Source organism: Manis pentadactyla, chromosome 2 (assembly GCF_030020395.1).
Source record: "Manis pentadactyla isolate mManPen7 chromosome 2, mManPen7.hap1, whole genome shotgun sequence".
Lineage (NCBI taxonomy): Eukaryota > Metazoa > Chordata > Mammalia > Pholidota > Manidae > Manis > Manis pentadactyla.
The window spans coordinates 224,297,444-224,369,532 of NC_080020.1; the positions used below are offsets into that span (position 1 = coordinate 224,297,444).

General features: G+C 44.3%; 1 protein-coding gene across 2 annotated transcripts; it reads right to left on the reverse strand.

Annotated features, from left to right (window-relative positions):
* Positions 1–32,815: 32,815 nt before the first annotated feature.
* On the reverse strand, positions 32,816–38,208 carry MYCN (MYCN proto-oncogene, bHLH transcription factor). Of its 2 annotated transcripts, XM_036881832.2 has the most exons (3): positions 37,781–37,921; positions 35,682–36,576; positions 32,816–33,472 (listed from the first exon to the last, which is right to left on the reverse strand). In XM_036881832.2, the coding sequence occupies exons 2-3, from the start codon at positions 36,457–36,459 to the stop codon at positions 32,871–32,873; spliced, it is 1,380 nt and encodes a 459-aa protein (XP_036737727.2). In that variant the 5' UTR covers positions 36,460–36,576; positions 37,781–37,921; the 3' UTR covers positions 32,816–32,870. The 2 variants fall into 2 exon arrangements, with proteins under 2 accessions (XP_036737727.2, XP_036737728.2); XM_036881833.2 differs by lacking the exon at positions 35,682–36,576 and having other exon boundaries at positions 37,781–38,208.
* Between the last annotated feature and the right edge of the window lie 33,881 nt (positions 38,209–72,089).

Here is a 72,089-nt window from a genome sequence, read left to right on the forward strand (position 1 = left end):
GATTAAAACGTGAGTGGGCATTGTTCTGGCTTTTTCATGACCCAGTCATTTAATCCCAACACCGCTGTGTGAAATGTATTCCTGTTTGCATGGGGGAGGCCCATAGGTTTTTAATTCTTCTGTGGAAAACAAAGGCCCTCATTCACTAAACAGTAACTCAAGAGGGTCGTTTCTGCTCTTACCAGTCAAAAAATGTTGTCTGGCCACGAGATCTCATCATCTAACTCAAGAGGCAAAAGAAAGCCCTTTTTACACTGGGTCCCTTTCATACATGGTGAAGCCCCGTGTTTGCATTTTCCTCTTTATGAATAAGGTCTCAGGTTTATTTTATGGAGAAATACATCAAGCCAGGGGCTTTTAATGACAAGATAATGAGCAGAGGAGGACTCTATTTGTTGCAAAAGGATTTGTGTCACAAAAAACAAAGCGACTTTGCCATTTGTTTTTGGAAGAAAGACTTAGCAGCTCCCTTCAGTAGCTAGCTGAGAAGTGGCTTCACACATCCATAGGACAAATTCCCATCTAATTTACGAAAGTTCCCAGAGGACGCTCCCTTCATTCCCAGAGGAGCACACAGCTGACATCCAATTTATGGCCCCCAAGTTAGGATACAAATTTATTCATAGAAGACAAATACGTCATCTTCAAATGGCTCCTGAAATATATGATGGAATTACATTCCCAGCAAGGACCACAACATAAAAGGGTTGAGGTCCAGCCGTTTGTCATCCATTCATTCAAAGACACCTATTTGGTTAGGGCTGATTAGTTTGCAAAGCACTGTGGGAATTCTATGGAGGGTGGGGCAGGACCCACATACCCAGATAATGAAACTTTACCCAAAGCTTTGACCCTGCCCTCCACCAGCTTGCAATTTTGTCAGGAAATCAGCTGACTACACTTTTGCCTGAAATACAAAGAAGAATTGGATAAAACCTTGAAAGAGGTCAAAACAAATACTTACAAAAACTCCAAGGCAGAAACAGTTGAATGCTTCAAAAAATAAGAGGGCCTAGAAGGATCTGGAGTAGCCATACAACTTTCCACAATGATGAACAAAGTTCTCTGAACAATACAGCAACCCCTAGCGACGTGCGGCTACTGAACTTTTGAAGTCTGGCTAGTATGACTGAGGAGGCACTTTCTCTTTAATTTAATTTTCAAAATATTTCTTAATATATTTTTCATTTTCATTGTGGTAAAATACATATAAATAACATTTAGCACTTGATGCTTTTTCCAGTCTACAATTCAGTGGCATTAAGTACACTCGCCACATTGTGCAATTGTCACCACTATTGATTTCCAGACATTTTTCATCATCAAAAACTGAAACTCCATACTCATTAACCAACAACTTCCATGCCTCCCAGCCTCCCCTCCTAAACCTCTACTCTGCTTCTGTCTCTATGTGAATTGCCTATTCTAGGCTCCACATAAATGCAGTCGTATGATATTGGTCTTTTTGTACCTGGCTTACTTTACTTAGCATAATGTTTTCAAGGTTTCATCCGTGCCATAGCATGTCAGAATTTCCTTCCTTTTTAATGTTAAATAATATTCTATCAATGTATGCACCCCATTGTGTTTATCCATTCATCTGGGGTATTTTATTTAATTTTCACTACTATTTTAAATGTAAATAGCCACCCGTGGTTGGTGGCTGCTATCGCGGACACTGCAGATTTGTGGGATTTGGTTGCATGGGTCCATGTACTGGAGTGTATGTGAGTGAGGTGTGCATATGTGAGTGAGTGTGCACATAAGCTTAAACTCCAGGCTAGAGAGATGGTAGTGGAATGAAGAGAATTCAAAAGAAAGGAATCCTGGTGAGCACAGGCTCTGAGATAAGGCCTTTGGGAAAAAGGAAGGTGCTGGAGGCTGAAGCATAAGGTATGTTTAAGAGAGACAGAAAATAAGGCTTTCTAGAAAGAGAGGTTAGGCCAGACCATAAATAGTTTTGAATATCAGACAAAAAATCTGGAGTTATTTCAAAATGAGCTTTTTTAATTTGTACAATTGCAATATTATGTGCATCTTCAAATCCTTTAAAATATCATTCCTTCTATTATTTATAAAGAATGAGGATCAAATGCTTGACAAATACCTGTAGGACTCCATTTGGGATAGAATAACATATAAATGCTCCAGTCTGAAAAGCAGATAAATTAGACAGATGGAGACTTCCTTTATATGCTATGTTTCTTTATGGCACTAAATATAGAATTTGGTTTATTAAAAAATGTATTTATAACTTTTCCAGGCACCCATTGACAGCAGCAAGCAAGGCACCATTATGGAACTATTGCTCCTTGCAGAGCCTAAAATACAACAGGATGGTCATTTTTTTTCCCCAGATTGGTTGAAATAGGAGTAGGAGAAAGAATTCAGGCTTTTGAGTCAAGATCTCTTTTTCAAGAAGTGATTGAAGTTCCTCATCTGTCAAAGAGAGAAATTCATAGCAATCTTGCAGATGTTCATGTAAAGTGCCTGCCCCAATATCCAGAGGGCTATAGGGAAGCCCAAAAGCGGGGGATAGGCAAAGATGGGAGTCTTTGAAATTATACCATTTAGGAAACAACCTTAAACTGACCAAAATGGGCAAAATGTTGCCAGGATTCAGGACGTCTTATGTGGCATGACTTAACGGTGGAAAGACACTTGACCTCAGTTTTACTGCCTAACTGAATTTCCAAAGGGGTGGCTGTCAAGTCTCTGTTCCAAGTCCCCATACGTAGCTTCAAATCCATGAGCTGCCTCCTTCTTTTAACTTGATTCCCAAATAGATGTGCAAGGGTGAGGAGCTGCCAGGCCAAGCAAAGCAGGAAGAATACAAACCCAGAGGCACCTACTGGACCGGACAGGGTGGCAAGCAGATTTCAGGTGCAGATCAAGATAGAAGTTTTATATTCTCACTGTTCCACTTGATAAATGTGGAAACTGAGATTTTTGTTTCCCCTAAGATGATATTGAGGCAATTAATTAGTGGTTTGACCAGCCACCAGGACTCAAACAAAGCTAGAAATTGAGAAGAAATGTGTGTCCCACTCTGCCATGCTCAGCTTAATTCTGCCACCACAGGTGATGGTGAACACTTGGTAATTGCCTAACAGTAGGGACAGGAGCGGCTCCGGGACCTCAGGAGAGACGAATTCAGCAGCCTTAGTAAGAAAGTGCTACTGTGAAGTTTTAACTGATTTCTAGGGGACCCGGGAGACAGCAGCATCCCACCATTTGGAAAAGTGGAAACAGACTGAGAGAGAAAGAGAACTGACTCAGCAAATCGCTGGTGAAGCCAAGGCTCACGATTCCTGCCCCAGTGCTTTTCCCTTTGCCGCTGGAAAATGCAGAGGTGGATTTCTCCCTCTCTACTATGGTTCAGAACCTCCCCTTGTGCCTCAGAGTAGGCAGATCTTTCAAAGGCACAAAATTCTTTCAGGAAGCATCACACAGTTCCTCTAGGGAAACCTTCCCTTTCATTCATGTTTCTAGGACTTCCTTGACTCTGTTGGAAAAACAGCTTGAGTCCTCAGCCCTGCCTGGCAACTGTGTTGGCAGAGGCTGAACATGAGCTGAAAAACCGTATATGTATGACATTAATCCAGAAAATACACAAAAGGAGTTCCTAAGAGTAACACCACTCTAATACCACCAGTAGACCACAGGTCATCTGTATACATGTGCTGGCAATCAGGAATCGCCTGTGCATGGTGATTTATACATTTTAAAGTCTTCCCACATCTCCTCTACCATTTGTTCCATAGAATGCCTGACACGCATGGGATTCCAAATACTCTTTGTTGTTTAAACCTCAACACCACCCTAGTCCCATTTCCCACCATTCTCTGCCTTCATATAAGCTGCAGTTTCCATGCAAACTGAGTTGCTTAATATCTCCAAACCTTTGATCTTGTCTTGTTTTCTGGAATGTCTTCCTTCAATATTGTTTTTCCCTGAATATCTCCTTATCTGTGAGATAAGTGCCGCTTCCTCCAGGGAATTCCCCTCATGCTTCACAACATCCAGGTCTACACTCCCAGTTGTTCAGAGCAGGGATTCCACTGGACTCCTGCCTGATGCCCCATGCCTGGCACAGGGGTTGGCACTGTCAGGAGCACGGCAGGACTATGCTGAAAAAAGTGAGACCAGAGATGCTTGGTGATTGCCTTGGCTTCAGAAAGTGAATTCACCCCCCAGAATTGGATTATGACCCTGAAAGCCTGACTCCCAACCCAATGCAGCTACTGAGCAGCTTCGGCCCAGAGGACAGAGGGCTGCCATTTGGAACCAGGGTCTGCCCACTTTGCAACTGGAGCACCTTGTACAGAGAGTTCCAGCTTCCCTCTTGACCCCGGTGGGTCCTGAGCCCTGATGCAGCCCCCTCTGCACCCGGGCCTTCAGCACACAGGGGTAGTATTTCCTCTCTTCTGTCCTCAGCAGAGCAACAGCTTTCAAGGAATCTGGAAGCTCATAAGTTTCCTGCTGTATCAGTTTCTAACTGCGCAGGGAAGGGTCAGGAAGGCGGTCTGGGGTACGCTTTCATCCCAGGCTTGGGTTTTATTTTGTTTCCTTCCTCATTCCCAATAGCTCTCCCAGTGCCCTGTCATAAAGCTGCAGGGCTTTTGGAATTATTTATAATCTCATTTTAAGTTGAAGTGAACTTTTAAAAGCCTCCAGTTCCTTCACTGTGTTTATTTAAGCACAGGTAATATTGTAATGCACAATGGTGCCTTTGAAAGCAATTGTCTTGTAAATAAATGTCTGTCTGATGAATCCCTAATTGGTTACTGCATTACTTGAAGTGAAAATCATTTTGGTTGAGTCATGATGTTGTGATGGTCTTCAAACCACTCACAATAAATGATCAACACGTGTGTGAAGCCTCAGGGGGTCAGTGTTCATGGGCTATAGGACAGCTAGTTTATGATCCCTGCTCCCTCCAGGAGCTCAGGATGGATAGGGAAAAGCAGATGACAGGTGTAGGCAGAGGAACACAAATGAGTCATTAAAAGGACAGGACACCGACAGGAGAAATAATAATTCAGAGTGAAGGGAGCAATGCTGGAGTGAAACCTTGAAGTCGGATCAAACTTGGTCAAAGATGAAAGAGAAAAGGGGAGGGCATCTGAAGTGAGGTAGGGCTGGATGGGATCCGGGAATGGGGGGCGAGAGGCAGAATGCTTCCTCCTAGAAAGACTCAGTAGGGACTAAGAGGGGGAAATTGAAAGGGAGAGGGGAAGTGTTTCAAGGTTAGTGACACCCAAAGGACACCCTTCTATCCTATCCTTTGTCCCACAAAGTAGAAAAAGTGGAACAGCCAGGGTTGGACTGAAAAATCATTCATCGGTCATTGGTCACTCTCTCTCTCTTAAGCAGAAGTGGGTTTTCTGTAAAGTTAATAAAGCTTACGCTTCAGGGCCCTCAATCCACAGACTCCTTCTAGGGCTTTAGCACTGGGCTCATCTGGTTTTATAGAACTAACAAAAGTGAGCTATTTTAGCAGCAAATGCTCAACAACACCATCTCTGTCATCCTGACCTCCCCTTGGACGCCATTCCCCCTAATGCTGGGTGGCATTGAAGTGGTCACAGGCATTTTTGTGACCCAGCTAAGAGGAAATTGATATAAAATACTGACTCCACAAATATAGACTAAAACTTAACACCACACCACCACAACACGGGTATTGATGAAGTTGATGATGAAAATTGTCAAATCAAAGAATATTAAAGATTCATCACTGCACAAGAGTACCTTGAAATCTTGCAGCTCATCTATGAAAAAAATTTTCTGGAGGTTCTCCCAAAATCTGCAATTGTGAAACAGACAATTTTCAAAGTATAAATTATTTTTTAAAAAAGGATATATTTTTAAAAAGAGACTGGATTTTCTTTCCATCTCTCATGGAGAATATTACAACACTGTTGTCATATGGAGAAGCAACCAAAATAGTGTTGGAAATAGGATTGCAGAGGTGTCCCAAGCAGCTAATTAATTTAAAAGGTCCAGCCAAACACAGACTCTCCGAGTTTCTTTGTGGGAAGATACTAAAGATGATGGGTCAGAAGCACAAGCTCTGGGCTTTTTTAACCCCAGGCCTCAGGCTGCCCTTGTGCCCCGCGCCCCTCCCCAGCACTCCTTTCCCACTGCCCGCCAAGTTCACTGGGAACCACCATGTACTCTTCTTAAACAGAATTCACTCTATTTCAAGGTATACACACCACTTAACTTCATCCAGTATGAGTCATGATTCACAGCTCCAAAAAAGAATCAAAGGAATTCATTAAAACAGTTAAAAATGTCACATCCAGCTTCTGTGGCTTTCTGGAAACCCAGGTGCTGAGGGACAAGGAAAGTACCACACACATGCCCAGAAGCCATTCTGCCATATTCCTCCTGAGCCCAAGGACTGGGAAGGATTGGGGAGGAGGAACAGCAGTTGGGAGAGAAAATAGAGGGAACCCCTTACAGGAAGAAACTCCCCAACCGCATCCACTGACAGAAGCCACCCTCACCCAGGAATGCGGAGGTTTTCTACACCTACTTGGAAACTGAAATTGTCTTTCCCATTCTCGTCCCTGTTCCTCCGGAGTCACTGGCCTTCCTCTGTGGGATGTCGTCTGCCAGGAAGCCTCCCCTGCCTCAGCACAGAGGGAGATAGTGGACGCTTTAGGAGGGCCCTTATTGCCTGGGTTCAATCCATCCCCAGCCCAATCACACTGTATCAAAACATCTGGCCCCCGTTTATCTGCCTCTCTCCACTAGACTGGGGGCAAAGACTGTCTGAGCCCCTCTGCATCTCCAGTGAGCCCAGGGCCTGGCACAGAGCAGAAGACAGAGAAAAGAAACTCCCTGCTGTGGGGTTGATTTGTGGCCCCTAAAAATATATGCTGAAGTTTTAACCCCCAGTACATGAGATGTGACTTTATTTGGAAAGAGCTCTTTGCAGATGTGATTAGTTAAGATGAGGTCCCCTGGGAGTAGACTGGCCCTCTAATCCAATATGACCCATGCCCTAGGAAGAGGAGGGAAATTTGGACACATACAAAAAGATCCATCAGGAGAGCACTGTGGGATGATGAAGGCAGAGACCCATCTACAAATCAAGGAATAAAGGACTGCCAGCCGTCAACAGAGGCTGGAGAGAGGCATGGGACAGGATTGCCCCCACAGCCCTGGAGAGAGCACAGCTGTGCCAGCACCTTGATTTCAGACCTCCAGCCTCCAGAAGTGTGAGAAATAAATGTCTGCTGCTTTAAGCACCACCACCCCCAGCCTGCAGCACTTCCTGCGGCAGCCCGAGGGCACTCTCAGTGGGGTACCTCCACCCACCTTCTCTCCAGCCCCCAGTGCTTCCCCTGAGGCACAGAGTTCCCTCAGAGACTTCATTTCCTAACTCCTTTCTGCTGCGGGAGTTCTCTCTCTCATTCTCTCTTATTGCCTAATCGGTGCTGGGGAAAAGGTAAAGGAGATTGGTAGCCACTGAATGCTGCTTAATGGGAATGCTGGAGTTTTTTTTTTTCCATCTTACAATATTTCAAGCAGCCTTGTGGATGCTGTCAGAATTCGGATCCTACAAGAAGCCATTTTCAATAACCAAAACCTGGAGAAAGATCCAGCATCTGACAGCAGCCTGTGCCCGAGGCTGAGCGACTAGGGACCGGGTAGGCCTTCCTCTCCGCCTCCCAAGAGCCTTCCCCAGTCTCCCATGGCGGATTGGCGCCAGGGAGCGGGAGCCTCCAGCGCGGAGGTGACAGGAAGCTGGGTGGCATCATCTGCCCTCCACCCCACAAAAGACAGGAAATCCAGAGCTGAAGGTTGAAAATCTGACCTCAGCTCACCCTTGCATTGTGTCGGGCCCAGAATGAAAGAATGAGCTACACAAAGGCCTCGAAAGAAAGCGATTAGGGCTTGGCCCCTGTGGTGAGGCAGAGAGTCCAGCACAAGCTGCGCCAGTTCCAAAGGCTGGAGGCACCTGTCCACAGTCTCTGAGAACAGCCCAACCTGCGCCTCCAAGGTCCCTGGGAGGGGGTGCACACGAGGCACCTCAGAAAGCCTCAAACAAACCAGGCTCCTGGAGCACAAAGGAGAGGCTCCTGTTGAGACCCAAAGGAGCAGGGTCCCTGAGGTGGGCAGAGCACAGGGCCAGAAGCTAGAAGCCTGCATCCCCGCCCCAGCTCTGCCAGCACCTTTGCTGGGCTTGACCTCAGTTTATCCAAACATAAAATGGGAATAACCTCTATTTAGCTCAGGGATGATTATGCAAACAAAGGGTGATTGAACCACTGGATAACAAAAATCCCTTTGATTTGTGTGGTGCTTTACAGTTTACATAACCCATAAAGTCCTTTATTTCATTTAGTCCTCGTTACAGCCTTGTGAGGTTAGACCTATGACTGCCTTGTAGATGAGGTCGTTGGCTCCAGAGACCCCGGATGGTCCCAGCTCTGAGGAGAGGATCAGCAAGCTGCAGCACCCCTGCTTGCATCTCTCCCAGAGACTGCGCTCCGTAGCCCCACGCCTGGCCCCGCGCCTGCTCTGCGCACACTGCCAAGAGGGTGGGCCACCAGAATGAGGTGACAACAGATGAAGCCGAGGGCCAGGAGCTGGACTGAAGGTCTGGCTATGTCTGCTCAAGTTTATCCTGGGATTTCCTAACTAAACTGAATAAAGTTTTTTTAATTATGAAAATAATCACTAATGTTTATTGAATACTTATCACCAGCCTTGTCATTGTATTCATTCACTTACTCCTCAGCAAACCAAAGAGCTAGGTACTTGCTTGTCTGTTTCCCCAGCTTGATGGAATGATGGCTCAGTGCTAAGTGGAGGATCTGGGGTGCACACCCAGGCACTTCTCCCCCACGGCCTGGGGGTCTCACCCTAGACTGGTACCCATGGAGGGGCAGGGTCCCAGCCACCTCTCTAATCAGAGCTGAAAAAGCCACTGCACCCAGAAATCTGTCACAGAGCCACATGGAAGACAGACCCTGTGTAAAACCTGGAAGGAACAAAATTTCATTTCAGTCCAGCAAGTGATGATAATACAGGTGTCCTGTGTGGAAGGAGCCCATAGTCTATTGGGGGAAGAGAGCGTAAACAGAATGACCTCTGTGAGAACAGACACTCCTTGATGGGGGCACCAAGTGGGCATGGGAGGGGGGAGATCTGCCTGGAGTTTGGAGGGCAGCACAGCAAGGGGCCTGGGGCCCCCCCTGAAGTGAGCTGGTGATGGGGGGCAAAGGGGGAGAAGGGGCCACGTGGAGGTGACCGCCATGCCCCGCAGCCTCGGCCATTTACAGATGACCAGCAGGGGCACGGGAAGCTGTGGGCCGTGTAACAAACCAGGGATCTGATTAAAGCTTCCAGAACCACCTCCACCTGGAACCACCTTTGGGTCTGTGCACTCAGCCCTCTAGTCAATCCCTTCCCTCAGGAGCCGAGATGACGTGCCTACTAGGTACAGGGTGATGCCGATGGGAGGAAGAAAGGGCAGGCTGGGCTGGTCCCGCTCTGGGCTCTTGCTGCAGCCCTACAAATGTTAAGGTGGCCACCCTTTCCCTAATGGCACTGCCACGTATTCAAGCAGATAGGAAGACCCAATTCATTTTCCATAGGGTGTTGCCCAGGTTTCTAAATTGAGTGACTATAGGTAACATGGTGCCAGAGACCAAAAAGGTGAATACTTGACAAGGAGCTGGTCTGGGGGAGGAAGAATGGGAATCCGATTTGGATAGGCTGAGTTATGAGTATAGCCTTTGGAGAATCTAGGAATTAAATAATGGGAACTGAAAATATGGAACTTTTTTTAAAAAACCAGGAATGGTAAAGTCATTGCTCCCAGTCTTGGCTACACATGGTAATCAGATAGGGAACTTAGGGGACTATTAAGGCCTTGGTCCCGTCCACAGAAAATCTGATTTAATTGGTCTGTGGTATGGCTGTGGTGTGGCCTGAGCATTGAGATTTTTATTTTCCTACCATATTAATCATCTCTAGGTATACAAGGCAGTAGCATTAAGTTCATTCACACAGTATCCATCCCTAGAATTTTTATCATCCCAAACTAAAACTCTGTACCCATTAGACAGTAACTCCCTAACGCCCTGTTCCCCCAGCCCCTAGTACGTCTGTTACTCTCTGTATGAATTTGCCTATTGTAGGCACCTCTATACACCTAAGTAGAATCATACAATATGTCTGGCGTATTTCACTTAGCATAATGTTTTCAAGGTTCATCCATATTGTAGTATGTGACATGATGCTTTTAAAAGCTGAGTAATATTCCATTGTACATATATACCATATTTTGTTTTTCCATTCATGTGTTGAGATACATTTGGGTTGTTTCTACCTTTGGCTCTTGTAAATAATGTTGCTATAAGAATGTGTACAAGATGGTGTTGGGGGGAGGTCACAGGGAAGACAGTGTAGCACAGAGAAGACAAGTAGTGACTCTGTGGCATCTTACTACACTGATGGACAGTGACTGCAGTGGGGTGTGGGGGGGACTTGATAATATGGGTGAGTGTAGTAACCACAATGTTTTTCATGGGAAACCTTCATAAAAGTGTATATCAATGATACCTTAATATAAAAAAAAGAATGTGTACAAATATCTGTTCAAGCATGCTTTCAATTCTCTTGAGTATCTACCCACAGGTGCAATTGCTGGGTCATACAGTAATTCTCTGATTAACTTTAACTTTTTGAAGGCCGGTCATACTGTTTTCCCCAGTGACTACGCCATTTTACATTCATATCAGCAATGCATGAGGGTTCCAGTTTCTCCACATCCTCACCAACACTTCTTTTCTTTTTTTTTTTTCATAATGGCCAGCCTATTGGGTATGAAGTGGTAGGACATGGGTTTTTGATTTGCATTTCCCTAATGAATAGTGATGTTGAACACCTTTCATGTGCTTATTGGCCGAAGAAGATTGCATATCTTCTTTGGGGAGGAGGTGTCGTCTATTCAAGGCCTTTGCCCACTTTTCACTTGGGGTATTTGGTTTGGAAGATGGGGAACATTGGGATTTCTAAAAGCTTCCAGATGTGTATAACGTCCAGCCAGAGATGAGAACTATTGTAAGGTAGCAGAACACAGGCTTTAAGGGCAGCCACCACCAGCCCATTCACTAGAGCAGAGTTGAGGGCACAGCTGGGAGGCTGCATGCAGAGCAGCCCAGAGCCCTAAGGGTTAAGGGAATCCCAGGGAACTGTCAGAGAATTGTGCAGGAGCTCACAGTGGCTTTGGGGACTGAAGAGGCCAGAGCATGGGATCCCTTCTTTTTTCCCTCACTGGCTGTTTATATGCTCTTTTCCAAAACTTAATCTGTGCCTGAAGCTCTTGCTGTGCTGTCTTCTCACCCCCTCTTAGACCCAGTGAGTTCCAGGTGAGACACATCCAGAAACTGCAAGGCAAGTCGCTTCTTTTCACTTTGGAGAAATTCTATGTGACAGGATGTCTGTCATAGCAGCAATCAACTTCTTTGTTATTGCTGCACATTATATATATAGCTTTAAATATTTAAAGCTAGAAGCTGGTAACAGTTCTCTGGATTTTTTTTTCTTGAAGGAGTAGGAAATGGAATTGTGGGGATAGGAAGGTATAAGTGGCTACATCTATTCACTAAGACGTTAACAGCACTTTACTGGCTGTAAAAACAAAACTGGGTTGCATGTGATACCTTTCTTGTAGGGTGAGGGCAGCCTAGGTGCAAACACCACAGCTCTGGAAAAGCCCATAATCATCCTTAAAAATCGTTCATCTTCCTGGAGAAGCTCTCTTGAGGGAAAGGCATGGGCTTGTCACTCTTCCAGTGGTACATCAAACTGAGTCTAGGTAACAACATGGATAAATGATTCTAACGTGGAGGTTCTTTGCACACTTAAAATTAATTTCCCTTAGTGCAGTGTTTAGGGTAGGGCACACTGAACTATGAGATCAAAGTCAAAAATTCAAATCCTACTACCAACTGCATTCTAGGTATATACATTTGAGTCTTAGTTTTTCTTCACCTTCTAAGTGAGAATAATATGCCTTCTCTGTTGGTTTATTATGAAGCTTTGGAAACTAGGCAGGGACACAGAAATACAAAGGACTAATGACAACAACAACACTAAGCCCCAACTTCTGTGGGACACAGCAAAAGCAGTCTTAAGAGGAAAGTATATAGCAATCCAAGCATATTTAAAAAAGGAAGAACAATCCCAAATGAATGGTCTAATGTCACAATTATCGAAATTGGAAAAAGAAGAACAGATGAGGCCTAAGGTCAGCAGAAGGAGGGACATAATAAAGATCAGAGAAGAAATAAATAAAATTGAGAAGAATAAAACAATAGCAAAAATCAATGAAACCAAGAGCTGGTTCTTCGAGAAAATAAACAAAATAGATAAGCCTCTAGCCAGACTTATTAAGAGGAAAAGAGAGTCAACACAAATCAACAGTATCAGAAACGAGAAAGGAAAAATCACGACGGACCCCACAGAAATACAAAGAATTATTAGAGAATACTATGAAAACCTATATGCTAACAATCTGGGAAACCTAGGAGAAATGGACAACTTCCTAGAAAAATACAACCTTCCAAGATTGACCCAGGAAGAAACAGAAAATCTAAACAGACCAATTACCAGCAACGAAATTGAAGCGGTAATCAAAAAACTACCAAAGAACAAAACCCCCGGGCCAGATGGATTTACCTCGGAATTTTATCAGACATACAGGGAAGACATAATACCCATTCTCCTTAAAGTTTTCCAAAAAATAGAGGAGGAGGGGATACTCCCAAACTCATTCTATGAAGCTAACATCACCCTAATACCAAAACCAGGCAAAGACCCCACCAAAAAAGAAAACTACAGACCAATATCCCTGATGAACGTAGATGCAAAAATACTCAACAAAATATTAGCAAACCGAATTCAAAAATACATCAAAAGGATCATACACCATGACCAAGTGGGATTCATCCCAGGGATGCAAGGATGGTACAACATTCGAAAGTCCATCAACATCATCCACCACATCAACAAAAAGAAAGACAAAAACCACATGATCATCTCCATAGATGCTGAAAAAGCATTTGACAAAGTTCAACATCCATTCATGATAAAAACTCTCAGCAAAATGGGAATAGAGGGCAAGTACCTCAACATAATAAAGGCCATCCATGATAAACTCACAGCCAACATTATATTGAACAGCGAGAAGCTGAAAGCATTTCCTCTGAGATCGGGAACTAGACAGGGACGCCCACTCTCTCCACTGTTATTTAACATAGTACTGGAGGTCCTAGCCACGGCAATCAGACAAAACAAAGAAATACAAGGAATTCAGAATGGTAAAGAAGTTAAACTGTCGCTATTTGCAGATGACATGATATTGTACATAAAAAACCCTAAAGACTCCACCCCAAAACTACTAGAACTGATATCAGAATACAGCAAAGTTGCAGGATACAAAATCAACACACAGAAATCTGTGGCTTTCCTATACACTAACAATGAACCAACAGAAAGAGAAATCAGGAAAACAACTCCATTCACAATTGCATCAAAAAAAATAAAATACCTAGGAACAAACCTAACCAAAGAAGTGAAAGACTTATACTCTGAAAACTACAAGTCACTCTTAAGAGAAATTAAAGGGGACACTAACAGATGGAAACTCATCCCATGCTCTTGGCTAGGAAGAATTAATATCGTCAAAATGGCCATCCTGCCCAAAGCAATATACAGATTTGATGCAATCCCTATGAAACTACCAACAACATTCTTCAATGAACTGGAACAAATAATTCAAAAATTCATATGGAAACACCAAAGACCCCGAATAGCCAAAGCAATCCTGAGAAAGAAGAATAAAGTAGGGGGGATCTCACTCCCCACCTTCAAGCTCTACTATAAAGCCATAGTAATCAAGACAATTTGGTACTGGCACAAGAGCAGAGCCACAGACCAATGGAACAGACTAGAGAATCCAGACATTAACCCAGACATATATGGTCAATTAATATTTGATAAAGGAGCCATGGACATACAATGGCAAAATGACAGTCTCTTCAACAGATGGTGCTGGCAAAACTGGACAGCTACATGTAGGAGAATGAAACTGGACCATTGTCTAACCCCATATACAAAAGTAAACTCGAAATGGATCAAAGACCTGAATGTAAGTCATGAAACCATTAAACTCTTGGAAGAAAACATAGGCAAAAACCTCTTAGACATAAACATGAGTGACCTCTTCTTGAACATATCTCCCCGGGCAAGGAAAACAACAGCAAAAATGAGTAAGTGGGACTATATTAAGCTGAAAAGCTTCTGTACAACAAAAGACACCATCAATAGAACAAAAAGGAACCCTACAGTATGGGAGAATATATTTGAAAATGACACATCTGATAAAGGCTTGACGTCCAGAATATATAAAGAGCTCACATGCTTCAAGAAACAAAAAACAAATAACCCAATTAAAAAATGGGTAGAGGAACTGAACAGACAGTTCTCCAAAAAAGAAATACAGATGGCCAACAGACACATGAAAAGATGCTCCACATCGCTAATTATCAGAGAAATGCAAATTAAAACTACAATGAGGTATCACCTCACACTAGTAAGGATGGCTGCCATCCAAAAGACAAACAACAACAAATGTTGGCGAGGCTGTGGAGAAAGGGGAACCCTCCTACACTGCTGGTGGGAATGTAAGTTAGTTCAACCAATGTGGAAAGCAGTATGGAGGTACATCAAAATGCTCAAAACAGACCTACCATTTGACCCAGGAATTGCACTCCTAGGAATTTACCCTAAGAATGCAGCAATCAAGTATGAGAAAGATCAGTGCACCCCTATGTTTATCACAGCACTATTTACAATAGCCAAGAATTGGAAGCAACCTAAATGTCCATCAATAGATGAATGGATAAAGAAGAAGTGGTACATATACACAATGGAATACTACTCAGCCATAAGAAAAGGGCAAATCCAATCATTTGCAGCAACATGGATGGAGCTGGAGGGTATTATGCTCAGTGAAACAAGCCAAGCAGAGAAAGAGAATACCAAATGATTTCACTTATCTGTGGAATATAAGAACAAAGGAAAAACTGAAGGAACAAAACAGCAGCAGAATCACAGAACTCAAGAATGGACTAACAGGTACCAAAGGGAAAGGGACTGGGGAGGATGGGTGGGTAGGGAGGGATAAGGGGGGGAGAAGTAGGGGGGTATTAAGATTAGCATGCATGGGGGGTAGGAGAAAAGGGAGGGCTGTACAACACAGAGAAGGCAAGTAGTGATTCTACAACATTTTGCTATGCTGATGGACAGTGACTGTAAAGGGGTTTATAGGGGGTACCTGGTATAGGGGAGAGCCTAGTAAACATAATATTTGTCATGTAAGTGTAGATTAGTGATGCCAAAAAAAAAAAAAAGAAGGGCAATTCCTGTGTGGTAACCTCCAATGAGTTCTACACAAGGGTATAAAGGGCATATAAAAGTGTAGGCAAAGGGTCTGTTTGTGTTTATACAGAGGATCAAAGCCTAATTGGGCTACCCCAAAAATGAACTAAGATACGATATGAAAAAGAACTTCCAACATCAGCACTCTCTGGAAGACTCATGCCAGAAGATGATTATCAAAAAACCCCAACAAAGAGCCACGCACTGCTACAGCTGTAGATGCACTCATCCCACCATCTCCTGGACTTGCCATGGGAATGAGGAAGGAGATATCTAAGCTGACCTGTGCATACAGTAAAACAACAAATTTGACTGGATCTATACTGTTGGAACTCAATCAAGAATTAGGAGAAGTGCAAATTGTAGCGCTCCAAAATCTTACAACTACAGACTATTTACTGTTAAAAGAACATAAGGGATGTGAACATTCCCCAGGAATGGGTTGTTTTAATTTGTCTGATTTCTCTCAGACTGTTCAAGTTCAGTTGGACAATACCCACCATATCATAGATAAGTTTTCACAAATGCCTAAGGTGCCTAACTGGTTTTCTTGGTTTCACTGCAGATGGCTGGTAATTACAGGTATGCTTTGGTTATGTAACTATACTCCTATTATGTTAATGTGTGTGTGCAATTTAAGTAGTAGCTTAAAACCTATACATGCTGAAGTTACTCTACAAGAAGATATGTCAAAGAAATAATCAATCTTCCCATGTTTTCTTCCGCCTGCTACTTCTATAGCTTTTCTTCTTCCTTCCTAATTACAACCCTTAAATAGAATTCATGCCTCATAACAAATTTATCGAGTATCATAATTCTTCCAAGTGGTAAAGATACCTCAAGACAAATGCTGGGCATAGAAGCCACAGGGCATAAATATGCAAAGAAGTAAAAAGTTAACCTTTTCAAACAATAAGGCTTCCCTCTCACTTACCAACTTCACATTTCCCTGTATGGCCCCGGAAGATGACTGGTTAGCCAGAGACGGGTAAGATTCCTCAAGGGAGGAACAACCTAAGACAGGCACAGTCGCAGGGGGGTCATCAGGTGAGAAATTGGGGATCAACAGAGGTGAGGCTTAGAACCTCACCCCCCCTGTTCTGAGAGAAATCTTCTGCATACGTGGATGTTTTATTGCCCTTGTCTAGCTTGGATTAACACATAGTCTATAGGCACACACCTGATCAAACACAGTGGTAGAACATTTATATACATAATTCTAGGTTCCAGCTATCACCCTACCAGGCTGCCACAATATCTCGACTATATTCCTTATGCTATACATTACATCCCGGTTACTAATTTATTTCACAACTGGAAGTCTGTCCTTTTTTTTTTTTTTTTTTTTTTTTTTGTGAGGGCATCTCTCATATTCATTGATCAAATGGTTGTTAACGACAATAAAATTCTGTATAGGGGAGTCAATGCTCAATGCACAATCATTATTCCACCCCAAGCCTAATTTTTGTCAGTCTCCAATCTTCTGAGGCATAACAAACAAGTTCTTACATGGAGAACAAATTCTTACATAATGAATAAGTTACATAGTGAACAGTACAAGGGCAGTCATCACAGAAACTTTCGGTTTTGCTCATGCATTATGAACTATAAACAGTCAGTTCAAATATGAATACTCATTTGGTTTTTATACTTGATTTATATGTGGATACCACATTTCTCTCTTTATTATTATTATTTTTAATAAAATGCTGAAGTGGTAGGTAGATACAAGATAAAGGTAGAAAACATAGTTTAGTGTTGTAAGAGAGCACATGTAGATGATCAGGTGTGTGCCTGTAGACTATGTGTTAATCCAAGCTAGACCAGGGCAATAAAACATCCACGTATGCAGAAGATTTCTCTCAGAACGGGGGGGTGAGGTTCTAAGCCTCACCTCTGTTGATCCCCAGTTTCTCACCTGATGGCCCCCCTGCGACTGTGCCTGTCTTAGGTTGTTCCTCCCTTGAGGAATCTTACCCGTCTCTGGCTAACCAGTCATCTTCCGGGGCCATACAGGGAAATGTGAAGTTGGTAAGTGAGAGGGAAGCCTTATTGTTTGAAAAGGTTAACTTTTTACTTCTTTGCATATTTATGCCCTGTGGCTTCTATGCCCAGCATTTGTCTTGAGGTATCTTTACCACTTGGAAGAATTATGATACTCGATAAATTTGTTATGAGGCATGAATTCTATTTAAGGGTTGTAATTAGGAAGGAAGAAGAAAAGCTATAGAAGTAGCAGGCGGAAGAAAACATGGGAAGATTGATTATTTCTTTGACATATCTTCTTGTAGAGTAACTTCAGCATGTATAGGTTTTAAGCTACTACTTAAATTGCACACACACATTAACATAATAGGAGTATAGTTACATAACCAAAGCATATCTGTAATTACCAGCCATCTGCAGTGAAACCAAGAAAACCAGTTAGGCACCTTAGGCATTTGTGAAAACTTATCTATGATATGGTGGATATTGTCCAACTGAACTTGAACAGTCTGAGAGAAATCAGACAAATTAAAACAACCCATTCCTGGGGACTGTTCACATGCCATATGTTCTTTTAACAGTAAATAGTTTGTAGTTGTAAGACTTTGGAGCGCTACAATTTGCACTTCTCCAAATTCTTGGTTGAGTTCCAACAGTATAGATCCAGTCCAATTTTGTTGTTTTACTGTATGCACAGGCCAGCTTAGATATCTCCTTCCTCATTCCCATGGCAAGTCCAGGAACTGGTGGGATGAGTGCATCTACAGCTGTAGCAGTGCGTGGATCTTTGTTGGGGTTTTTTGATGATCATTTTCTGGCATGAGTCTTCCAGAGAGTGCAGATGTTGGAAGTTCTTTTTCATATCGTATCTTAGTTCATTTTCGGGGTAGCCCAATTAGGCTTTGATCCTCTGTATAAACACAAACAGACCCTTTGCCTACACTTTTATATGCCCTTTATACCCTTGTGTAGAACTCGTTGGAGGTTACCACACAGGAACTGCCCTTTTTTTTTTTTTTTTTTTTTTTTGCTATCACTAATCTACACTTACATGACGAATATTATGTTTACTAGGCTCTCCCCTATACCAGGTCTCCCCTATAAACCCCTTTACAGTCACTGTCCATCAGCATAGCAAAATGTTGTAGAATCACTACTTGCCTTCTCTGTGTTGTACAGCCCTCCCTTTTCTCCTACCCCCCATGCATGTTAATCTTAATACCCCCTTACTTCTCCCCCCCTTATCCCTCCCTACCCACCCATCCTCCCCAGTCTCTTTCCCTTTGGTACCTGTTAGTCCATTCTTGAGTTCTGTGATTCTGCTGCTGTTTTGTTCCTTCAGTTTTTCCTTTGTTCTTATATTCCACAGATAAGTGAAATCATTTGGTATATCTCTTTCTCCGCTTGGCTTGTTTCACTGAGCATAATACCCTCCAGCTCCATCCATGTTGCTGCAAATGATTGGATTTGCCCTTTTCTTACAGCTGAGTAGTATTCCATTGTGTATATGTACCACATCTTCTTTATCCATTCATCTATTGATGGACATTTAGGTTGCTTCCAATTCTTGGCTATTGTAAATAGTGCTGCAATAAACATAGGGGTGCATCTGTCTTTCTCAAACTTGATTGCTGCGTTCTTAGGGTAAATTCCTAGGAGTGGAATTCCTGGGTCAAATGGTAAGTCTGTTTTGAGCATTTTGATGTACCTCCATACTGCTTTCCACAATGGTTGAACTAACTTACATTCCCACCAGCAGTGTAGGAGGGTTCCCCTTTCTCCACAGCCTCGCCAACATTTGTTGTTGTTTGTCTTTTGGATGGCAGCCATCCTTACTGGTGTGAGGTGATACCTCATTGTAGTTTTAATTTGCATTTCTCTGATAATTAGCGATGTGGAGCATCTTTTCATATGTCTGTTGGCCATCTGTATGTCTTTTTTGGAGAACTGTCTGTTCAGTTCCTCTGCCCATTTTTTAATTGGGTTATTTGTTTTTTGTTTGTTGAGGCATGTGAGCTCCTTATATATTCTGGACGTCAAGCCTTTATCGGATGTGTCATTTTCAAATATATTCTCCCATACTGTAGGGATCCTTCTTGTTCTATTGATGGTGTCTTTTGCTGTACAGAAGCTTTTCAGCTTAATATAGTCCCACTTACTCATTTTTGCTGTTGTTTTCCTTGCCCGGGGAGATATGTTCAAGAAGAGGTCACTCATGTTTATGTCTAAGAGGTTTGTGCCTATGTTTTCTTCCAAGAGTTTAATGGTTTCATGGCTTACATTCAGGTCTTTGATCCATTTTGAGTTTACTTTTGTATATGGGGTTAGACAATGGTCCAGTTTCATTCTCCTACATGTAGCTGTCCAGTTTTGCCAGCACCACCTGTTGAAGAGACTGTCATTTCGCCATTGTATGTCCATGGCTCCTTTATCAAATATTAATTGACCATATATGTCTGGGTTAATGTCTGGATTCTCTAGTCTGTTCCATTGGTCTGTGGCTCTGCTCTTGTGCCAGTACCAAATTGTCTTGATTATTATGGCTTTATAGTAGAGCTTGAAGTTGGGGAGTGAGATCCCCCCTACTTTATTCTTCTTTCTCAGGATTGCTTTGGCTATTCGGGGTCTTTGGTGTTTCCATATGAATTTTTGAATTATTTGTTCCAGTTCATTGAAGAATGTTGCTGGTAGTTTCATAGGGATTGCATCAAATCTGTATATTGCTTTGGGCAGTCTACCTTTATCTTGTATCTACCTTCCACTTCAGCATTTTATTAAAAATAATAATAATACAGAGAGAAATGTGGTTTCCACATATAAATCAAGTGTAAAAATCAAATGAGTATTCATATTTGAACTGATTGTTTATAGTTCATAATGCATGAGCAAAACCGAAGGTTTCTGTGACGACTGCCCTTGTAATGTTCACCATGTAAGAACTTATTCACTATGTAAGAATTTGTTCTCCATGTAAGAACTTGTTTGTTATGCCTCAGAAGATTGGAGACTGATGAAAATTAGGCTTGGGGTGGATTAATGATTGTGCATTGAGCATTGACTCCCCTATACAGAACTTTATTGTTGTTAACAACCATTTGATCAATAAATATGAGAGATGCCCTCACAAAAAAAAAAAAAAAAAAAGTACACACTTCCAATGGTAAAATAATAAGTAACCAGGATGTAATGAATATAGTCAAGATATTGTAACAGCTTGGCATGGTGATAGCTGGTACCTAGAATTGTCATGTATATAAATGTTGAATCACTATGTTGTACACCTGAAACTAATGTAATGTAATACTGTGTGTCAACTATCCTTCAATAAAAAATAATTATCTACAAAAAAAAAAAAGAAATACAAAGGACTAAAGGAAAAAAGAATAAAAATACACCTTAGAGTCAACACCCCTCCCCAACAGGAAGCAGCTACAGAAGAATGACACCCATTTTCCGTTGAAAGATATCAAGGGTCCACAGTCCTTGAGGGGGGTATGTTATAGTAGATGGATAGCAGATATGAGCAGGGAGTAGGGTGGGGACTTCGGCCAGTGTTTACATTCAGTTAGATGCTTGTTTATATTCTAAACATTCCATATAAACTGTTCTCACGAGATGTAGGGAGAGAGGGTATAGATACCAGATCTGCCAAAACAGACTAGTTCCAACACGGAGGAGAAGTTGTCTTGACTTCACCTCAGAGTACATTATAGCTCACTAGTACACTAAAATTCATATCCCTTGGCACCATGACAGTTCCAAGGAAGACCGTCTAAGGACAAAAAGAGGGTGTCTCCCTAGTTCCCAGAAATCCCTCCCTATTCCAAGAAAACCCCACCTAACCTGATGAATATCCCTGCTTAAACTCCAGCTATAAGACCACCCGACCCGAAACCCACCTGCTGCCCACCTCTCTTGAGCACTCCCACACTCCCTCCTCGAGTGTGTACTTTGCTTTATTAAACGGCTCATTGCTTGTTTTAAAAAGAAATGCACCTGACACAATGGGTTTAGCAAGAAGGTAAAGAGTACATAGGTACAGGAGGTTTTCTGAGGCTATAGAAATGGCACCACCCACCCCTGGAGGCTTTTCAAACCAAATACATTCTATGAACACCATGAACTCTATCTTCAGCATCATTTGTATATAGGGGTTCAGAGATCAAATAAGGCTGTGAAACACTCCTCTAGGAGTTTCATCGATGATAAAAGATAAGTATTATCATAATTGTGGTACTTATTGAGGAACCTGGGTGATCTATTCTATCAACTCTATTTTAATGATGATGACTTGAGGTTCAGATGGGTGCTTGGCTAGTATGTAAAGTAATCACCAAACACTCCAAGTAACATGAGAGGTATGAGACAAATAGGTAGAGCACATATTAGAGGAGCACATGAGATGTTTCCATGAACTCCAGAAGAATAGGCCGCGGAAAGCTTCCTGGAAAAGACAGCCTTTGAGCTGAGCCATGAAAAATGGGTAACACTGAGAAAAGCATGGTTCAGACAGGGGAGCTTCCAGCTGGAAGGACAGGCAGGGGGAGAGCACAGAGGCAGGGGGAGGGTCTGAATCCTACTACAGGATTGCATTGTTACGTGAGCTCACTAATGCCATACTGTCCAATATTTATAGCATTCTTGCTTATTTGCTTAAAGAAGAATCTTTGAATACAGATATCAAACATTTCACTGACAATTTCAGTTCTAGGCACCCTGCCCCAGGGCTGCCAATAACAATTGTTCAGGTTGTATCCTACCCATGAGGTGCCCACCTAGGGGGCAAGAGGGGCTGACAGCCAGCTGCATTCTGTTTGCAGGGGCGACACACTGTGTGAGATGCTGCATCTGCCTGGAGAGCAGAGGAAGCCTTGTCCTAATTCATGCAAAGGTGCCATATAGACTACTGGTAGCACTGCAGGTCAGAAGAAATGAGGAATCCATAGCATTCAAAGTTTGTTTTTCTCAGATTTGAAGGATCACCTGGCACCCCAAGATTGGCCCATTTTGGATAAGACAGAAAAGATAGTAGTGTACGCTAAACCAGATTGTTTTTACAGTTTGTATGGACACAGCCTCACAGCATTAAATCATTGATCTCCTTTTAGTTTGGGGACAATGTTAGTGCTAAAAGGGACAGACCTGTCTCCAGATTTTTAAGATTCTTTCTTCTACCCACATCACAGACAAAATGATCAGATGTCTTCAGATTACTGGAACTGAGAAAGACCTCAAACATAACACAATCCCAAATTCCCATTGTACAGGTAAGTATAGAGAAACCCATTCAATGATTCATTCACCTCTTGCTGCTTTTCTACTGCTTGCAAACCAGTTCTACAGGACTCAGAGGAAGAAAGTTCCCTACTCCTAGCAGGAGAGTCAAGACCCAAGTAAAATAGAATTACTTATAATACATAATAACAAGTAATTAATGACCTAACAAAGATACAAAACAAACAGACATAATCATATGCATATGTGTTTATATGGAAAAATTTAGAAAGATATACACCAATGTTCTCTGAATTCTCTCTGAAAGGTGGATTACTACTGACGTTTTTCTTTCTTTTTCATACTTGTCTTTAGTGTTTAATTGTTTTACAGTGACCATGGTAGGGAAGGAGGGAGCTATTTGATTTTCCAAACACAGAAGAGGGAAAAGCACTGGGTGAGGTTAGAGGCCAGAGAACAAGTTTTCTGCAGAGCAGAGTGTGAAGGTTTTGTGAAGAGGTGCCCTCAAGCTGGTCCCTGGCAGACAGGTGGGCTTTGGACCTGTAGGACTGGGGAGATGGGCAGAGAGAAGAGAGGGTGCACCAGCAAGGCCCGAGGGGGAAGAAACTCCAAGTGGTGGCCTCACAGAGCCAAGATCCAAGTCCCCAAAGTTCCAGGCCTGGGCTCTCCCCACCACGCTAGGGGTGCTCACAAGGCCGCTTTGGGAAGCAGGCACCATGGTTACTAGTAACTGAAGCTGATGAGTACCATCGGGGGAATCTTGCACAGGTTAAATTCATCTGCCTAGTTTGCTCCCAAAGTCACACGGGATCTGATCACATCAAGGTCCTCTCCTCAGACATTTTGGCTGGTTTCTCATTGCCTAGAGGCAGTTCTTAGGCCAAACCCATCCGTCTCACCTGCTGCTCCAGGGATACATTTGTGCTCCAAACACGTTCCACACCCCAAGGCAGCTCCACGGAACTTCACATGCCCACACGCAGCTCCAAGCTGCTTCATACAGTTCCTGCGCTTCCACGCAGCTCCACATACCCGCACGCAGCTCCACGCGGTTTCCGTACCTCCGCGCAGCTCCATGCGCCTCCACTCAGGCTGCTCCTCAACTCACAATGCTCCTCTTGTCTTTCTGCCCCAGGACAGTCCTTATCCATGCATATCCATTCAATCCTTATCCACGCCACCGTGCACACCCTCTCTGCCGTGGGAAGGCTCCCCTGTGCTCTCACCCGCTTCCCACAACACGTCCTCTGGAAATTATCTGTGTTCACATCTCATCTCCCTTCCTAGGTGGTGGACACAGTCGTTTGCAGTCTTGACTCTTCCCCACGTTCCTTCCGTCTCATTCATATGCCGTCACTACCCATGTCTGGAAGGGCTGAACGGAAGGCCTTAGAGTTGTACATCTCACTGTTAAGCATCACTAAAGGAGAACAAGCGTTACACAGCTCAGGAGATTTTGGGGGAGCCTGGCCTTCCATAAAATTGGCCATTTTTAATCCAAAGAAATCAAAAGTTCATTTCGACTCCAGAATGCATTCTGTGATCATGAAGCAGGATATCATTTTACATGTGGGTAGGGAATAGAATAGTGGGGCATCATTTTACAGGTGCTTGGAGCTCCACATGTGGGGAGGGGATCCCCAAACCGCAGCCATTCTCCGTCAGGATAGCTTTGCTGATTGACTCCTGCAGGGCCCTCCCCCATCAGATTTATAATAAGGGTACCATCTGCATGCTGAAGAGAACCCAGAACAGCTCTCATTCCCAAGCGCCAGACCCTTTGTCCCTTTTCTTAATAATATGCACATGTCATTAACATGACAGACCCTCTCCCCTTCAGGGGGCCTGGGTCTGGGGAGGATCTTCAGCTGGGCAGATTGAAAGAGTATATAAACTGCTGCTCCTGGAGTTAACTGAGGGTTTTCTCCAAACACTGAATACCTGTAAGCACCTCTTTCAGAGGTCCCCCAGAGGTCTGCTTGCCTTTCCTTCCCGCTCCTTTTGTGGAGGAGCACACCTTCACATCCTGACACATGTCATTCCTCTGCCTGCAGCAGACATGGCCAAAATGGTTCACAGCTGCCAGTAAAAGGAAGACTCCTCCACGGAGTAGAAGTTAACCTCATGGAATACACTCATTGGAATAACAACATCACAGGGTCCTCGGCCCAGAGAACGAAGGTCCAAGTCCATTTTTAGGGGCCTTGAACTTGCAGCTTCTCTGATGAAACAGAGCCCAGCTACATGCAGAAGCTTGGGGGGGATTTTATTCTGCATGTTCCCTCCCCATTCTGGTGACAAGCCCAGCCCCAGCGAGCTTCCGAGGACCGTTCCCTCACAACCTCCAACTGTTTGATAATTTCAAGATGCTTCCTTTCGGCTCCTTGAAAATGAAAAATGAAGGAGATCCAAAAGGCCGGACTAGAGGACTGAAGCCAGCATCATAGTCTGGCCTCCAAAATATTATTATGATTATTACTGTCATCATTATCTAGAAGGAACCCCAGAGCCTGAGAAAAGCAGGGTGGGCAGGCTCTCGGAACGCTGGTCCCTGGCATTCGTGTAGGACCCTTCACGCTCTTAGTCTCCTCGGGCCAACAGCATCCCCAAAGAAAAGGAGATTTCTCCTCATTGTGCAGCTCAGCGTGACTCACAAGTCACTTAGCAGCATTCCCAGAGCTCAGATCCATGTGCTCTGACCCCAAGACAAATTCTTTCCAGCCTGTCCTGGCTTCCTTCAGACCCTTCATCTCGCGGTGCTGGTTTATTCCTCCAAGGTACACGCGGTGGCTGCCCGGCCTCAGTCCCTGTGCCTCCCACAGGTGGCCGGCCACAGGTGGCCCAGGCTCCCACAGGTGGCCTATCAAGCTAGTCAGACAGTGGTGAGATGAGCAAGCACCGAGGAGGGGTAAGAATGGGGAGACCCTCCACCCTGGTCTGCAGAAATTGAGTGCTTACAAGGATGCAGGACTTTCAGTTTTTAATCTGGGACGGTCACAGGCAAACTGGAACAAGTCAGTCACCCTAGGGAAAGAGGGAAAAAGAAACCATGAAAAGGGACTTCTCCCTCTCAAGCTGCAGAGAGAGTCCTTGAATGGCAGCAAGCACCGTAATAAGCATTTTGTGGCGGTTTCCACTCCGATGACCCAGCTCTCAGCATCCATGCCTCCAGTGAAACCAGGGCTCAATTTGTGCTTGAGCTCAATGCTATTTCTTTGCTCCAATATTTTCACATTGTGGTTCATCACTGTGGGCAAGAAAAAAGTCCCCCTGACTGCCTAGCCAGCAGAACCCACAGCCACACGTCACACAGCAGCCTTCACACATGGTCAGCCAGCAATAATGGAGCTGCAGCATTGGAGCAATGGAGCTCCACAAATTGACATGTGCACATTTATTACCCAGAGGAATTCCCAAGTGAGGTAACACTCTAGGAGAAATAATCTCCCAGAAGTATCAGATGAAATGTATTCACAGCCATCCTGGAAGTTCACTGTTAAAGACATCCAAGAAAAACCCCAACTTCGTTATTTTAATAAATGTCTGGGGGAGCGGCTTTCTGGTGAAAAGATGATTTTCCCTCAAAACAGACTATAAAATATTAGTTCAGCAAATTCAGAAGAAGGACCAATTCAGGATGGGAAAGATTTATCTTCAAACCCAAAAGCAATCAAACTATTTACAACAGTAAACTCTGGTCTCAACGGAGCCCTCTTCACCAGCGAAAATATTGCTTGAGTAGTTTCAAATCTCTAGGGTCCATATAAATTCCCTGTTCTTCTTGGATTTATGCCCAAAAAAAGTGGCTAAACCAATCCAAGCAAAAATTCAAAATGTTAGATATCTGTTACCATATTCTGTTTTTATTTGGGTAACCCAATTAAAAAATGGATTTATTATAATTTTCTCCAGTTCCAGGTGAGAAGAGCTTGTGTACCCATTTCATGAGCACAAATTGGGACCCTCTAGCTGGCTGTGAACAATTAGTCACATGTTTTCATTAGTAAGAATTATTTAACAAGCATTACAGCTATATGAAGCTGTTCCAGACCCAGTGGAGCAATCAGAGGTGTGCCTGTTGTTTTTGAAGGTGTTTGCTACCTGGGGAAACCCACTTAGCAGTGAACCCAGAAAGCAAACAGGAAAGTGGGAGGAGCAAGCTGGATTAAGAGCTGAAAGATGTTTCAATTTCCCAAGCGCTATCACATCCCTCATGTATTTTATGTCCTGGGATCCTTATAAAAACCTTGTAGGTTGGTGACTACTACTGTTTTGGAGATGAAGAAAGTGAGATGGGGAGGAAAGTGACTTGCCTTTAGCCACAGAGTTGATGAATGGCAGAGCCAGGATGTGTACCCAAGGCTTCCCGCGAGAAAGTGTTCACAAACATGATGTTTGTGGCCATCCCAGCCATCCCTAAGGATCAGTTATTTTCAATCTTCAGAATCAAAAGAGAGCCTTGGAAATTACCAGCTCCAGCGTATTCCACTTAAGAGATGAGACAACGAGCCACAGAAGACCCAACAGCCGTCCTGTGCCAAGGTGGAAAGTACCAAGTAACTGAGTTGAAATCCAAGCCCAGGGCTTCTGCCTCTGACCTAAGTATTTCTATTACCCAGGACTCTTTCCCAGACAACCTGGAATTTCGTTCTGTAGAGTGGAGGGGTGGCTTTTAGGCCCTCCTTCAGGAAAATGGTGGAGGCGAGCCTAAGACAGAAAATTCAGTCCGTAATAGGCTTCTGTGCAGGAACAAACTCATTTCCCCATCCCACACCACCTCCCCAAATCCTGCTACAAATCTTGGGCTTGATAGAATGCAGAAGAAAGTAGATTTTGCATGGCCCGTTCAAGTCATCCATATTTATCCGAGGAGTACATGCTGTATGTGTTCTCCAAATGTGCATTGTACCAACAGGTCTGCCTGCTCCAGCCATAAAAAGGCTCTGTTACTTCTCCTGGTCAAAGGTTTCAGGATGAATGTCTTGTAGCATGATACATCAGTATCAAAAGAGATCAGGTAACTCTGGTCAGTGGCCTATGAAGAGATTTCCTTTACAACTAAGGAAAACTAATAAACCATTGTAGAAGGCGTAGATGTTCTGCGGCACTCAAATTCCTAGGCTCTGTCTTAAAATAGGCTTCAAAGCTCACATTCATTTGTTTCCAAGGTACCCGTTTTCAGGTTTTGTAAGGCTTCTTTTGAGGAACAAAAGTCCACAAAGTTCTTGATAAGCTCAGGCTTGTTAATTTGTTCTCCCAGTAAATGTTTTTTAAAGATTCTTTGCCCTAGAAACGTACTGGGGAAGAGAGAAAGAGTCCTGTGAACAAGAAATCGGATTGTTTAGCAGACTGAAATCACACCCGTATGTACCAGACGCTTTTCCATGTGCTGTATGCAAGTTAGTTTCTGAAATCACCCCATGAAGTGGGTGGTGCCAATCATCCCCATTGTACCAGGGGGCACTCCATGCACTTTCTTTGCCTTAAGAGAGTGAATCAGAAGTTGTGGGAGACCTCCGTCAGTGTCCGGAGAGAGATAAAGAAGAGCCCTAACCCAGGGTCCTGAGGCTTCATTCCTGGTTCCCGAGCAGACACAACATACCTCTCCACCCATGCTCCCCTCCCCAGTGCACCTTTCTGGCCACCTACTCAAAATGAAACCCACCCCCTCCTGCCCTGGCACCCCTGATTCCTCCATCCTGGTCTACTCATTCTTCACAGTCTTCCCCACCTTCTTGAATGCTATTTGATTTCTTTGCTTATCATGTTCGTCTGTACTGCTGTCTCTGTCTCAGACTGTAACATCCATGAAAGCAAGATTGGGGGGAGTTTTGCCTTGTATACATTGATGTCTCCCAAGGCCTGGAACAGGGCTTGACATATGACAGGTACTAAATAAATGTTTGTTGTGACTGAGAGAGGGAGAGAGAAAGGGAGGGAGGGAGGGAAGGGGTAAAGGAAGAAAGAAAAAAGAATATCCACAAGCAAACTGTATGTTCTTCCTTCCTCTCTGAGAGGGGAGTTTGAACTAGATGACTTCTAAGCCTCTTCAAAATCTAATTACCTCTAATTCTAAAATCAACCCAAATTAAAAGTTGTAATTTTAAAAGATAGCCGAAGGAAAGTCAAATCAAGAAGACCCAACACCCCTAACGGGTATGTGATGAACAGGCTGGTACCCCGATGACTGTGAGGCTCAGTGAGTGTAAAGAAACCTCCGTGATCTCTGTAGTGCTGCACGCATTGCAACCACTGCCACCATAGTTGCAATCATCTGTGGCCTCAGACAGGTGTAGGAGCTGCCTAAGGCCTGTGGTAGACCAGCAAACCAACTTCCTCCAACAGAGAGCTGCCAGCTGGGAGCCTGAGGGTGCAGAGCCTCACTCAGCCCTGGGACCCTTCACATGCTTTGCCTTGACAGTCCACATCAGCCGCCCCCACTCTCCTCCAGTCCCTCCGGCTCCCCTGCCTTCCGTACAAGGCCTTAACTCCCTTTCCGACTGTGTGGGCTTCCCAAAGACAGGCCTCCACACGCACTCACCTTCACTTACAGCAGTTACAACTGGACATTCATTTATGTCTAATAGATGTGTTTCCCCCTCTGTATTAGCCTGGGAGCTTGTGAACCCAGGTTGGCAGGACACACATACTTAAAGGAAATCTGCCCCCACCTGGTCCTCACCCTGATCCTTCCTCCGCTGCCTGTTTGGCTGCCAGCCATTCTGACAGCATCTGCCAAGGTCCTGTCAGCTATCAGTCACCAGGCCTTCGGGGTTGAAAAATCAGGTGAATGAATGGCATGCTGTGCCGGCTTCAGGGGACCTCATGGTGTAGGAAACCTGGGGGGCAATTAAGACAGCTTGTCCATCTGCACAGGTGATAGAGGTTCACAACAGTTGGAAAATGTCCACATGGGGATACAAGTAAGGCTTCTTGAATGAGATGACATTGGGTTTGCCATTCAAGGTTGAAATGAACTTCAATAAACAGAAACTCAATAACCCGAGGGAATGCAGTGAAACAAGTCAGAGGTGAGAAGGCTCGACAGTGGCTGGAGGAGCTGGAATGAGGAGCACCCAGGGAGGGGCGAGGGGTGCTGGAGCCGGTGAGCTGGTGAGCCAGGTACAAGCAGCCTCACATCAAGCTGGATTTGCACTTTATCCTGTAAGTGTTGGGAACTACTGGAAGTTTTCACACTGGGTCAGTTTAGATGACTATGGACACATTTTATAGGTGGGTGAATGAGCCAAAGATAGGAGGCCACAGTGTGAGCAGCAGGAAAGCTAATCCACGGAAAGAACACTGAGCTGATCATCAGGAGACCAGACTCCAGTCCCACATTCCTCCACTAACGGGATCCCATGACCCATTCCATGAAATGAAGTGATTCAATAAGCTGTTCTCTACACACCATCTAAATCCTATGATTTATTGATTTGATGTAGAGCAGTTCCTGTCTCGAAACTGCTTTTGGTATGCAGAGATGGTTTCTCAGGTGATTCGAACAAGTCGTTCAATTCTTCTGTGACTATAGCAATTACCTTATAGGTAATTGCAGAGCTAAACAGGGTGACACTTTTCCTCAGCTTGGCCAAGAAAAGCAAATAAGGTCTTTCACTTCAGTTTTAATATTTCAATATATATTTTTAATCCACCAAATGCAGAAAGTTCTCTTTAACGTAACAACATGAACATTTTTTTAAAAAGGCATCATAGACATTTAGAAGAGAGAATGGACACTAGATATTAGAATGAGAGCATGGAATTTGGCTGAGCTTCCTAGTGGCCAGAGCAAAAACAGAGCCTGGTAGGAAGCAGCTCAGGGCCTTTTATCTCAACCATATTTCTCCTCCATGGCTAGAGTTTCATCTTTTCTGAAATATTCAGGTAGGTTTTTATGGGGACCATAGAGAAATTGGGATGAATGAACTGAAAGATTAATTACTCTAAGGTCATTTAACTTTCTTTGGGTTTATGGGTACAAAAAAAAAAAGGTGCAGAGGCTGCAGTGACTTGGGGCCTATAAAATGTGAATGAACAGGAAGGCTTTTTAAACGACAATTCCAAAGGGACTTTCAAAGAAGAATCAGTACTATCTAGCATGGGGATGGAAGCAAGTAGAGGGATTAAAGAGGATTTTACCCCTTACTTTCAGCAGTGTCAGAAATGTTCATGGCAGTACCACCCACTGCATAGCTCTAGGACAAGCGTCTGTAACTGGGATAAGGACCTTATGTTCAAATCTTCCACTGGCCTTTATAAAATGATGAAAGCATAGAGACCCACATAGCCTAGGTTCTCCCATCTCTGTCCCTTACAGTCTGTGGCTAAACAAGCAAAACCCTTTCTCGTCCCTAGACTTGTGCACTTCCAAGCAAAGCAGATCTTTTTCAGTTTAGAGCTAAAAATCTGGTATGAACGAACCTTGGAGAATTAACAGAATACCACCTTTCACCCAAAAAAGAAACAGGTTACTCTTGGTTTTCAGTTCTGAGAAACTGAATGCCTCACAAGCCAAGGATATCACTACTTCCTATCAGGGAATCTCTCAGAAATGCCTTCCTAGCAAATCATGCCTCCTTCCAACCTGTTGACCCTGGCTCCGTCCTCCAGAACTTGCAAAGGGTAATCCTACTTCCACAGGGCCACCCAAACACCTGAATGACAGCTGCAGAAAACAGGCAAGAGCTACAATATACCCGTGAATCTCCTGAAGGGACATGGCATGTGACCTGGGCCACACAGCTGACACTTCATCAGTTACTTTTGTGCTTCAGGTTGAGAGCTCCTGGAGGGGAGGGGCCAACCTCATCTAATTATTCTGCAACAATGCCTAAAGTTGAAGAATGCATTTTCCTCTACACCCTGCATCACGATGCTGTCTGCCAATAGGACAAGCACAACACCAATCACAGCCAAGTTACACAACCCTGCCAACATCTTATTCCTCTCATCCTTAAGTGTTGACCAAGTCTGGTGTCACAGCTTAATTTCATTAAACATCCAAAATATCTGAAAGTGCTTTGTGAACTACTAGATGCTATTATTATGCAGTCACTAGTAACAACATCTCTGTTAGGTGTAACCTGGGAGAAATGCCTTAACTTTCCTAAACTTGTGCCATGTTCCCTCTATCCCAAGTGGGGACAATGGCCTCCCCCCAACCACTACTGCAAAGACAGGGCTATCTGTGGAAACTTAACCTCCTTCTATAAAAAAAGTACTACATAAGGGATAGAGTTTAACTAAATGCTATTAAGGAAAAAAAAGTTGCATCATTTAACTGCTATTTATTTTCATAAACATGAGGTATTTCAAAGTGCTATAAGATGCAGCACTAAATATATACATTTTGAAGAAATTAAACACAGAACTTTGCATTTACCCAGTTCTATGCACCAAACATGAACAAATACATTAACAGGAAGAAACAGGCTAGGAAAAAGGCATATATATATAGTAAATTTCTTTACAAAAGTTTCTTAGTTCAAAAAGTGATAAAGTAATATCTACTCAAAACTTTCACAACTCATTTTCATACGAAAATATAAGTATCAAATTTAGTTATGTATCAGCATCATACTAAAGTATACAGGCAGTGTAAGAATTAGTACAGTACATAACAGAGATTAACAATATATTTGTATACAAAACATGCTCCTCAAACATTGAGGTATTACAGTACTTAGGTATGAACTTCCAGTCGAATACTGGCCGCAAAAGCCACCTCTCATTACCCAGGACGTATACAAAAGGCGGGCGTGTCAATGGTATTTACAGAAATGTTCCCCAGGGGTATCAAATGGCCAACCCCCTTTACGTGGCATCTGCTGGAACTTAAGCACCATTTTAAAAAGAAGGAATGACTTTCTGTTGTCTGGAAACTTGGAACAAACAAGGTGACTTCAACAGTCCCAGAGGCTCCCAATGGTCACAAACTTCAACCATGGTCTCAGAGGTGACGTGGAGGACCCAAGGGCCACCCAGCGTCCCACACACAGGCCCTCTCCCAAGCTCCTGGCAGGACCCGACGTGTTCTGCTCCCCACCCAGATCCAAAGTCGACAGGGGACCAATTTGAAAGTAAACCAACATTCTTAATGTCAACACAACGTTTGCTTAAAAAAAAAAAAATCAAAATGTGCAAAGTGGCAGTGACTGTCCCATTCCGAGAGACGTTTAGCAAGTCCGAGTGTGTTCGATTTTCTTTAGTAACTGTTGCTGTCTTGCCTGCAACTTCTCCTTCTCCAGCAAAAGCTGGTGCTCCTCGGCCTGAAGGGAGTGGACGTACTCGGTGGCCTTTTTCAAAATGACCACCTTGGCGGCCTTCTCGTTCTTCACCAGCTCTGGCACATGGTCCCTGAGCGTGAGGAAGCTGGACCGCAGGTCATTGCGGCGCTGGCGCTCCAGGATGTTGTGGTTCCGGCGGCGCTCGCTGTCCTCCGAGTCAGAGTTGCGGGGGCTCAAGCTCTTAGCCTTTGGGGGTATGACACTCTTGAGGGGGCGCGGGGATGCCTCACTCTTCATCTTCTTCTGGGGTGGCACGTCCTCGCTCTCCACGTAGGGCGACGGGGCGGCGTAGTTGTGCTGCTGATGGACCGGGACGCAGCGTTTGAGGATCAGCTCACCGGGTGCGGCCCGCCCCGGGCCCAGGGCCGCATTCTTGGGGCGCACAGTGATGGTGAAGGTGGTGACCGCCTTGCTGGAGGAGGACCGCCGCTTCTCCACCGTCACCACATCGATTTCCTCCTCTTCATCTTCCTCCTCCTCATCGTCATCATCTTTGAAAACAAGATGGCACCATCGGTTATTCTCATCGTGAGACACTATGATGACTTAAACTCTTATCTATCCGCAGTTTCTCACAGCAGGCCCTGGTAGAATGTTCTCTTATTACGGATCTATCCACAAAGATTGGGCAGAATTGCGTTTTAGGTCTCTTTAAATATATCTGGAAATAACTTTTTCCTTCCCTACATTCCTACAACTTACAGCCTCTATTCCGACATCAGCAGGTGTTAGGAATATAAAGAACCTGGTTTGGGGATGAGACAGGACCTTGGGTCCATCACTCCAGCTGTGTGATCCCTGGGCCAGTTACTTCACCTTTCTCAGCCTCAGTTTCTGCAGCTGTTCAATGGGGATTATAACATTGTGCATTCTAGAGTAGGACAGATAACATGGTGCAGAGCTGGGCCTCTCCACAGATGCTCAGTAAACGGTAGGCCTTTATTTTTATTATCACTAGGCTACCCCACAGATTATTTATATTTCTACCTCTATAATTTGGAATTGAGGCTCATTTTAAGGGCAGTTTACACATGGGTAATTTTATTTTTAAATCCCTAAACAAGCTTAAAGAACACTTTAACTATGGAAGAAAAATAACTTTTCTACTATGAACCTGAATTCTACATAGCGAACAGCTTTTCATGTAACAAAGATCAAACCTTAACAATGTTGTTAACCCACAGGAGCTGTAAACCTAAAAAATGGGGGCGCCTCTTTCCCAAGTCACCAATAATAACGGCAAGAAAAGCACCATGCGTGCCCTTTTCTCCATCTCCTCCTTTACACTACCACAGGGGACAGAAAATAATTGTTCAAAATGCAAGCATGAAAATCAAAACACATCTTCTGCTTGATCTGAAGGGGACCAGAAAGCTGAACAATTGTGGGATTTGTTCTAAAGCCGAAATGTGAGGCTGTTCCAGTCTGTGGGTCCCTTTAAGCCAATGTTTTGGTTTTCTGCCAAGAAGACAGCTGTTGGAAGGAAGTGCTTCCTCACCGAAAGCTGTCAAGGCACAGACATTAAAGAGACAGACCCATTTCAAACCGGAGGGTTATCACCAAGTTTCCTTCCAGGAGCCTCAGATGAATGGGTCCTCAGCCCTGAAGGAAAATTTGGCATTTTATCCACCTGCATTTTGAAAACACTGGTTTTCAAGGCCCAAAGGGGCCCCAGCTCTCTACGCAAGGGCAGAGACTACTCAAGTATTTGGATAGAGTTCTTTACCTCCAGAGTCCCAGGTAGAGTATTGGTTTAGCCCTACTCTTCAGTTTCAGACAGACATAGGCACACAATAGAACCAGTCAATGAGTTCTTCCAGGATGTGTTCATTCCTGGGGAGCCTTGGTTAGGTCCCCACCCTCACCTTGAAGGACCCTGGGTCAGAAACACAACTCAGATCTGAAATTAGTCCTGGAATTCTGGCCAGAAGACAAAATTGGCCCCAGTTCTCACTGCACACTGTAGAGAGGCGGCCCCTTGAGAATGTACACAACCGGGGTTGTACTTGAGGCCAGCTGCTGAATGGAGGGAGGGAGAGAGGGCCCACCACCCCCAGGCTTTCAGATCCTTGGTTTGCCTGCTGGCCAGCATATCGCCGCCTGCTGGCCACGGACCAGAAGCAAAGAGCCCACCACCCACTGAGGGAGGGGAAGGACTACCGTGTTTTGAAAATAAATAAATTAATAAAACTGGTACCAGCCATCTGTGCAACCTCCTCTTAACTTCCTGCACCCTGCATAGGATTTTGCACCGCCTTTGTGTTCTCTTTAGGTGTCTGACCTCCCCTGACCTGGGCGGCACAGGCCCTATTCCACCCTCGTGCTAACAGGTTTCAGCCCAGGCAATGCACTCAGCGGCCCCTAAACGCCCATCCGGCTTGAGTCCCCCAACTTGCCCTAATTTTCTTCCTTGGACTGCGCTGCAAGAGAGGTGGGGGACGGGGGGACGGCCAGTGGAGTCAGGCACCCGTCGAGGGTGAAGAACATCCGGAAGGTGAGGCTTTGGAGCCCGCTCGTTAGCGGCTCTCTCTCTCTCTCTCCTCCTGACCCCGGGGATCAGCTTGAAGGGAACCGGACCGGTCAGCCTCCAGCACAACCTCTAAAATACTCCTCGCAAAGCCAAACCCGTAAACAGTAACAAAGGAGGGGCGACCCCCCTCCTCCACTACCCCAGGGAGGCAGTCGGACCCCGGCACCTACCTGAGTCGCTCAGGGTGTCCTCTCCGGAGGTGCTGAGGGCCTTGTGGTCACCGCCGATGGCCGGGCGGCCGCTGGGGCGCGGAGGAGCGGCCACTGGGGCGCCGGCCGGGGCCGCTGCACTCACTCCGGAGGCGACCGCAGCGCCCGCTGCCGGAGCGACGGCCGGCGCGGGATCGCGCTTGTTCACCGGGAAGGGAAAGACCACGGCGGGATCCACGCACTCCGCGGCGGGGTGGGCGAGCTCGGTGGGCAGGGCGGCTCCGGCACGACCCGTCCCCGCAGCAGCGCCGTGCGAGCGGCCCGCAGGGCTGGTGGCGCCCGCTCCCGGGGCAGGGGCTGCGGGGCCGGCGGCCGGTGCCCCGCGGCCGTGTTGCAGCTTCTCGCTCACCGCACGTTCCAGCTTCTCTCGGGCCGAGAAGCCGCTCCACATGCAGTCCTGAAGGATGACCGGGTTGGGGGTGAGGCCGCCCAAGCCCCCCAGGCCGAACGCGTCCTCCTCGGCCGGGTTGCCCCACAGATCGGCCTCGGGCAGCAGCATCTCGGTGGCCCAGTTCGGGGGCTCCGGACTGTGCTCCGGGAAGGCACGGCTGGGCGACAGCGGGGGCGTGGGCAGCAGCTCAAACTTCTTCCAGATGTCCTCCCCCGGGGGCGTCGAGTCGGGGCCGCCGAAGTAGAAGTCGTCTTCGTCCGGGTAGAAGCAGGGCTGCAGTGAGTCAAACTCCAGGTCTGGGTTCTTGCAGATCATCCCCGGCATGGTGGACGTTGTGCAGCTCGGCATCGGCTCGCCTCCTGGCCGGCGAATGAAGGCTTCTTTCCGCCCCGCTTGTTTTAGTTCGGGGGGTGCTTCCTTCCCGTGGGGGGCGCGGAGGGCGGGGGCCCGCGCCAACCTCCGACACTGCAACCGACAGACACACCAGGAGAAGGGTTGGCAAGAGGTGACGAATGGGGGGACAGGCAGTGGGCGCCCCCTCTAACCCCGTTCCTCAATCTCTCTTCCAAACACCCCCACTCCGCCCTGCGCTCCAGAAGGTGGAAGAAGTTGTCTCCTGCTCTCTCCCTCCCTCCTTTTGTGTACAAGCTGTCTACGGCGGGTGGGGGGGTGGCTTGCAGATGCGGGGGGTGGCGGCGTGGCTCGGCAACTTTGGAAACTGCCATTTCATTCACACAAGGCACTGCCTGGGGGAGGGGTCTGTTCCAAGGCTGCAGAATGCTACCTCTTACCAGCTCACCGACAGCCCCAGTTGCACCAATGTATGGCCAGCTGTTCCAACCAAGCCCAGGCTCCAACCCAGATACCAGACAGAAGATTTGGAGTGCTCTCAACCTCAACCCCCCCTGCTTTGTAGAATTGCAACCTTGGGAGTGCAAAAGACAGCAGGGGGTTAGGAAACTTTGCAAATGGCAAAAGCCTTTCTCTTGACCCAGACCAACGACCAAATCCACTACCTTCCTCACCCCCCGAATTTGAGTAGAGGCCTCTCAGCATTCGCCCGCTGCAAGGAAAGTCCTGCCAATAGCTTATTCTGAACCTCTGTAACCCCACCCCCGCTCTTCCAAAGCCCCAACAAGGTCCTCTTCCTGGGAGGGGGACAACCTAAACCCCAGTTCTGGGAAATGGTGCAGGGACGCCAGCACCAGGAGGGTCGGCGGGAGCGCCGCGTCTCCTCCGAGCTGGAGCAGTCGTGACCCAGATTACCACCGCCGCGGCCTCGCCCTATCTAAGCCGCTCTTCTTCCTTTGGGGACATCCCTTGGAGAAGAATCCCACCTTCTGGGTAGGGAAACACCCGCACCCGGTCAGCTGAAACAGACAAACGTTCTAGAGAAGGGGGAATTTCTTTTTGATGAAGCCATTACACCTCCCAGGGCAAAGGCTCTAAAAGGATTAGGGCGGGTCTCTTCCAGCTGGGGTGCCTTCGGGGGCTGGAGCTAGCTTTTCAGGGAAAACCCCTAGATGTTTTTGTTTCGGAAGCTGAAACAGTCCCCCCGGGGATATTCGGGCGCTCAGCTCGCTAAGCCGCGATCCCGTCCAGGGCTTGCCTTCCCGCCGCGCTGGCCGCTCCGGGGGCGCCGGGCAGTTGGCAATCCCCGGCTCCTTACCTCCCGCTGACTGCCGGGGATCCAGAGGCGATTCTGAGGGGGGGTCTTCGGGTGGTCTTGCGGGTGGTGGTCTTCGGGTGGCTGCAGTCTGTGCGCGTTTGCGCCTAGCTAGCGCTAGCTCGGCTCCAACCCAGTTCCCAGGAGCCCCCCGCATCCACCCAACGCGTCCAGACAGATGACTGTCACTGGCTGCGCTTTGAAGCTCGGGGGATATTATTAACTGAAAAATCTGACACACCCGGGGGGCGGGGAGAGAAGGGGGCTGCGGCACAGACAAGGGGGAGGGAGAAAAGCAGAGGCAAGAGGCTTTACACCGCCCTCTTGATTTCCATAAAAATCAGGGGAGGCGCCAAGGCTTTCGCGCCAAAAGCACTTGCTTTTCTTCTTTGCACAGAGGACGCTGCAAAACTGAGAAACCCGGGGTGTGCTCCTCCCTCGCCTTTAGACCCCCGGGCTTGTACCGGGTGCACTCAGTGAACCAGCTGCTCGCCGAGCGGTGCAATGCAGCACCCACCCTGCGGGCCTGGCAATTTCTTGGCATTAAAAAAAAAATTTACGGGGGGTGGGGGAGTTAGAGGGGAGAGGGAACGAGGCTCCAACCCAGCCCCCGCCTCGACTGCGTTTGTGCGGCTGAGCTCGAGGCCAACGTGAGCAAAGCGTCGCAGACGGACTTGCTCGTGTGTGATCTCGAAGGGAGGCTACACTGGGTGCAAAACGGTAGGAAGTGGACGCGCCCTTTTAGGAACAAGACCGCAGGATGTTTCTAGTTTTAAATTGAAAGGAGAGGGGCGCCCCCCTTGTTTGAAAATAAATAAATAACTGCGGACTGCGAGGGTGGCGCCGCGGTGGTTTCTTCGGCCGAAGGCGACACCTCGCGGAGACCCAGTAGAAAGCCGAGGTATTGGACCGCTTCTGGAGGCTGGAGTGGGGCCACCCCGTAGCTCCTCCGCCGACCCCGCGCCACTGTCAACCGGTCCTCGCTGCTGCTCGGGGACTGGCGGCTCCGCTCGGCTTCCGAAGGGAAGGGGCGTGTGAGATTCCCGTCGCTGCCCCCACGGGCCCCCAAATTAGCCTCTTCCAAGCTAGCATTTTCCGGAATTACGGGGAGGCCGACCGGGTTCACACAGACGTTGGAGCGTCACACCTGAAGCCCAAATTCGACTCAAAAACCTTGTCTCCAAATGGTTGGAGGCAAAAAGGAAAGCTGCTATCACTGCTTGGCCCCTTGACGCCTTCGTTTTCTCATTTGTACAGTTAGTCATTGTGCTTACCTCAGAGAGTTGTTCTGATAAGTTTTGAAATCTCTTTGAGAGAGTTTAGAACAGTGCGCGGCCCACAGTTAGGTGTGTCAGCTGTTATTGTCACTACCAACTCCTGGTAGATTCTTCGGGGAAACTGACACCCCCATCCGGCAGCATTTGCCGTCGCTCGGCCCACCGTCGCTATCAAGTCCTCACCTCACCGTGGTCAGCTCTCTTAACAGGAGTGTTTGCGGGACGGGGAGCAGGCAACTGCTCCTACCCTACAACTCCCCAGGAAAATCCGGGTTTCCCGGGCAGTCCCCTTCACAACCAGATTCAGAATGAGGTGGGATTTTGCCTTGAAAAACATTCCTCAGTTGGTTTGGGGGTAGGGGAACCTGGCACCCGGACTGGGGTGGAAAAGCTTCTCCACCTCCCTTCTCCCAAACTAGAAACGCCACGCATCCCCACCATTCACCTCAGCATTCAAACTAGTTACGGGTGAGGATGCCGAGGGTCGGGGGGTGGGGGCAGCCTGGAAAACGCTTGCATATTAGCATTTGTGAAGGCTCTTCCAGCGCTTATCCTGGATGCCTACATAATTCTTAGGAGAGAAGCAGATCCCCAGAGCTCTAGGAAGTGGCCTATGAATGAGGATGAGGTGCCTTTCCAAGCACCTTTATTATTATTATTTCCTTCACATATGTAAAACGCTTCACCTTTGCAAAAGCCTTTAACACCCCCACTTATGCTTTTCCCTAACCCTCTAATCTAAACCAAGCCCCGCTGCTGTAGCCTCTGCAAGCATCCTGTATTTTCCTTCGGAGCACTTACCTCCATTTGTAATTACATATGCCTGGGAGTATTTGTTTAATGCTTGCCTCCCGGGTGAGGCCGTGGAGAAACAGCCTTATGAGCTCCTGGAGTGGGCATGTCTGTTTTGTTGAGTTGGGGATCGTCAGAGGCAAAGCAAGGTACCTGTATACAGTAAGCACTCAACGACATTGTTCAAGGCAGGAATCCTTGAATGAGCCCTAAGGCAGCCAGCTCTTCCAAGACAGTCTCTGTTTATCAGCAACAGAGGGTGAAAGAAATGAACGTTACTCCACAACTTTCTTTAGGTCCCCAGTAGCATCCCCAGAAAGGACAGTAAAAATTGCCTGCCTGGCTTTTTTGCCCAAATGGCAGAAATGCTATAATAGGCCAAGATAGCCCCTGTTGCTACATTTTAAAGTTCTGTACTTGTAACTGTCTCACCAGACCTGTGCCCTTCACCAAGCCATTAGTCTTTTTGTCAAGAGACAAAAAGTAGCAGAGAAGGGAGACAGGAGACCTGGTTACTCTATGTACCTCCAAGCAAATCATGTGTCCTTCCTGGACCTCAATCTCTAATCTCCTCCTTCTAATGCAAGCCAGTAATTACTGACAAGTCTGAATTTGAAGGTTAACCAAATGATAAAATTCAACAAGTATTTATTGGTACCTTCATTTGCAAATGGAAAGAGGAAAGACTGCCCCTGGAGAAACCTCGCTAGTGCTGGTTCCCTAGTCTGTGTGTGGAGCAACTGTCAAATTCTTCCTAAAAATGTTGAAACCTTCTCAGGCTATGTGCTCACACACTGAATCAATCTTTAGATGGCTTCAAAGACAAGGTTTGATCAACACGCCATCTACTCTGCTCTGATTCAGAACAGAACGGAGTGAAGGCCCAGCCTCACCGTGGACTGAAGGATTCACACACCTAAGATGAACTAACAAATAGGATAGAGGTACGGTATACACAGGATTTGGTTTATAAATAAGGATGTATTTGAGTCAATAGAATGTTTTAGTCTATAAATCCCTTCCTTATTAAAACAAAACCAAAAACAAAACATACGCACACATTTGTAAGGGTCTAACCCATGACTGGCTAGATCAACAATGTCTAGATGTTTTTCCAGATCACAAGTTAAAGATCTGCTGTGTCCACCTTCAGGGACCACAGTTTCTCCTAGGAATTTCACTAGGCCCCTTCTCCCTAAAAAAAAAGTACAGTTTTGCTAATTAAATGATTTTTAAACCCCTGACTCCTCACTTGGGATAGAGTAAAGCTAGCTCCCTGCTCTACACAATTGCAAAAAAAAAAAAGCCTGGACTGAAGATTTACATGGAAAAAAGTAAGGCTAGAAAAGTGTAAGAAGAACATATAATTAGAGTTCTTTCTAAGACAGCCTAGGAACAAGGAAGGAAAAATTGAACATATTTGACTTCAATAAAAATTTACAGTTAAAACATATCCCAAACAAAGCATAATAGAAAATACTTGCCTCATATATGAGACAAAAATCTATCCAATGTATACAAAGAGCTCCTTCACATTGAATAGAAAAAAATACCCCGATAGAAATATGAGTCCAGGATAAGAGTAAGTAATTCACTGAATAGGAAATGCAAATTGTCCATAAACATATGAAAAGATGCTTAGCTTCACTAGTAGTCAGGGAAATGCAAATTAAATCTCAAAGACATTAACATTTTTTGGTCTAGCAGATTGGCCCAAGTGTTGACATGGCTAAGGAGGGGGTGGGGGGTGGGCGTGGGGGCCCCTCTCCTACGGGGCTGGTGCTCCAGCCCCAAGAGTAAAAGCAGTTCCTCTCTTCTAAATTCATCTTACAGAACACAGTAAAATAAACACATAAAAATATATACACAAGAATGTGTGTTGCAGCATCATTCACAATAATAAAAAATATTGTAAAAAAATCTAAATGCCCATCAATAGGGGAACAGTTGAATCTATCATAATATATCTGTGCAGTGAAATAATGTGCAGCCATTAAAAATAATGTGTTAGATCTATAGGTACTGACTTGGGAAATGTCCATGAGTATGAAGGGAAATAAACAAGGTATAGGTCAATGTGCCTGCCATTTTGCATATATATATATATATATGTGCACTTAGATACGTCTACATAAATCCAGTAACAAATAAGGTGGAATGTGCAACAAGTTGTTAGAAGTGGTTTATTTTGAAGAATGGAACCAGACAGGTGGGGGAGAAACTTTCCTCTGACTTTATGAAATTATTAAACGAGTGGGATCATGAGCAAATTTGATTTTTAAATTACTTTTCAAAAAAGATATTTTTGTTAATCCTCAGGAGAACTTATCATTAAACTAATCATTTTGGGGAAGTAAAGGATCCTTTTGGGAAGCCTCAAGTAATCCCCCAAATTCTCTTTTCTTTCCCAGACTGGTTAGCCTTCTTTCAGGCCAAGCTGGTGCTGAATTGAATCAGCTGGGAGTAGGTTCAAAGAGTCCAAGATGGACAAAATGGTCTCTGGTTTAATTAGGGTTAGAGTCACAAGCCAACCAAAGCTGTTTAAAGTAGATGATGTTGCATGTGCCCAAGGCAAGACATATATATTTTTGACTTATGAGGCTGGAGAAAAATTTGAGACCCAGCATTGAGAGTGTCTTGGGGATGGGGAGCTTTTTGTGGTTTACAGCACCATTATGTTTAAAGTGAAAATTATCCTCGCTGATGCTAGTAATTTAATTGTAGATTTAGGAAATAAGTCCAACAGGCCCAGTACTCCCCTTGGAGACTGATTTCTCATCCTTTCAGGCAGCTCAGGTGACCACCTCCATGGGGAGGCCTTCTCACAGGCTTAGTACATTACAGAAACTGGGGAAGGACTAGGGCAGAAGGAAGAAAATACCTTGTAAACTGCAAAGAACTGCGTGATTGGAAGTTTGCTGCTATAGAGCTGAAGTTCTTATTTACCTTATTCATGATAAAAGGCAAAATGCAGGTTGCTCAGGGCTAGGCTCCAAGAAGGTGAGGGAGGGCAGTCGGCTTCCCCTTTGTAAATTTAAACTTGAATTGGCAGTGCACCAAGAGGGTTTGCAAGAGGGATACTGCGTCTTAGTGGGAGCCTGTAAGGGCTACCGGGAATTCTGACTCCAGATCCATCTCTGAATGCATCTGGTGCTGCCCCTTAGAATAAGCAGAACATTCTACATCCCATCTTCTTTTTCTGGGACTGCTTTCCAAGTTCGATGATTTAATTTGGGTGTGTCCGAGATCTCTGCTGAGGCTTTCAGATGTCTGTAAGGCAGTTACATAATAGATGACTGATTTGCCCTAGGATTCTTGCTAATTTCAATTTCCTGCAATGCTGGAGACACTCCTTATAGCCCCAAGGACTGCCCAGGCCCACCCGAATGTCTGCCTGAGGGCCCTTTCAGTTTCCTTGTGTTTAAATAGTGATCAGTGACAGACCCCACTCAATCTTCCTTTTCCAGAAACTACTGCTTCTGGCCTAGAAAGCCTCTTTCTTTTCTGCTTCAAATCCTTTCTTCAGAGATCATCTGGAGACTCCAGAAAGGAATACTGATCTTTTCCCAGCCCCACTCTTCTCCCGCAAATCTCTATTAATCGTGTGTTGCCTGCCACTAACCGGTTAACACAACCCACCAGTATTCTTTATCAAGTTCGTGTGTATGTGTGACTCTCCTAACAAGATTAGCAGCGCATGAGTGGGAGGAACTTTCCCTACCTCCCATTTGCACCTTCCACAGCATGTGCTGTGGTGAATGGTGGAGAAAACTAAGCTCTGAAGCCAGCCAGCCAGCCAGCCAGCAAGCAAGCCAGCAAAACAGCGAGCCCAGCCAGATCAGACAATCCAGACAGCCGCTCTGAGCCCTAATGTCTCCATCTTTATTTAGGATTGAGTCGGGTAGCAGCCATAACGTGCCTGGTTTATAATGGATGTGCAGTTAGTTCTTTCCCTTCATTCTGGCCCCACAGAGAATCCCACAGTAACAGACCACTTTGGGGTCCATGCTGCACTTGATGAAGTTGGTCCTCTCACTTACTGGCACTAGTTAATAATCCTTTCTCCATCTGGAACCTCCCCTGGATGGCTCCCCCTCCTTCTTAGCTTGTCCACACATAGGTAACTTTGTACGTAGAGGAAGGTATGTACTTGGTATGTGTATGGTAGTAATAGGGCAAAAGACCACAGGGGAGAGGACTAGAATTGTCCAAGCTGGAGCTGTGAATCATTTGTTAAAGAATCTTACATTGGTCACTTAACTTCTCTTGGCCTCAGTTTATTGGTTCATAAAATGGGAACAATGAGTCCCAATCCTGCTTTTATTCCCCAACAGGGAAATGATAATATCTATAGAGCAGTGGCTTTAGATTCAGAAATTAATGTCCTGGTACTATATCATTTTCATTTTTTAGACAGCTACACTTTCATCAGCCTGTTTTCTCATCTATAAATAGGGCTAGTAATACCCTTTTTATTACAACAGAGCAGACAGCAGATCCAGAAACAAAATAGGACCATGTATGTTACCTAGTATTATATTATGAAGTTCTAGAAACTGGAGGTGAAGGGAATTATTTTAATGTAGCAAGTGCTTGAAAAATGATAAGAATTCTGTACAGGAACAGTATGGGATTCTGTGTGAAGTTACTAAACCAGGGCTGTTGGGATGGATACTTCAGAATCATCTTAACAATACTTATGATGGTCAGATTTCCTGGTAAGTGGTATCAAATCCAAAAACCTGTCAAAGGGACAGATGGCATTCTTAGCACAAAAGAGGAAACCAATTAGAAGTCAAAATACAGAAAAATGAGAACTTGTAAATGCTAACGAATTGTTTCACTATGGCGAACTGTGCTATTTTCCCTGACACTTACTAAGGAAGGTTTCCGTCTGGCTTGGTAATACTCAGAGGGCACTAGCTGTTAAGTTCCACAGAAACTTTATAGACCCTCTCATCTAACCCCCTTGATTTCATACTTTCATGCCTCACCCTAGCTGTCAGATAGCTACTGACAATTGCACCATGTCACTTACACAGTGACAGATTGTTTCTTTGCAACTCAGAAATAAGCACTAAATGCTAAACTTTAAGAAGCAATTGCTAAGTACCGCACTTGCATTCATTACGTCTATCAGCAAACACTTATATGTGACTTGCAATTTCTGCTCTCAAGGTACATACAAGCCGGTGGGAATGATAGACAAAGACATAGAAAAGTTCAGTTAAATATTTTGTGTGTTGTATTGTGTGCACAGAGGAGAGAGCCTTCACCTCTACCTGGGGGTGTGGAACATGGCTTCACAGACTAGGAGACATTTAAGCGATGGCATGAGAAACAGGAGTTTGGCCAGGAGGTTAGCATAGATAGGACTGTATTAGTCAGGGTGGCTGAGGTTATACTGTAGTAACAAATAGCCCCCCAAATCTCAGTGGCTTAATATAACAAAGACTTACTTTTTGTTCTCATTACATGAGACAGCATCCTTATCAGAGAAGCAGCCTGTCAGGAAAAATATAATAAAAATAATAACAAGAGGGCAAAAAACAAATCAAGAATGCAGCTGTTAAGCCCTTTGTTAAAACTTCCAATTGGGTTAAGGTGGCCGCTGGTTGGACAAAATGGTATGGAAAAAAAGAGACTAAAACCTGGCTGCACCAAAGAAGCCTCACAAGTTGAAGGTACTGAAAATAAGTCTAGAGGAAAGAGAAGTGTTTTGAAGAGAAGTGTGTCTGTGGCTACAGCTGATAGGAAGTAGTTATTCAAGGATAGCTATCAAGGTCTACCACTGAGACCTCTCTGACAGCCCGTTTGAACTGCCTGTGTCATCAAGAACAAGACATATAATCTCCTGGAAGGCAAGGGTGACATTTATTAGACATTTTTATTTGTCATGATGCATAGTTGTACCTGGCACAGAGGAAGTGCTCAATAAGTATTTGTGGAATGAGTGAACGAATTTCTCTCTATTCTCCCAAAGCCAGACTAATCTATATGTACACATGGAATATCAGTACCAGCATCCTTTGAAAAAATGAGGCCATGAACCTGTAGTTTTCAAATTTGGTTTTAATAGCAAAATCCTTAATTTAAAAAAAAAATAATTAAATAACTCTTACACTAAGACCTCCCCCCCCCTTTTTTTTTTTTTAATGAGAAAGAGGTGGAACGGCCCTGAGTGATATGGGAATAGAGAACTCTGAATGCCACTTTCTCAGTCTCTCCCGCTAGAGTAACCTCTGGGCATAGTTAGGGGTTTCCAAGCCCAGACTGAGGGCCATACATTTAGATAAATCAAATCAGACAAGTAACAAAACCCCAGCACTTTCTCATGAAACCAGCAGAAGTTTCTGGCTTTCCTCTCTTTCTCCTGTTGAAATCTGAAATTATCTCCATTCTTTGAGGGGTGTGTGTGGGGGGGTGCATTTAGTTTTACAGGGAAGGAATGAAATGTTCAGAAGAGCAATGTGTACTGTTTTCATGAGGGGAGGGCCCCAAAACGCCATGCCCTGCAGGTCCAGGGGGCTGGGGCTCCTCCAGAGGCAATGTTAGCTAAGCAAGGTTCTCAGTGCCTCCAGTAGGCAGGAGCCCTAGTCAGATTTTGTTTCAACCTTTTCTGCATAGCCTGCTTCAGGTCCGAGGAAGATTTGTCTTTTCCTCCACTCCACCTGATGCTCAGTTCTCCCGGCCCAGGCTGTTGGGGGCTGGGGAGATGGGAGAAGACACCTTGCCAGTCAGCTCCTCCCCTCTGGCTCACTATAGACCTCTGTAGGGAGAGTGGGTGGCCCTCTAATCCCCACTAGCAGCATTGTTAATCTGAGCCAGACCCTCCAGGCCCCATGGACACTGTCAGAAGGGACAGTCTGCCTTCTACCAGAGCAGCTTACCTCCCTGCCACTGAGATGACAGGGCTGGACAGTTTTTGATAAACTTCCTAAGAATCCGTATCCAGTGCCAGATGGGGTCTCCTGCCACCTTTTTCCTCATTCTGCTCCATTACAACCCAAAGTCAGGCTTAGATGATTCCAGGTTCTCCACACACCCTTGAAACCATGAGGATAAGTGCAGGAGATTTTCATTCTGTGAACTGGGGAGTGAGTGAGGTCCCTTTCCCCTTCTCTGTACTCAAGGAGGCCACCCCAGTCCCCAAGCCAGCATTGCTTCTCTAGACCAAGCCACTCTTTGGGCAGCTGGGGGGACAGAATCCCAGAGGGGGACAGACATGCCCAGGTTGGGACAGAAGCCTGGTCACCAGTGCAGTGCAGGTTCATTGTTCTGGGGTTCCTAACGTGGGGCTGGCACATGGGAGGTGCTCACGATGGTGAATCCTTTATAACTGTGTTTGCATGAAGAGCATGAAGAGGAGCCCAGCCCTTAAGATGTCCTAGAACAGTATTCCTCCAAAATTAAGGAAGTAGCCTCAGCTCTGTACAAGACACGAGGTCAGATACCAAGGAGGCACTTTTCTCCTTTTTATGGTCTGTCTGCTGGCTGAGGGCCTTGAGGAGTCTGGTCCAGGAAAAGGTTTATTAAGCAGCCTCGCTCTCTTTCCTCTGCCTCCCTCCCAAGGCCTGATCTCACAGCTGCCTGGAAGCCTCCTTGAACTTCAGTGGCTCAGGTTTAAAGTGGGGAGAATGAGTCCCTCCATCCCTGCAGGGCTAATGTCAGTGCCAACTGTCAGGTAAATAACAAAGCATCATATAATTGCAGGGAAATCGTCAATATTGCAAAGACAGTCACCACTCAGCCAGAATCCCCATCTATCTGGATGATTTCCCCGGCTGCTATCAGAATCTCTGCCATATTTCAGAGATTAAATAGTCAGATGCTAACCTGAATTTTTCCATTTTCATCCAACTGTTTAGAATCATGGACTTAAGGAAAACACCACATTTCACTGGTATTATTTCTGCCAAAACTCCTCTTTAAAAACCTATCACTCTAATACATGGCTGTAAAGAGGACTGAGTTGGAGCTCATGTCCAGCATGAAAACAACACCATCATATAGACTTAGATGGAAATGAAGGCTGCAGGACAATGCCTAGTGTGAGCTCACTTTTGAAGGAAAAACATTATACTTACACTTATGCTTACACAGATATTTCTAAAAGATGACATGCCTATACACAATGGAATACTACTCAGCCATAAGAAAAGGGCAAATCCAACCATTTGCAGCAACATGGATGGAGCTGGAGGGTATTTTGCTCAGTGAAACAAGCCAAGCAGAGAAAGAGAAATACCAAATGATTTCACTCATCTGTGGAATATAAGAACAAAGGAAAAACTGAAGGAACAAAACAGCAGCAGAATCACAGAACTCAAGAATGGACTAACAGGTACCAAAGGGAAAGGGACTGGGGAGGATGGGTGGGTAGGGAGGGATAAGGGGGGGAGAAGTAGGGGGGTATTAAGATTAGCATCCATAGCGGGGTGGGAGAAAGGGGAGGGCTGTACAACACAGAGAAGACAAGTAGTGATTCTACAACAGGTTGCTACGCTGATGGACAGTGACTGTAAAGGAGTATATAGGGGGGACCTGGTATAGGGGAGAGCCTAGTAAACAAAGTATTCGTCATGTAAGTGTAGATTAATGATTAAAAAAAAAAAAATGCAGTTCCTATGTGGTGACCTCTAATGAGTTCTACACAATGATATAAAGGGCATATAAAAGTGTAGGCAAAGGGTCTGTTTGTGTTTATACAGAGGATCAAAGCCTAATTTGGCTACCCCGAAAATGAACTAAGATATGATATGAAAAAGAACTTCCAACATCAGCACTCTCGGGAAGACTCATGACAGAAGATGATCAGAAAAAAAAAAAAAAAAAAAACTTCAACAAAGATCCACGCACTGTCACAGGTGTAGATGCACTCATCCCACCAGTTCCTGGACTTGCCATGGGAAAGATGAAGGAGATATCTAAGCTGGCCTGTGCATACAGTAAAACAACAAATTTGACTGGATCTATACTGTTGGAACTCAACCAAGAATTAGGAGAAGTGCAAATTGTAGCACTCCAAAATCTTACAACCACAGACTATTTATCGTTAAAAGAACATATGGGATATGAACAGTCCCCAGGAATGGGGTGTTCTAGTTTATCAGAATTCTCTCAGACTGTTTAAGTTCAGTTGGACAATATCCACCATATCATAGATAAGTTTTCACAAATGCCTAAGGTGCCTAACTGGTTTTCTTGGTTTCACTGGAGATGGCTGGTAATTACAGGTATGCTTTGGTTAGGTAACTATATTCCTATTATGTTAATGTGTGTGCACAATTTAATTAGTCGTTTAAAACCTATCCATGCTGAAGTTACTCTACAAGAAGATATGTCAAAGAAATAATCAATCTTCCCAGGTTTTCTTCTGCCTGCTACTTCTGTAGCTTTTCTTCTTCCTACCTAATCACAACCTTTAAATAGAACTCGTGCCACATGTCGAATTTACCGAGTATCATAATTCTTCCAAGTGGTAAAGACACCTCAAGACAAATGCTGGGCATAGAAGCCACAGGGCATAAATATGCAAAGAAGTAAAAAGCTAACCTTTTCAAACGATAAGGCTTCTCTCTCACTTACCAACTTAACATTTCCCTGTATGGCCCCGGAAGATGACTGGTTAGCCAGAGACGGGTAAGATTCCTCAAGGGAGGAACAACCTAAGACAGGCACAGTCGCAGGGGGCCATCTGGTGAGAAAATGGGGAGCAGCAGAGGTGAGGCTTAGAACCTCACCCCCCCTGTTCTGAGAGAAATCTTCTGCATACGTGGATGTTTTATTGCCCTTGTCTAGCTGGGATTAACACTTAGTCTACAGGCACACACCTGATCATCTACATTTGCTCTCTTACAACACTAAACTATGTTTTCTACCTTTATCTCGTATCTACCTACCACTTCAGCATTTTATTAAAAATAATAATAATAGAGAAATGTGGTATCCACATATAAATCAGGTTTAAAAATCAAATGAATATTCATATTTGAACTGACTGTGTACAGTTCATAATGCATGAACAAAACCGAAAGCTTCTGTGATGACTGCCCTTGCACTGTTCACCATGTAACTTATTCACTATGTAAGAATTTGTACTCCATGTAAGAATTTGTTCGTTATGCATCAGAAGATTGGAGACTGACGAAAATTGGGCTTGGGGTGGATTAATGATTGTGCATTGAGCATTGACCCCCCTATACAGAGATTTGTTGTGGTTAACAACTATTTGATCAATAAATATGAGAGATGCCCTCACTATATATATATATATATATATAAACACACTTCCAATTGTAAAATAAATAAGTAACCGGGATGTAATGTATAGCATAAGGAATATAGTCAAAATATTGTAACAACTTGGTATGGTGATACCTGGTACCTAGAAATATCATGTATATAAATGTTGAGTCGCTGTGTTGTACACCTGAAACTAATGTAATGCAATGCTGTTGTCAACTACCCTTCAATAAAAAAAAAAAAAAAACAAAGTTAATTAAAGTACACTTTTAATGAATTCCAAAAAAAAAAATAAATAAATAAATAAATAAATAAAATAAAAGATGACATGCCAAACTGCTCAGGAGACTTGTTGGGAGGCTGGGATTAAGGACCTGGAGAGAGAGATGGTGAGAGAATTTTCATTCATTCTTCTATTGCTTAATTTGTTTTTAACCGTGAAGGGTTATTACTTATTTAAAATTTGTACAAATGAGAAAAAAATTAATATTACTTTTTAAATTAACAAAATTTCAAACATCGGCAGGAACACTTTAAACATATGGCCTTGAAATATATTTTACTAAATTGTATATATCTGTTCTTACCATTCCATTTTCTAAGTATGTTAAATGAACATTCTCTTTCATATTTGAAATTGGTATCTACAACCTTAATCTCTCCATTTATTGAGCACCTGCTACATGGCATGCTGAATGCCAGGCATGTGGTAAGCTTTTTCTCACTTAATCCTCCCTCTAACCTCACAAGGTTAATTATTTTCATGCCCATTTTCCATTCAGGGAAGCTAAGATCTAAGGTCACACTGTTAATAAGTGGCAGAACTGGAATTCTAACCCAGCACAATCTGACTCCATCTGACCAAAGGGCACATTTGTTCATTAAGGTACCTCTGTGCAGGTTCCCAGATGCCATCTTAAAGACTGCATTAAACCTCATAAATATAATTAAAAATTTTTTAATCACTGTATATTTGTACATGCAATCTGATTTCAAAATAACTAGTCGATATTATCCACTACCCCCAACCCCACCCCAAAATGAGCAAGGCCATAGGGCGATCTCAAGGAGTACTGTCCTTTATGCAGATGACATCTAAGTGAAGCTGAGGCCACTCATCTGTTCAGAACTCCTCTATCAAAGATTTCTCAAATCCCATAAATCTGTAGATTTGTGACACCATTAGGTGAAATGAAGTCTGAAAGAGCCTGCCCCTAATATAATCGCTGGGGAGCAGAGTGCGGTATGTAGAGGGTCTGTTTGTTTCCCTATCCAGGGGTCTCAGTTCTCAAAGGAACCTTCAGATCAGAACTGAATTTTTCTGCATTGCTCCAGAAAATGAAATTCACAAGTGGCAGGAGGATGTGACTGGCTCTATTCCAGTAAAACCTAAGAAAGAATTTGGTAACAGTTGGAACAAGCCAACAATGGATAGGGCTGTCTTTGGTGGGTAGTGAGATGTCTATCACAGGGTTCAAAAGGAGAGGAGTGAAACATGAAACCTGCGATAGAAGGAATTTTTTTGCATGAAAATCAATTCTGTAATTCAGCTGTATGTTTTGCATTTTTATTTATTACTGATAAAACTAACTGGTGGCTTTAGGGAACCACATCCTTGAGGGGATGAGTTCTGTTGCTCAAATTCACTCTGCATTTGTGGTGTTGGGCTGTGAAACTGGTTAGTTTGTAAAGGTTTGGATTTAAAGAGCATCAACCGATTGTTTGGTCCTAATTAACTTTACTTGAAAACATCTGACATGTTAACAGAAGTAGCAATTAAAATTGAATGGTGGTGTAATCACCATCTCAAATATTTAAACAATGTGATTATATAACATCTATCAACAGAGTGAAGAAAATACACTTAGGGAAATAGATGTGAAGGGAAAAATAAGTATTGCTGCAGGGTTTGGAAAATGCGATTTCTTCTCCTTTTGCCTCCCAGAACTTCAAGGTACAAGACAACAAGACAAGCTCTTGCCAGCCCCTCATGCTGACTGCTGACAGGGGTAAGCCACCGCAGGCCCCACACCTTGGGTACCTTCAGCTGAAATACGCCCCCCAGTTGTCAGCTTCGATCATAATCAGACAAAGGATGTTTTGTGTTTTCCCTTAAAATCAGTCTGTGTGGGGTCCTCCCAACCATCCCCTGAGCCCGGGGGCTGAAGCGTGTGTGTGTGTGTGTGTGTGTGTGTGTGTGTGTGTGTTGGGGGTGGGCGGGGGTGGCGGGTGGTTCTCATTCAGCCTAGAACAGATTTATTGAGGGCTTACTATGTGCCAATTGAACCTTCCAGATCTCTTGGCATCCCTACCTTATCTCCTTAAAAACTATACCCATCTATTCAACGCTCTGGGACGTTGCCTCCTGGGATCCCAAGACACATCACATTCCACGTGTCCCAAGCTGAACTCATTGTCTTTCCCCTCAAGCCTCCCCATCTTGCTGATTCTCTCTGTGATGGTACCACCTGTTAACCAGATCAGAAACCTGGCAGGCTGGCTCGCCTCCCCCTCTTTCTTCATCTTGCGTCTTTGCAGTGACTGTATTTTATTATTTCTACCCCCATCGAGAGCTTATAGAAGGTACCGGAATGCCAATGCCTATTTTTCAAAGACCGAAATCTTTCCATGCCAGTTGGTAAAGAGTCACAGCGCCACACTCCTCATGTGCCCCTGTGTCAGCCACTACAGCCCCTCCCTTCAGAGCCCCTGATTTTTCCCAGGATCCAGCAACCAAAGGGTTAATCTCTGGCCTAACAGGAACCTCCAGGGACTTGAACCTGCAAAAGGTGGGCTTTGACTGGCTGGAGCCTAGTTGGGCCTGTCATTCCTGTGTGACCATCCTGTCCACTGCTCCCAGTGGGTGGCTACCCTACTAGTTAGGGCACAGCAGTCACAGTGCTTTTAAGGGGCCCACCAAAATGTCTTTAGTTTAATTTCATTTAAAGTCAGAAGAGAAAACTGAGTAAAATAATAATAGTAATAATAAGAATAAGAATAAATATATAATAATGAATTACACTTGTCTTCATACTGACATGGCCAGGAAAGATACTCTTTAAGTATTTAATGGATGGGGCCTACAAGAACAAAAGCACACTCAAAATGCACCCCATTCCCGCTCTCCGTCTCTCATCTCTAGGAATAGGTGATTTTATTTCCCCATGCCCTCCTTTGCCCACTTCCTTCTGCTTTTCCTCACTTCCCTCCTGCCCACATTTGTTGACCACCCACCAGGGGCCAGTTGGGAGGATTCGGAAGTGAGGATGCCATGCTCCCTGCCCTCGGCTTGTGCACCATCCAGAGGAGATAAAGATGCAGAAAAGAACACCTGCAGGGCTGTGTGACAGGTGTCCCAGCGGAGGACGGAGAAGAGCACCGGGAAGAGAGAGGCCCCCTCCGCCCCAGCGAGTCGGGAAAGGCCGCCCTGAGAGGTAGTGCTTGCACTCCTCTCACCTCGGACCGGGAGGCCCAGAGCTGGGCTCCGTTTTGCTGCTTAAACTTCTCCCTGGCCACTGCGGGTGCTCACACCCCTGATCCCAGCGCCTGATCAAGGTGAGCCCCTTTGGGGGCCAGGCTTTTCCAGGACAGGCGAGGATTTGCTCCAGGCTTACCAGGCTGGGGCATGGAGAGTGTTCGGGTGGGGATGGAGGCCAGCTCCGTGGGAGTCGGAAGTCTGGAGAACCACCACCACCCGTTTCAGAGGAGCGATCCGTGGCAGCTGCTGAGGGTCTGGCCTCCGTCGGAGGAGGAAGGGGTGGGTGCAGCCACCTGAGGAACAACCAGAGGCGCTGGTGTGTGCGGTGGCTGGGGGGCTTCAGCGGCCCATCCTGCCCCTCGGCGCCCTCGCCCGTGCCCTCGGCAGTCACCACAGGGCGTTTAGAGCTCAGCTGATGGGAAGGCAGGTGTGTGGTGGGTGTCCAGGCATGACGGCGCCCTGCTTTCTCAGCAGCTCCTGTTGGTGCATCCTGAGGGGGTCTCCCTGGCCTCTCCCTACTTCCCGCCCACACCGAGGGCCAGCCCCAAGGCTGCAGTCACTCCACGCATTCCCTCACCTCTGGGCCACTCCTTCTCAGGTTCTGAAGTTTGACTTGGCCATCAAAGCCCTTCAAGTTCTTCAGTGAAAGGCCACTGTATTCATCCAATGGGAATTACTCAACACTTATCCTGTGCATGTATATCCCCAAATATATAGCAAACTTATAAAGGTGTGTGACAGTCCTTAGATATTCTGTCATGACTTAAAGGTCACTGCATGCAGTGTCTTGCTTACTAGAATGGACTCTGAGAGCAGTGACCATGTGTGATCTTTGCCTCCACAGAGACCAGCAAGGACACATGAATCAAGCCTGTTCTCAGCAAATACTTGTAAATGACTCACTCCTCCTGGGGCCTAGAAGTGTTACGGGTCCTGGACCAAGTGCTCTAGCCTCATTTGTCAAATTTTGCCTGTAATTTGGCTGTTCCACCTTAGAATAAACCAGAAGATCAAAAGTAGGAATGCACCCAGGTAAGTGCGTCCTTCCCATAATACGCTGGGGTCAACCCAAAGCAGAACTAGCATCGGATGAGAAGACCCTACAAGGTCCTGGGAAAAATGCCATGACTTTCAATCAGCAACAGGTGAGCACAGAGCACCACTCTGTCCTCCACCTTCCCAAATTCCCCACCACTCTCCTAACGAGAAATTTCCACTCACCCCGAAGGCCCATTTCAGGTATCAGTTCTTCTGTGAAGCCATCCCCAACTTCCTCAGAAAGAGTTAACTGTTTCTTCCTTTGAATTCCTGTAGTACCTCCCTCTTGGATCTGATACAGTGTTCAATGCATTTATTAAAATGGTCTCTTTGCCTATTTGTTTTCTTCTACCATGCCAGACACATACAGTATTTACTTCTGGGAGCAATGATTTAAAAGGAGACTGACTACAGAACACCGAGAAGAGAGCAGCCAGGCATGAGGAAAGACCTGGAAACCCGTGCCCCACGAGGCGACCATATGTTGCAGTGGCCCGGGACATTCCTGGTTGTCTCAGGGTGATTATTCACAGCAGTCACTCTCACTCTCAAAGCTGTCCTGCTTTGGTCCCTAAAATGTATAGTCACCTGATATGAAGAGTAAGTAAAGAAACCAAAGGTGTTCAATCCAAAGGAGCTTCCAGGAAACCCATCACTGTCTGTAACCCTCTGAAGGGCCACATGCAGGTGTCACCGGGGTGCTCCGTGTGGGCTCAGAGCAGACCTGGGACCCTTGGGTTAGGGTGATGTAATGACAGCCTTTCCCACCATCTGTTTTGTTTACGTTGGGCACCCAGGACTTGGCACTGTTCCTGGAATATATTAATCCCTTGATAAGTATTTGTGGAGGAGAGGGAAATCTCCAGAAATAGAGCTTCCTGCGTAAAGGCCCTTGGTTCCCATCAGTGGGAGTGCCCATTGGAGGTGGGGGTGGTACGGAAGGCGTAATGGGCTAGATTGTGCCCCCCAGAAGGATATGTTGAAGTTCTAATCCCCAGAACTTCAGAACATGACCTTACTTGGAGATAAGCTCGTTGCAGATGTGTAGCTAAGTGGAGGTCATACTGGAGTAGGTGGGCCCCTAACCCAATATGACCCGTGTCCTTATAAGAAGACAACCATGTGAAGATGAGACCCTCAAGGAGAGGACCATGTATGATGAAGGCAAAGATGGCGACTGTGGCGCTACAAGCCAAGGACTCCCAGAAGTTACCAGAAAACCACCAGCAGCCAGAAGAGGCAAGGGTGGATCCTCCCCTCCAGCTCTCAGAGGGAGCAGGGCCCTGCCAATGCAGCGATTTCAGAATTCTGGCCTCCAGAAGTGTGAGGGCATAAGTTTCTGTTGTTTTAAACCCCCCCAGTTCGTGGCACTTTGTGATGGCAGCCCTGGACAATGCAGAGAAGTAACTGCGCTGTGGGTGGGAAGGTGGGCGTGAGGTCCCGTGGTGGACTCTCTCTCAGGGTGGACTGACCTGACTTACGTCCCTGAGCCAGGCTGGCAACAATGGGTTTGCCCAATGGCCACCCTGTCCCACTGTGTGTCCATCTAGGTCTGCACAACTGGCCTGCACCAAGCAGGAGAACAGGGGCTGTCTAGGCTAACTCAGTGCCAGAATCCCGACCCCTCCCTTCTCTGTCTGGCTGGCCACAGGCTCAGCGCTCTCTGACTCCTGGAATGTCAGAGCCTGAGGGAAGTTCACAAAGGTGATCAAGTTCACCCAGTCATTGGCAGCCCCAATTCCAGCCTTAACAAGGGTTGGGAGGCACCTGGACCCTATTCCCTTCTCTTTGCACACCCTTTAAGTTCATTCCCACCAAAGATTTTTGCACTTGATTTCCTCCCCACTACAATGCCCATGTCCCCACCACTCGCATCCCTCACTTCCCAATGGACTCTACCCTGAGGCACATGTCCCCCAAAATTTGTATCTAACCTGCCACTCTATTCTGTGCCCTTCCATCTTGTTCTTCATAGCACTACTTGATAACAGAAATGTTATGTGTGTGTACTTGTTTCTTGACAGTCTCCCCACTAGAACGAAGCAGCACACTGTTTAGAATACAGTGAGTGCTCAGGAAGTACTGGATGAATGAAGGAAGGAAGTCGCACTCAGGCTAAGCACCCAGATGGAGAGTGTTCCTGGCAAACGGAGGAGCACTGGAAACGCCCAGGGGTCAGACTGGCATGGTGAAGAAAGAAGTTCAACATGGAGGGGAAAAAAAGGCAAAGAGTGGGTCCTAGACACAAAAGTAGGGTCCCATCGGCCACGCTAAGGCTTACTCTCAGCCTTGCACAGTGCCTTTTAGATAAATGCCTGGCACTGCTTTCTGTTCCCTGCATCTTCGAGATGGCATGCCCCCCAACACTGACGCTTAGAGAGCAAGGATTAGAGGGAGCAAAGATCCTTCTACTTTGGGCTTATCATTTCATCAGCTGCCTCCAATTAATTTTAGAGTAAGACAGGTAAATGGAAGTGTATAATAATCATACATCTGTGCAGGAATAATTGTACATCTTTGAGAAAGGGAAAACACATGTAAGATTTATTTCTAGCAGCATGGGCCAGTTTCCTCGCAGCTGTGATAGCCTTTAATCCTCAGACCAATCTTACTGAGGCAAGGATTACCTGCTCCATTTTACAGGTGTAGGAGGACCTAAGTAACTCATCCAGGATCACCCAGTGAGTGGGCCAGGATTCAAACCCAGCTCTACTGACTCAAGGCCTGTCTTCTCTGTACTAGAATGCACTGTCCTCTCCCAGGTTTCTGGCTCAGATGCCATGGGAACTGGGGACAAAGACAGCAGTGGATTTGGAGGAGACATTCACCCTGGTGCTCAAGGGCGATCCTGGACAAGTCAGGCAGCTTTCCTGTCTCACGTCCTTGATGTAACATGGGACTGGTGATCCCAGCCCTGCCAACTCCACTGGGTGGGAAAATGTCCCTGCTAAAGCTCTGTGGACTAAGCTACTAAGCACCCAGGGTTTGACATTGAACTATGCCCAAAACAAAGAAGGTATTTATTCCCAGAGCTTTAGATCCGTGATGAAGGTTGCTCTGGGACCCTTCCTTCTCTCCCCCATCCTATCTTATCATTAGTTCTAGCCTAGCCCCAAAGGTGAGCCCTCAGGGATGGAGCTGGAGGAACCAAGCCTAGAGGAGAGACTGCCAGCCCTCCTGCTTTCTGGGCAGATGGTAAACATGCCAGCCACCCACAGTTTTCCTGGGACCCAGAGGTCAGGGCCAAGAGGCAATTCTGTCCCTCAGTATGAACTTCCAATCCTGACAGCAGAGATTCTGTCCGGGCCTGGATTGCTGGTGGCAGCGACTGGGCAGCTCTAGGGCTCCGGAGTTTGCTGAGAGGCCAAGACCTTTCTGAGAGGCAGATCTGGGTGTTGTGCTACATGCTATGCGTCCTGTGGAAGCAGGCACAGGGCCATCAGAGAACTCATTTATTGAGTTTCTTCACTTTATTAGACTCCACAGTGGGTAGAAAAACCCTTGAATTTTAACATTGAAGGCTTATACCATGGGCTTGGTTCCACTGCTGACTGACTGGGTTGCTTGATCTAGTTGAGCCTCCATCTCCCCTGCTACATAAACAGCTGGGATAATTTTAGAATCCATTTACCTCCTGCAGTCCGGTCAGGCATGTAATGTAGTACCTGTACAGGGCCTGGCCCATAATAGGCAGTAAGGTCATTATCATTAATGACTACCACCATACTGGCCACATAGTAGGTGCTCAATAAAAATGTAAGGCATGAAACACAGGATCGAGGTGCTCCTGTTAATTCCCATTTGAATTCTATGTAGGACCCAGGGGTGGGGGAAAATCCAACATATCTGATGTTTGGAAACGTGACATCCAAAAGTGTCTGTTTCCAAGTCACATTTCTTTTCTTTTCCTGCAGCTGTCAGAGGCTAGAATTACTTAGTAACTGGGGCCAGCTTTTTGGGAGATGGGTCTGTGGGGGCGAGATCTATTCAGATGAAAAAGATAACACAGCAAACGAGTGGCCCCGTCCAGTGATTATGTCATCTGGCACAGCCGCCTAAGCGAGGAGGAATTTCCCTTGTACCTGACAATAACATTTTTTCAAAATAAAATATGTTGAGGTTGAGAAGTTTATCTTGGCGGAGCATTGTACCATTAACTCAAGATTAAATGCATCCTGTCCAAATTCTTTTGCTACTTGTAATGGGCCTTAGGCTTGAGGCCTCCAGATGTTGATTCTATGGATGCCTCAAGAAAGGAAGCTGATTGTTCTTTGGATTAGAGGGGTCTGGCCCCTGGACTCCACCCCCACCCCCTGCAGGACCAAAGCACCCACTCCTCCAGCTACCAGGGTGTTGTCTGCTCATGGCTCCCAAATGAGCCGCTCCTGGCCACTGCCCTGTGCTGAAGGCCATTGCCACATTGTCCAGTAACTGGCTGACGCAGAGGCGGAAAGATCAACCCTCTGCTTCAACTGGGGCAACTCTGAGAGGCCGCCCCAGCTCCAGGTCTCCCCAGGGGATTAGCTGAGGCCTGGTTGCGAAGGCATTGGAGTTCCATTCCTTCTGGCTAATCTTGCTTCCTTCACTGCCCCACGTGGGCTGATCCAGAGACCATCCCCCAGTAAACTTACAGTGGGTACACCTCAGCCCAGAGACTTTTGACCCCTTTGAGGAAGTTGATTTTACTAGGGATTTCAGAGTCAGGTCATTCCCCAGCCAGCTGGCCATGAGGCTCCTGTCACTTGTGGTGGGGCCCTGATTGCCTAAGCATGCTGTACAATACAGTCGATCCTTGAACAATTTAGGTGTCAGGGTGCCAATGTCCAGCACAGTCAAAAATCCATGTATAACTTTTGGCTCCCCCAAAACTTAACTACTAATAGCTGACTGCTGACCAGAGCTTTACCAATAATATCAATAGTGGTTAACACATGTTTGTTATGTGCATCATATACTGTATTCTTATAATAAAGTAAGCTAGGGAAACCTATTTTTTTTCAAATTACTGCAAATGTCCAAAAAATGTTCCAATGTCTTTATTGAAAAGAATCCACATATAAGTGGACCCACATAGTTTAAACCTGTGTTATTCAAGTGTCAACTATAGTTAGATGTTCACGATGAACTTTGGAGTACCTACAGGCAGGAACACAGGGTGGAATGCAGGGAAACAGGTATTTGAGAGGCAGGCAGAAGGGAGGAACAATGAATAGAGTGGGTTGCTCAGAACTGTTGATGCTTTTGAGAAGGACAATGGAAGGCTGAGGGAATTAATCCATGAAGTCAAGTGTGAAAGCGAGAGGACTTTTTTGGTAGCATATAGACAATCATTTCCTGCAACCTGAAGGCAGAAAAGGCTGGGTATTAGGTCCAGGAACTAACTATTAGGGAAGGGGAGCTTCAGAGATGATTGAATTCTCAACCCCAGGGAGTCTGCTCTGGCAAGGTCAGGGGGCTTGCTTGCTGTGCCTTGAGATGGCACAGTCCAGCCTCGCCCTCTGCCTGCCCGCTGCCTTCAGTCCTCATGGGCTCTGCTCCCGGGAGTGCTCACTGGTAACTCCCTGCGCCCAATCTCAATTTCAGGGTTGGCTCCCCAGGGAACCCCAGGCCAGACAGGCTTGAGATGCTCTGCTCCTAGCTCTTTCCCAGCTTGTCATTCAGGGCTCAGCTCCAGCAGGCTCCTCAGAGGCCTTCCCTGCCCACTTCCTCTAAAGCACCTGCAGCCACCCTTGCCCAGTTGTCTGTCACCCTGGATACTGGGTTCACAGCCCTAACAAGTATCAGCAACTATTCTGTTACTTACCTGTTGATTTTACTTTCCACATCTCCCTCTGGAGTGTAATTCCATGAAGACCCAGACCAGTGTTTAGTGTCGTGCCTGGGTGCCATGGAAGTAAAAGGAAGGGTAGAAAAAGGGAAGGGGGACAAAGAAGGATGGAGAGTCCTGGGTTCAAGTTCTGACTTCAGTGGACATGGAAAGATTCTTCAGCCTTTCAGTTTTGATTCCCTTTCTATCAAAGGGGATATGAATTCTTTTTGGAATTCAGTGAGATCATGGGTACAAAGGACCCATTTTCTCACCTTTTCCCCTGGAAACTTGTAGGATGCACTCTAGAATTTCTTTCAACTCCTTCTTGTGTCCCTTCCCCCTTACTTCGTCCCCCTCTCACCTCTTACCTCCCTTCTAAAGAGAGATGTCTGGAAAATTGAAGTTTCCAAGTGGGCGATGCTTTTGAGGTTAAGTCATAAGGCACAGGAAAGAGTCTGTTAGCAATGGCAGGAACCTTAAAACCAACCTCTGATGTGTGTGCGTGTGTTGTTGTGCGTATGTGATATTGTTTGTGTGTTGTGTGGGTGGAGTTGTTGGTTGGATATGTGTTGTGTGCATGATGTGTATGTTGTGTATGTTGCTGTTGTGTTGGTGTGTGTGTGTGGGGGGGTGCTTTAGAGGTCCAACCCTTAGAGTAGTCAGCAGGCAGCAGGCTTTCAGGAAGCTCGGCTTCCATCCTGGAACGATCCCGTGGTGATTTCCCAGGGAAAGCTGCCCCTGGGCTCCGAGGACCAGGATCGCAGCCAGCTGCTCACAGCTCGGGGGTTTTCCATCTCGGTTCCTACTTGTTTTCAAAGTCTTTTCCTCTACCTTACTGAGAATTGTAAACAGGATGGGTTTTGTTCACTTGCATTTATTGACTCATTGATCTTTTTTCTTTTTTTAATGAAAGTAATAAATAGATTTGGAAAAACTCTGGACAAGTACAAATTAAGTAGGGGAAAATAGTCAAAACTACTGTTTCATTGTTACTGTTATTCTCCCAGGACTTTTTCTATATATCTTAAATTGGATTTTGTTCTGTCAAAGGAGTATTTACATGTAGTTAAAAAGTTGAGAGTATTGGCTTTTGATGACAATGAGCAGTCTATGCTTCCCCAGTCTTCCTCCCCACCCTTCAGTTAGGTCTGGGGGTGTTTGCCTCCATCTGTTTACATAATATGCTTATATGACCACTTCATTTTCCCCCCAGATTTTGTTATTGAGATATAACCGACATACAACATTGTATAAGTTTAAGGTGCACAACATGCTGATCTGACACGTGTATGTATTGTAAAATGATTAATTACCACAATAAAGCTAGTTAACACACCCTCACCTCACCTAATTCAATTCTTTTTGATGTATTTCTTTTAGAATTTTGTCTTTTGACTTCTTGGTATGACAGTTGAGAATCTGGCCCTCTCACACACTCTGTTCCCAGCCACTCAGCTGCATGCCAGTTTTGCCTCTTCTCCCTCCATTCTTCATAATATATGAATTTGGCTTCATAATACAAGAATTTCTATGCCTATGTAAGTATTTTTAGAATAGAGCCACTTTTTTTTTTTTGAGAGGGCATCTCTCATATTTATTGATCAAATGGTTGTTAACGACAATAAAATTCTGTATAGGGGACTCAATGCACAGTCATTAATCAACCCCAAGCCTAATTCTCAACAGTCTCCAATCTTCTGAAGCATAACAAACAAGTTCTTACATGGTGAACAAGGTCTTACATAGTGAGTAAGTTCTTCATGGTGAACAGTGCAAGGGCAGTCATCACAGAAACTTTCGGTTTTGATCACGCATCATGAACTATAAACTATCAAGTCAGATATGATTAGTCGTTTGATTTTTATACTTGATTTGTATGTGAATCCCACATTTCTCCCTCATTATTATTATTATTATTATTTTTAATAAAATGCTGAAGTGGTAGGTAGATGCAAGATAAAGGTAGAAAACATAGTTTAGTGCTATAAGAGGGCAAATGTAGGTGATCAGGTGTGTGCCTGTAGACCAAGTGTTAATCCAAGCTAGACCAGGGCAACAAAACATCCATGTATGCAGAAGATTTCAGAATAGAGCCACTTTTTGTACCACCATTACATTTCCTGACTTGTACAACTCTTTACCTTTCTTTGAAATTAATAATTGCCTCCTTTTGTTTACTTGGCTTTCTACATATCCATCTCTAAGTCATCCTCAAACTCTCCTGTAGAACTGTATTTCCTTAGTGTTTTAATTAGTGCATTCAAACATGCAAAGTTCTCTCTGTCTTTCATTTGGAAACATCCTTCCTGGAGCACACATCTTCCTGTCCAGATCTGATTGACAGTTCTCTCATGCCCAACTTCATCCTAGGCCTTCTCTTAGCCAACTTCCTGGACGTTCTCATTTCCTGTATCTCATGTTGGATCCCCCAAATTGTATAGACCAGGTCTTTATTTTTTTAAGGGCTTTTGCTCTTTTTATTTTTAACAGCTTTATTGAGGTATAATTAACAAAGAGTAAACCTCACATGTTAAAATGTACGACTTGATAAATTTTGACATACGTATCCATTTGAGAGATCATCAACCATAATCAAGGTAATGAACATACTCATCTCCCCCTAAAATTTCATATGTCTCTTTGTAATCCCTCTCATCTGCCCCATTCCTAGGCAACACTGATCTGTTTTCTGTCATAGAGTAGTTGGCATTTTCCAGAATTTTATATAAATAGATTCATATAATATATACTTGTTTTTACCTGGTTTCATTTGCTCAGCATAATTATCTTGAGATTTATCCATGTTGTGCCTACATCAATAGGTCAGTAGAAGTTCTTTTTTTTTTTTTTTACTAGTATTCCATTAAATAGATGTCCCAGAATTTGCTTATGTATTCTTCTATAGAAGACATTTGGGTTGTTTCTATTCTTTGATTATTAAAAACAAAGCTTCCTATGAGCATTCATGTAAAAGTCATTGTATGGACATATGCTCTCATTTCTCTTGGGTAAATAGCTAGCAGTGGAATGACTGGATCATGCAGAAGGTATATATTTTTGTTGTTGTGATTGTTGTTTTTTGAGAAATTACCAAATTGTTTTCCAAAATGTCCAAAGTATCATTTTACCTTCCCAGCAACATTGTATAAGAGTTCCATTTGTCCCACATTCTTGGCAATACTTAGTACAATCAGTCTTTAATTTTAAATATTCTATTGGATGTTTGGTGGTATCTCATTGCGGTTTTAATTTCTTGAAAACAACATATAGTTGGGTCTTGTTTTTTGATGTACTCTATCTTTAATCACTACATTTAAACCATTGAAATTCAGAATGATTATTTATATATTTGAATTAATATCTACCATATTTGTTACTATTTTCTATTTCTTGCCTTTTTCTTTCTCTTTTCATAATTCTTCTACCTTTCATGGTTTTAATAGAGAATTTATATAATTTCATTTTCTCTCTTTCCTTAGCACATCCAATACACTTGTTTTTTACTATTTTTAGTCATTGTCCTGGAGTTTGCAATATGCACTTATAACTAATTCAAGTCTACTTTCAAGCAATGTTCACAGGTAATGTGAGTACCTTATAATAACAAAATAATCCTAATTCCTCCCTCTTGTCCCTTGTATAATTACTGTTATTCATTTTATTTACATGTAAGCATACATAAATATATACATGTATATGCATATCCACACATAAGCATAAATAATTAATACATTGTTGCTATTATCATTTTGAATAAACTATCTGTTAAATCAATTAAGCATAAGAAAAACAAATATTTTTGTATTCACTTATTCTTTCTATGTTTTTTTTTCTTTATATAGATCTGCATTTTGATCTTTTTCATTTCTATGAATTTTTGAATGAGCATGTCAATTCCCACAAAAATGCCTTGCTGGGATTTTGATTGAGCATATGTTGAATCTGGAGAGATACAGTGAAAACTGACTTGTTAAGAATATTGAATCACTGGATCTATGAATGTACTTATCCCTTCATGTATTCAGGTCTTCTTTACTTTCTCTCAGCAGTGTTTTGTAGTTTCAGTTTATGGATCTTGCACATCTTTGTCTTTGTCAGATTCATCTTTAGGTAGTTAATATTTTTAATGCTATTTTGAATGATACTGATTTCTAAATTTCAATTTCTGATTCTTTGTTGCTAGTCTACAGAAATCCAATCGATTTTTTAAATAGTGATCTTGTATCCTGCAAGTCTGCTAAACTCATTTAGTAGGTCTAGTAGCTTTTTTTGTGGATTCCAAATAATTTTCTGTGTAGATGATTATGTCATCTGCAAATAAAGACAGTTCTATTTCTCCCTTTCCAATCTAGTCGCCCTTTAATTCTTTTTCTTGTCTTTATGCAATGGCTACAACTTCTAGTATAATGCTACATAGAAATGGTGAGCAGAGACCTCATTGCCATGAACCTGACTGTAGGAAGGAAGAATTTGGTCTTTGTATGATGTTAATTTAGGGGTTTTGTGGATGCCCCTTATCTGATTGAAGAAGTTCCCCTCTATTCATCATTTGCTGACAGTTTTGTCACCAGTTTCTGAAGGTCAGAAATCCCGAAGCAGCTTAGCTGGACAGTTCTGGCTCAGGGTCTTTTATGAGGTTGCAATCGAGCTGTCTGCCATGGCTACGGTCTTTTTGAAGATTTGACTGAAACTGAAGAATTCACTTTAAAGCTCAGTCAGAGGACTGTTGGCAGTAGGCTGCTGTTTATCACCACATGAGCCTCTCCGTAGACTGCTCACAACATGACTTTCCCCGTAGCAACTGAGAGGAGGGAGAGAGAGAAAATAGCTCAACCCTGCCTTTATGACCTAGTCTCCAATCACAAACCACCACATCTGTCTTATCTGGTCTTTAGTAAATCACTAGGACCAGTCCACGCTCAACAGGAGGGGCTTGTATGATGGTGTGAATGCCAGAAATTATGTGTCAGTGGTTGCCATCTTGGAGGCTGGCTATCATAGGTGTTTCAATCATTTATAGTTAATGTGATTATTGATGAGTTTGGGTTCAAATCTATCGTCTTACTATTTGTTTTCTATTTCTGCCATGTGTTCTTTGTTCCACTTTCTGCTTTTTCTACATTCTTTTGAATTCATCCAGTATTTCTTATGATTCCATTCTAATCCTTTTGATGGTTTATTAGCTTTAATTCTTTACTGTGTAAATTTAGTTGTTGCTTTATAGTCCATGGTATACATCTTTAACTTTCTATAGCTACTTTCAAGGGATGTTATACTATTTCATATATAAGAACCTCACAGTAATATACATTCATGTCTTCCCATTAGGCCTTTGTGATAATATTCTCATACATTCCACTTCTATGTATGTTATCAACTTCACAATACATTGTCAATATTTTTACTGTAATCAGCTTTATTTTTTGAAGAAATTTCAATAATAATAATAGTCTGCATATTTATCTATGAATTTTATTCATGTTGGATGTTGGCTATTTTTGCATTCCTAAAAAGTATTCTTGAACTTTGTTCTAGGTTGAGGTTAAGTTACACGGAAATAGTGCTTTTGATTTTTGCTTTTAGTCTTTGTTAGGTTGGAACAAAGCAATGGTTAGTCTAGGGTTAATTTTTCCCCAAGACTGGGGCAAATCCCTTCTTAGTATTCTAGCTGCTGCTTCAGAAATCATGAGATTTTGAGGTCTGACTGTTGGCAACAGGCAGTTGTCCCAGCACTGTTTCCTCTAATCTTTGTAATGGTTCTTTCCCTGACCTTGGGTAGTTTTCTTGAACATGTACACTAAGTACTTAGTAGAATACTTGAGGGACCCTCTTCAAGTTTTCTTTCTGTGTAGCTGTCTATGTGCAAGTATTCTATCCTGGGGATGCTGGCTGCTTTGGTGTCCCCAGCCTCTCAGCTCCATCTCTGGGTTCTGCCTGCTCTATCCTCCCTGCATCATAGGGCTCACTTTGTCCCCCATCCCTTTATCTGGTCTTTATTACCTGGTGTCCAGTATCTTAACAGCCATTGTTTCATATATTTTGTCTGGCTCTTGTTTCAGGAAGGAAAGGTAAATCTGGTCCCTAGTACTCCATCTTTGCCATATCCCATGACTTTTACTTTCTTAACCCTCTCATTTTGGTGGCATATAACCTGCAGGAACTTTCTGAGAGAAGCTCTGTAAAATAAGTTTTGGAGATCTTCCACGTTCGAATTTTTTTCTCAGCTTACATTGGATTGATAGTTTAGGTCAGTATAATATTCTATACTTGGAAATATTTCCCCTCAGAGTTTTTAAGACACTGCTTTCATGTGTTTTTCTGGTTTTCTGGGTTTTTCCCTGAAAACTTTTGATACCTACTATTATTAAATTTCATAGAATGTATCTTTTTTTCATCCATTGAGTTGGGCACTTGGAGGACCACTTCTGTTTAAAAACATTAAATTCTTTAAGTCCGAAAGTCTTCTTGTATGGGTTCTCTGAATATTTACTCTGGGCTGCCTAAAATTCAGCTGAGGGTCTTCTGATTGGTCTGTGTTCCCTTTTTCAAATTGCTTTAACTTCTCCATCATATTAGAGGCTTCTACAAAAATGGGATGATCTTTGGCTATACATCCATATGTAAGAGTGAGGCCCTAAATAGCTTAGTGCGCATGTATGGAGTTTGTTAACTGGTAGGATTTATTATAATGTTATCAGGTGGGGACCTGACTGGGCTTTGGGGTAAACTTTCACATTTCAATATGCATGGATTCTTTTTTCTTGTTTCGGTCAGTCAGTTTCTGCAATGACAATTTCTTCATTCTCTGCCAAAATGTGTGTGGGGAGATGTGGTATAAAATGAGGTGCCCCCATTTGGGTAGTCAGGCAGAGACAGGAGGAGCCTGGGGACAGGAGTAAGACCGCTCTGCAGTTTTATGGACTTTTACTTTGTCACCCGGCTTTCAGACCAAACCTCAGCCTGTTTTCACCTTGGTGTCCCTGAGATCATATCCCCTGAAGTTCACCTTCTTTAGGGAGTAAACTTTAAGCATTCTGCCAAAATGGGTGTGTGGGGTGTGGATGGGCATCTGGAGGTCTAACTGTCCCCCTGGAAGACTTTTAGTTAAACACTCCAGTTTTTATCTTTATTCTGAATCCCAACCTCTAGAGAAACCTGGGGCCTCCAGATTGGATCCTTTCCACAGTTCTAGGCTCATATCAGTTTATTTCCAGTTGATCTAATGAAGGAAGTTAGATTTACTTTTCTTCTCTCTTCTCAGCGACATACCAGTAACCCATCTGTTTTGGTGTTTAAAAAATTTTGTTGACATCTCTTGTTTACTATTGTCTCCTTCTAGTATACTCAACCTACTTAAGAGAGTTAGATTATTCTTCTCTCCACTAAGTCAGTTACTACTAATCCATTTATGTTTTCTAGCTTCTAAAATTTGGTGGCAATCTCTTCTTTGTGGTAATCCATTCCTGTTCTCTTCGACCACATGGCCTGTGCCTTTTGCATTCCTTTATTATCATTTTAGTGGGATTCCAAGAGAGAGTGGAGATAATGTGTGTGTCCACAGGGCATTCACTGGAAAGAGAAGGCAGGGGCCAGGTAACCAAATGGGGAAGTGGGGAAACATGCAGATGTCAGGCTGATCAGAATCCACTCTGTCTGACCTCCATTGACCAGTCAAGACTAGTTTAAGGAGGAACAAGGCAGAGACTGCAAATGTACTACTGACAGAGTTGGATCACATGTAACCTAGACATAGACGTAGGATTCATTTAGTTTATTTCAAATGCCGGTATTAACACCTTCTCCATGTAAGTCCAGGCCAACTGACTCCATAGAATCTTCACTCTTGACCACTTTGATTGGCTCTATTTCAAGAAAGAAGCAACTTTACCTTGTATCTCATTTGAGATGTCACGGTAGCATGTCTCCTTGAGTTGCTTGAGCCCCCGTGCTCTGCCCTGCCCGTGTTAACAGAGAGGTTTGATATTAAAGCTGATGAGAGTGGAACTACTAGCTAATCTAGGTTTTCTGGTGGTGCACTTTAGACAAACAATGCGCCTTTGATCTTCGGAAGCAGGCCACAGAGTTCTGCCTACTTGGGGCTTGGCACCGGCTGAGGAGGTCAGTTAGAGGCCCTACAGAGTCCAGTTTCTCTAGCTGGAGGTTGGAGTGATTTGCATTTCAAAGACTCCAGATAAACTGCAAAGAAGTGCTTTGGGGAAAGATTACTTCGAATTCCTAATGACTCAGAAAAGCTTGGTCATCATTGGCCAACCAGCTGAAGCCCGTCCAACAGTGAGTTTTAAAGTGAAATAGGAGAAGGTAAAATGCAGCCAAGCGCAGGGAAGATGCAAGAGACATGGGGAAGCTGAAAAGAGGGAGAAAGAAAGCATGGGGGGCTAAAATCCATTCAAGAACCATGTTAATATTTTACCTGCATTTCTATCAATTTCCTTTCATTTCCAATGTAAGACAGGAAGAGTCTTTCATAATTATATGACTGATTCCCTAGTTTCATAAGTGGAGGAACTTAGGTCCAGAAGGCCGGATACTTGTTTATGGCCAAAATGGGTGAAGGCTGAGCTCAGGTTAGCAGCCAGGTGTCCAGTGTCCTAGTCCTGTGCCCTTCCCTGCCGCAGCGTCACTATCTCAGGACACTGCTGATACTAGGAAAGACTGGCCATTTGGGTTTGGACCCTCCTATGAGAAATAGAGGAAGTGGGTTTATGGGGAAGAGGTCCAGCACTGTAAGACTATCCCTTGGATTTTTTTTGCTTTGTGTTTCTTTTGGAAGTTTTAGAATTTTCCCAGTGACTATGATTGCAACACCTTTCAAGAGCCTCAAAACTACATGTCCTTTAACCTAGCAAGTGTATTCTAGAAATTTACTTGAAGAATAATTGAGGCACGCACAAAATTTTAACCAAAAGAAGGATTCTCTCAGTCCTTTTTGGGCTTTTGAAGCAAAAAGTTTGGAAAGAAACAGCCAACAGTAGGGGCATAGTTAAGTGAATTTTGACACACCCATATAATGGACTGTCACACAGCTATTAAAATGATTTTATAGAATATAGTTAATGAAATAGAAACAAGGTTTGACATGTAAATGAAACAGTTACACTGCAGAGGAGGATGCAGCATGTGTGCTATTTTTGGATAAATAATACAAACGTGCATACGAAAGTAACTAGAAGTATATATCCAAATGTAATAATAGGTATCTTGGGTAATGGGATTATTGTGTTTTTGTATTTTTCTATACTTTTTACCTTCTAGAATGAATTTGTATTATGTTTCAGTGAAACAAAAAAATGGAAAGCTTTCTCCAGAATGATAATAAATTGCTAAAGAATATAACAGGATAATTTTTGACTCATTCCTCTTGCATAAAAGTATGGTTCTTCTAAGTATCAACTCATAGATACCCCATAATGGTTACTCCCTCTATGCATCCTGTCAGATCAGCCGTTTTGCGTGTGCTGGCCTTACACTTAGATTTTTAAAAAATCGTTGAACCACACTGTTGTCTTTTTTTTTTTTTTTTGAGAGGGCATCTCTCATATTTATTGATCAAATGGTTGTTAACAACAATAGAATTCTGTATAGGGGAGTCAATGCTCAATGCACAATCATTAATCCACCCCAAGCCTAATTCTCATCAGTCTCCAATCTTCTGAAGCATAACGAACAAGTTCTTACATGGAGAACAAATTCTTACATAGTGAATAAGTTACATGGTGAACAGTACAAGGGCAGTCATCACAGAAACTTTCGGTTTTGATCACGCTTTATGAACTATAAACAGGTCAAATATGAATATTCGTTTGATTTATATGTGGATCCCACATTTCTCCCTTTATTATTATTATTTTATTATTATTATTATTATTATTATTGATAAAATGCTGAAGTGGTAGGTAGATGTAAGATAAAGGTAGAAAACTTAGTTTAGTGTTGTAAGAGAGCAAATGTAGATGATCAGGTGTGTGCCTGTAGACTATGTGTTAATCCAAGCTAGACAAGGGCAACAAAACATCCACAGATGCAGAAGATTTCTCTCAAAACAGGGGGGGTGAGGTTCTAAGCCTCACCTCTGTTGATCCCCAGTTTCTCACCTGATGGCCCCCCTGCGACTGTGCCTGTCTTAGGTTGTTCCTCCCTTGAGGAATCTTACCCGTCTCTGGCTAACCAGTCATCTTCCGGAGCCATTCAGGGAAATGTAAAGTTGGTAAGTGAGAGAGAAGCCTTATTGTTTGAAAAGGTTAACTTTTTACTTCTTTGCAGATTTGTGCCCTGTGGCTTCTATGCCCAGCATTTGTCTTGAGGTATCTTTACCACTTGGAGGAATTATGATACTTGGTAAATTCGATATGAGGCACGAATTCTATTTAAGGGTTGTAATTAGGAAGGAAGAAGAAAAGCTATAGAGGTAGCAGACGGAAGAAAACATGGGAAGATTGATTATTTCTTTGACATATCTTCTTGTAGAGTAACTTCAGCATGTATAGGTTTTAAGCTACTAATTAAATTGCGCACACACATTAACATAATAGGAATACAGTTACATAACCAAAGCAGATCTATAATTACCAGCCACACACTGTTGTCTTTTAAAACCACAGTATAAGCCCTATCAGACAATAGATAAAAGAGATTTTTTAAAGTTTTGAAACAGAAACAAACAAATCATTATTAGAGATCTTGGCTTGCAAATTTTAAACAAAGATACATATAACTGTCCCCACTGAGTGACTTCAAAACAAAGCCTGCATTATCAATCTTGACAACCTTTGGAATGGTTTTCCTTATAGGTTTCAAACCAAACAGTAATAAGAATTTACAAGAGGCAGCTCTGACTGTGAGGTCTGAAGTCAACTGTTGCCAAAACAAAACCTGGTTGATAAATGTGTAGGGTGAGTGTATCATCCAAACCAGGACACTTTTGAAAGGCAGCAGTCAGAGACCATGACTGTCTGGAGCAAAATGGGACTGATGGTCAACCTATGAATTTGGCTTCTTTTAAAAGGCAGTTCTGTTTGAGAGCCTATGTGGTGTCAGAGAGTGTTGGAGTCTGGGATTTGGACATGGCCTTGGAGGCCGGCCACCAGCTCGCCTGATGGGGAAGCTGAGGTGCAGAGTGGGGCGGGACTAATAGCAGGGGGCCCTGAATTTGTGCCAGAAGCAGCTCCTAACTGCTGACCCAAGGCTACATGTCTTTTGCTAATAGTTTTCTGTAAATGAAACCAAATCCTTTTATCTAAGGCCATGCAGAGGGCGCTAAGGCGTTCAGAGGAGAAGAGGCAGCACGCACAAGCAGAGAGAGACTACCAGAAAGGCCCGGCTTTCAATCCCAGCTCTATTTTTCTCGCTTTATTACTTTGGGGGCAGTTATGTAATGACTCTGAACCTCAGTTTCTTCATCTTAGAATTGGAGAATTGGTAACTATCTCACAAGGCTGTATTGAGTACGTATTAGATACTCAATAAATGGTAACCTTCATTATTCAGGTCATACACTGACTTTGTTTTCTCAATTGTAGTGAAATATATATAACATAAGATGTAAATGTAATTTATCATTTTAACTATTTTTCAATGTACAGTTCAGTGGCATTAAGTGCATGCACATTGCTGTGCAACCCCCATCATCATCAATTTCTAAAACCTTTTCATTGT

Excerpts from the sequence above, each read along its gene's own strand:
- MYCN (XM_036881832.2), bottom strand. The coding sequence starts at position 36,459 with ATGCCGAGCTGCACAACGTCCACCATGCCGGGGATGATCTGCAAGAAC. Across the intron at positions 33,473-35,681 it reads GGACACCCTGAGCGACTCAG|ATGATGACGATGAGGAGGAG; the intron begins GTAGGTGCCGGG and ends TTGTTTTCAAAG.